This window comes from Amblyomma americanum, chromosome 3, assembly GCF_052857255.1.
Source record: "Amblyomma americanum isolate KBUSLIRL-KWMA chromosome 3, ASM5285725v1, whole genome shotgun sequence".
Classification (NCBI taxonomy): domain Eukaryota; kingdom Metazoa; phylum Arthropoda; class Arachnida; order Ixodida; family Ixodidae; genus Amblyomma; species Amblyomma americanum.
Genome location: NC_135499.1, coordinates 108925075 through 108986022, shown reverse-complemented (window position 1 = coordinate 108986022; position 60948 = coordinate 108925075). Strand labels below are relative to the sequence as shown.

The following is a 60948-nucleotide window of genomic DNA, read 5'->3' as shown; positions in this document are numbered from 1 at the left end:
GAGGTACATGGCATACATGAAGAATGGCAGGAGGTAACCGAAGCCGCCTTCCTATCGGTCCGGCGCATTTTGTTTGAACTAATAACGCACACTGTGAGAAGATATAGAAACTGAAATTCCATCGTTACGCATTTTCAAGAGAAATGCTTGCGGATGAAAATCATTCAGCCATTTACAGACATCCTGGTCCATTGAAGGCGCTTAGCCACGCGAATCCTGCATCCGCCTCCACACCCTCCGTATACTGAAAAGCTGCAGGTAAATAAACCAAGGGATAATACTCATGCCACCTGTAGCAGCGACCAAGGTATTTAGAAATTAGCTCTAACCATGGTCTAGATTGGTCAGTTTACGTTGTGTGCGACCAGCCACAAGTGTCATGGAAGCGTTTTCTGTTGCCGCATTGCGTTCAAAGGCGTTAAAAATATTCAGTGTTGATAGTGTTCAAATGCACGAACCGTTACCTCTGTACGAACGACTAAGAGAAACAGTGAACGAAATAAAAAAATATAATTGCTTTCGGATTTTCTTCGCCAATTAAAGACGCTACGATCCAAGTATGCGGGAAAAAAAAAAAGATGCAGGAGAAGTTGAGAGTTACGTGTTCGGCACCTTGGTTTCATTTCATTTGGTATCGCTGGTTTCTGCTGTCTGATTAACGTAGAGAGCACGCTGGAAGAGAGAGTGGAGATCCGACGGCGCGGTCGCTGTGCGGCAAGAAAGCGGCCACTTGTTGCCACGGGAAGTGAGCGCCGCCGCTAGGGGCAGCACGTGTTTCGAGGGGATATCCTCTCCGCCGTTGCTAGGTAGCAGAAGAACACGAATGAAAAATTTGCGAGCTTAGCTTGCATTCAAAACGCCCCCACCTTGGTATGCGCCTCATTTATTTTTATAGCCGCCTAATTCGGATCAGGTCGAAGCTTTCTTACCACTCACTGTTCAAATGCTTCCATTTCCGGCCGCCGAGGGACCCGCAGTCTGCTGAGCAGGCGACGCGCAAGCGAGTGTGAGCCGGTGGCTGCGCAAACCTTTCTTATTAATATCCCAACCCGAAAGTATCTCCTGCAAACAAGAATCGAATGACAAACGTATGCGGTGCTGGTTCTTGTTTTTGTGTTTCTCTTCTATGTTTCCTGCAGTATTTGAAGTTTTGTTTTAAGCATTCAAGAAGACGGATGTCGGCTTCTTCAAACGAGATCAGCGACCTGTCTATAATGTTCGATATTAGTTTTCTTAAGACCAAAAAAATGAAAATACCGACTACAATTTTTTTCTGGTTGATACATCGCGTGTACAACTCACAATTTCATTATCAAACACTTAAAATTGTGCCATGACACGATACACGCGACAGCTAGCTAGTTCCAAACATGGCATGCTTGTTGGCAGCTGTGTAGGGTTTTCCTTACCTAGTGCTCTTGCACCAGTCAGTCCAATTACATTAATAACGTTTCACTTAAACTTCGAACTTACAGTAGAATGCAGCTATGTGCGGAGAAGTCAGCTGATACGTTCATCATTTAAGTGGTCACTCATGCGCCCCGAGTCGAATTATGGCACGAAATGTGGAATGAAGTATACTGATACTTCCCTCCAACTGGTCAGCATCGTTTAAAGCAGGTGAGCACGATATATGCATCGAAACAAAGCGCCTGTGTAACGGGCGCCCCTAGAGGCACCAGCAAAAAGAGCGACAAAAAAAGGCCCACACTGCGGGTGATGCAAATTACGGCCACGCCATGCATATAAGAAACACTAACTGGCAGCGCCTCGCTCCGTCGTCAGATCACCTCTCTCTCTATTCTACCGTGGTAGTGAGCCTTATCAGCAAAATTCCGCGTCCACGGTACCTGTGAGCACATACGTTGTAATTACCAGTCAATGAAAATTAGATTCAATCAAAGTGAGAATGTGTTTTGTGAACTGGTGAAGCATATCCTCGAAGTCACTGCTCCGAAACTGTCGCCTGGAAAATGACGGTACCCAATGACCAAGGTGAGACAGTGCAAACAGGTGCTACGCGAAACACAGCCCCTTCGTCGGTGTGCTACGATGGACCCCATTTGGGAAGAATAGAAATGCTCTCTCTCTCGCTCACATACGCACAAGGTATACAAAAGCAGAGGATGTCGGTGCGCCGTCAGGCGCTAAATCACAGTACAAGTGCTGGCTCAGCTTTCGTTCAGCGTATCTGCTTCTCTTAGTCATGTCCAGTGCTCATTTTCTCTTGATGATATACAACATTGGCGCACACTTACCCTACACACCAACTTTTCCTCATTTTTCCTTAAAGGTAATATGAAACAACTTGAAAAACCAACACCAGATTATTTATTTATTTATTTATTTGTTTATTTATTTATGACTACTTCAAGGCCCCATACAACGGGTATTACATGAGGGGGTGGGTTACAGAGCATAACTATGCTTCAGCTGATGATTTGAATAGTGATAGGGACTAGTGTAAGCAGCCGACTAACTCCTTCCCAAAGGTTTAGCGTGACGTCAGTCTTGCAGCAAAAGCAGCGCTGTGATCAGTGTCGCTCACCGTAACTTTCCCGAACTCGTGCCTTATATATTGTTGAAAAATAGTTATAAAAAAGTCAATACACGGTCAGGAATTCGATTGAAAATAAAAAAATCTGTTTTTGAAATATCATTTATAAATCGCTGGTTTTGTTTGAAGGACACATATCTTCTGTGAACGCTCAAAAGCATTCGTTCTACGCACTGAGCACATTTGCCGATAACCTTGAAAACCGTTTCAGAGTTCTTTATGTCCCCAGCCTACGTGGCCGGTGCAGATGTGGCTCATTTTCTGGGAAATACACTCGGCTATTGACAGGCTGACATAAAAGGAGGTACAACGGTGGCACAACCCCTGACACCATGTTGCTTAGATACGAAGAGAGGTCCGCTGGGGCAAGGCACTTTGCAGCCTTGCCTGAAGTGACATTCCGCGGCGTCGGTTTCTGGGACAGAATGTATGTCGTCACTGGCCACTGCTGCTCTCGGCTGCGAACATTGCTCTCAGCGTGAAGAAAACTGTAGTGTTTGAAGGAACACAGAGTAGAAGTTGACTATAACGGAAAAGAAACACACCTCTGTAACCACAAAAACGCTAGTCTTGTCATAGGTCAAGGATCAACGCACCCAGAAGAAGCTATTACCGACCAAAAGATATCTTTTGCCAGTCTATAAACTTTCATAAATTCTAACAGTCTTTGTATTAAAATCTTGTAGAGTAGTCTTTAGATAATAAAAATCCTCTAGGCAGTGTAGAGGCAATCTGGAGATTTATGACCATACAACATTAGCAGACTTTTGTATATACACAGTTTATCAACAATGAAAATGCAAAAAATTATGTAGGAAGGCAACAGTGTCAGTTAAAGATCTATAGAAAGTCTAAACACCATTGTTATTAGGGATATAAACAATTTTCCCTAAGAACAAATTTGATACGGTATCTGAACGACAATGAAGAAGAGATCAAAACAAGAAACACTTTAGATTCCTGGGGCCAGAACATCCCATCATGAGATTTCAACTTGCCCAGATTGACGCAGAAGCCTCGGCACTGTTGCTGCAGCACATGCTCTGGAACGGCTCACCAGAAGGCATTCAGGCACATGGTGAAGTCACAGCCTCGAATAGCATTAGTGGCAGCATGCTGTAAAACAACACTTTATTGAAATTTAGAATAGAAACGTGTTCAGCAGTATCGAAAATGAGCACTGTTGGACTACATACCGCAGCTAGGACTTTCAATGCTATCCAAGATATGAAAGAAACAAATAAATTTACACTGCCAGAAAATAACTCATGTAGAGCACCACGAGTGCAATCAAACCACGCTTAAAAGGCGGCGGGCATGCGAGCAACAATTTCTATAACACTACAATGTAAAAAACGTTGTTTATAATGATTTGATTTAAATATGTTGCAGGCAGGCTTTTTTTCTTACCAGCAAACCTTTTCTAGATAATACGGCACCGCGAACGGATTTTGTAAGGCTACATTGGCCCTTCTCTTCGAGCTGCACCGTCTTCGTGCAATACGAGCAGCTCGATGGAGAAAAGTAAGCCGTTGAGACGACGTTTTTTTATTATTAAGCACAGGAAGTAGTAGCAACAGGCTTACACGCCCCCGAGTTGGCCCTGCCGGTTAGACCGTGCGCGGGAGTCTTTACACCTCGGCCGCTGCTGTCAATGTCATTCGCTTCCTCAGGTATACAGCGACCGGCACCCGTTGCATCTGTGCGAAGGACATTCGTTGCCGTGCCTAGGATCAGGAGGCCCAGCTAATCCTCTCAAGATACCGGTTTACGGTTGCCATTCGAATAGAGACTGTTTCTGCAGAGTGCAATCAGCAGAGTGGCGCAGTGGAAGCGTGCTGGGCCCATAACCCAGAGGTCCGTGGTTAGAAACCACGCTCTGCTATTGTTTTGGTTTTTTCCTTGTATCCTCTTTTTTCAACAGTAGGATTGAATCTGTACTACAATTTGCATTCTAATATAGGGTACGTTGCAGTGCAGTGCAATCAGCAGAGTGGCGCAGTGGAAGCGTGCTGGGCCCATAACCCAGAGGTCCGTGGTTAGAAACCACGCTCTGCTATTGTTTTGGTTTTTTCCTTGTATCCTCTTTTTTCAACAGTAGGATTGAATCTGTACTACAATTTGCATTCTAATATAGGGTACGTTGCAGTGCAGCGCAATCAGCAGAGTGGCGCAGTGGAAGCGTGCTGGGCCCATAACCCAGAGGTCCGTGGATCGAAACCACGCTCTGCTATTGTTTTGGTTTTTCCTTGTATCCTCTTTTTTCAACAGTAGGATTCAATGTGTACTACAATTTGCATTCTAATATAGGGTACGTTGCAGTGCAGCGCAATCAGCAGAGTGGCGCAGTGGAAGCGTGTTGGGCCCATAACCCAGAGGTCCGTGGACCGAAACCACGCTCTGCTGTTGTTTTGGTTTTTTTCTTCTTTCCCTTTATTCAAAAGTATGATTCATTCTGCGCTACAATTTGCCTTCTAATATAGGCTACGTTGCTGTGCAGCGCAATCAGCAGAGTGGCGCAGTGGAAGCGTGCTGGGCCCATAACCCAGAGGTCCGTGGATCGAAACCACGCTCTGCTATGGATTTTTGTCTTCTTTTTCTTCTATCCTTTCTTTTTCAACACTAAGATTCAATCTGTACAACAATTTGCCTTCTAATATAGGCTACGTTGCTGTGCAGCGAAATCAGCAGAGTGGCGCAGTGCGAACGCGCTCTTGGAGGCTTTGGAAGCGAAATCAGCAGAGTGGCGCAGTGCGAACGCGCTCTTGGAGGCTTTGGAAGCGAAATCAGCAGAGTGGCGCAGTGCGAACGCGCTCTTGGAGGCTTTGGAACAAAGCCTCCAAGAGCGCGTTCGCACTGCGCCACTCTGCTGATTTCGCTGCACAGCAACGTAGCCTATATTAGAAGGCAAATTGTTGTACAGATTGAATCTTACTGTTGAAAAAGAAAGGATAGAAGAAAAAGAAGACAAAAAAACCATAGCAGAGCGTGGTTTCGATCCACGGACATATGGGTTATGGGCCCAGCACGCTTCCACTGCGCCACTCTGCTTTTTTTTTCTTTATTGCCGGTATTTTGACCCACATGAAAAGAAAACATATTCATACATAAGCACTAATACACAAACAACATTTTTGTTAAAACACCGGCCGCCCAGCTTGTGCGGTCACGCCACGCTCATGCTAAAATTTCTTGATCGCCAATAATAACTCAACACGTGATAGCCACTCTGGACTACATTCCAGCATCTTTTTCTCCTGAGCAAAGTTTCTTATGCTTTCTTTGAAATATTGACGTGCCGGTCTTGCATCGAGATTGGCGTGCCTTACTGCCATTCTGCATTTCCAAATACTGTGTAGGGCAATTAGCATGATCAAATCAAATGGGGTACCGTCATCACTTTCAATTGGCAAGTAGCGAATTCTGAACCATCAAGCGGAAATTCTTTTCTGATTGTGCGCTGAAGCACATCCCAAAGGAACACAGCATCCCAGCATTCAAGGAACACATGCTCAATTGTCTCCTCCTTTCTGCATATTATACAGTGAGTGCCCCAGGGAACAAAAAAAACCTTTTTCAGCCATCCACGGTTTGACAGTCAGAGTTCCAGTGTGTAATTTAAAAAAGAAAGTCTTAACACCAGACGGGACTAACATTGCCTTAACACGCTTTAGTACCTTGTTACCTATACCTTCCCTTTAAAGGGACCGATATAGAGGCACGGGGAGAACCACAGTACAAAGGTCTTTATACAGTTTTTTCCGGTTGACTTCACTCAGGTATTCGAGTGAAAACCGCGCCGTCAAAAACCTACATGAAACCACAACTTCGCGTAGAAAACCATGCACTCCACCGGGCATACTGCCAGCAGAGACAACCATATTAGGCAAGTGCTTCCCCAGGCGAAGTTGACAGACAGTGTTTAGAAACGGGTGCTTAACGTCCCGAAGAAATAAATACCGATTGACAACCTGTCTCAAAAACAAATGTCACAAACTGAGTCCTCCATTTCGAACTCGTAGAAATAAATTGGTGCGGCTTGATCTTTCCCAAGAAGATGCCCACACGAACACTGCAAACACCCGATGAAATTTTTGGATATGAACCCTGGAGCAATGCAAGACTTGAAGGACATACCAAAGTTTGCTCACTAAAAATATGTTGCAAATTGTGCCTCTCGAGAACATTGACCAATGCCATCCATTCCATTTATTCACTCTTTCCCTCATTTTATCCACTTCACTCCTCCAGCAGGCTTCGCTGTCTTTTTAACACTCAAGAGGAACTCCCAAGTATTTAACAGGAATCGTAGTAAAACTCATGTTGGCAATAGTGTCTGGGGCCTCCGGCCAATCCCCGTGCCAGAATCCCAGGCACTTACTCCAGTTTACCGCGCTGCCACAGGCCGCACAAAAACTTTTAACACACTTAACAGCCTGTGTTACACTGTCGTAAACATTACAAAACATGGCTATATCATCCGCATAAGCCAACAGTCGGACTTCTAATTGATGTTTAAAACCGCGCATACAATCGCTCTGTATCACGCTCAAACAAAATGACTCTATATACAAACAAAACAACAGTGGCGAAAGCGGGCAACCTTGGCTCACCGAGCGTTTGACTGGAATGCGTGAACCCACAACCTTGTTGACAATTAGACTTGTCGTGCAATCCTGGTACGCCATGGCGACCCCGCCTCGAATAATTCTACCCTCATTCACATGATCTAGAATGCACAGAAGAATTTCATGAGGCACCCTATCGAAAGCTTTCTCTAGATCAATTTGGATCATTGCCACTTGTGGGCCCATTGCGTCGCAGCACTCAAGGATACTACGCGCTACACGTATATTTGACAAAATAGATCGGCCTTTAATACCGCACGTTTGATGCGGCCCCACCAGGTCAGTAATGACTGTCTGCAATCGCTTAGCCAAAATTTTCATCATTATCTTATAGTCTCCATTTGTGAGGCAAATGGGACGGTAAGAAGTTACTCTGCGCAATACAGAGTGGTCTTCTGATTTCGGTATAAGAACAGTGTGGGAGGATGTGAAGGACGGCGGCAGTACATTGAGATCGAATGCCTCATTATAGAAAGAAGCTAAAACTGGTGAAATTATTCCTTTTAGACGTTTATAAAAGGCTGAGGTAAGACCATCCGGGCCCGGAGACTTCCCCGGCTGCAATCTTTCAATAGCGTTTTTCACCTCTTCTACTGAGATAGCTGCCTCCAATAGTTCCTTCGTACTGTCGTCTAGGCTGGGCATCAACAAAAAAAAGTCCTTCTCAAAACGATCACTGTCAACTGAGCAGTTGGCAAATAACCCACTGTAGTGCTCGAAGAAAGCGCGCTCAATATCTTCTGCTGTGTCACTAACTTTTCCTCCAACTTCAATATCCACTATCTGATTGCGCCGCGCGTGTCACTTTTCTGAGCCCAACGCTTTTTGACGGAACTTCCCCCGCTATCAGCTTTTCAGCTCTCAGCTCGCACCAGAGCACCGTGGTATCTTTCGATGTCGAACTGTTTTATTTTATGCTTCAGTGCGCGAATATCGTCCATGAACATGCCGGGTCTACTACACTCTTCACTGATCAATTTTTCCAAGTTTCTGCGCATCGCTTTTTCATCTGCCCCCTTTTGTCTGCGTATAGCGCTCGCCCGCTCCAATGCTTTCATTTTAACTGTCTGCTTGAAGTTCTCCCATTTTTCTCTGCACGTCGTATTACTCATATGTTTCATTGCATCAAATTGCGTCGTCACGTCTGCCATAAAAATTTCATCATCCAATAATTTTGAATTCAATTGACATAACTGCCACTCGAAGCTTCTTTTCCTTTCTTTCGTGCTTGCTACTAAAAAACTGACTAAGCAGTGATCAGTAAATGAAACAGCGCTCACTCGGCACTCCTTGCAAAACGGTACCAAATCAAGGCTTACGTATGCTCTATCCAAACGAGCGTGGCTCGAAGCCTGAAAATGGGTGTACTGTGCATTTCTTCCACCACCAAGGCATTCAGCCACATCCGCCAAACTACTGTTCCCTATTATTTCATTTAGGGCAGTCGTGCTTGCATCCTTATACGGTCGGGCGCTAGTTTTGTCCCGGGATGAAAGAACGCAGTTGAAGTCACCAATAAGAATGACCAACCTATTACACTGGGTATACTGTTTTAGCTGTTCAAAAAACCTGCACCTTTCCCCGGCAACAGTCGGCGCATACAAACAGATTACACGCCACTCCAAGGACGACAACAAGAAATCACATACAATAAACCGTCCTGACGTGCATGACGTAACGGCTTCTATTTTAGCTCCTAGACTATGTCGGACCAACAATGCGCAGCCTGAAGAATACCCCACGGAATGGCTCACAATAGCACTGTATCGCGCTAAGAATTGCTGCACCATGCCCCCGGTTTCCACGCCGCCCTCGACTTTCGTCTCCTGCACTGCTAGAATGTCAAGGTCAAAGTCGCTTAACAGGCGGTACAGTTGGCTCTGCTTCCTCCTTGAGGCAAGCCCTCGGACATTTAATGTTGCCACGCGAATGGACTAATCCATAGTCATCATAGCAACATGGGAAAGAAAACCGGGGGCATGGCGCTTACCTCACAACTGCGGTTTGATCCGGAGTGTGCTAGCACAGGGCGGTCCTCACGGCGGCATAGGCGGCGTTTCCGCCGTCGTGCGCGCCGCCGAAGTGTTCGGCAGCGTTCGAAAGGAAGGACGCCGTCCAACAGTCGTCTTGGCTGGCGGCTCGTCTGCAGCAACGACACTAAGCTCCTTCCCATTTTCGCCTGCGTCGTGAGGTCGCTTTGCAACGGCACTAATACTGTCGCTGTCCATCACGGTGACTGGTGCCGGCTCGGTGGATGGTATCTCGCCTCCTCCGGGAGAGGGGTGGCCCGTAGTGCTTGCCTTATCCTTCTCGTTCCCGCCTTCTGCGTCGTTATTTCGCCGCTTGTCTGCGGGTTTATCTCCGCCGTCAATTAGTGCGTCCCCTTGAATGTTCGACGATGCACCTTGCGTAACCAAGTTACGGCTCGTCCTTGCTGTTTCCTCTGAGTCTTCCTCGTCCATCAGGTGTTCCGATATGTCGTTTGCCTGCACTGGTCCGGCTACGCTGGCGTACGTCTTTGCGCAGTCAGCATCGACGTGGCCGAAACGACGACAACGACTACAGCGCGGCACTTTGCAGTCGCGACGTATGTGCCCGGTGCTCATGCAGCGCAGACACAGAGGAGCGCGGCCCGGCACAACAAGAGTTAGCTCTCCGGCTATCTTGAGCTGATGCGGAATATCGTCTATTTTGACGTCGGCATGCAATTTTAGTCCAACTGTACGAGTCGTCGACCCTTTTTCAGCGACACCAAGCGCCCGCCACTTCTCCCGGGTCACTTCCAACACCTTCCCGTAGGGCGACAGTGCCACGCGAACGTCTTCGTCGGTAACGCTATGCAGCAACCAGTGCAGCTTTACGCGAACCTCTCGGTTATTCGGATCAATGAGCAAACACGGGCGATCCTTTACCTTCACGTCGACGGCCAAAAGCAACTTCTGAGCAGCATCAGCACTTGTCATTGTCACAGCCCACACGTGGTTCATTTGATACGCCCCCAACGCCACAACGTCGGGGAGCGCACCAGAGTTGGCCACAGTGTCCCGGTAGTCTTCAACACGATAGGGCCGGGCTCTTGGATAGCCGTGCATAAAAACGGTGTTGGCGACGATGCGTCCGGATGGCAGATTGGGCAGAATAACCTGGTAATCATCGGCAGTAGCCGCAAAAATCCTGTTACCGCGGCCCGACTGGGCCGCTGAAACCGCTCCGACGTAGCTCATGATAACGCGTCCGTCACGCTCGGTGCCCGGAAGTCGAATGACTGCGCCACTCTGCTGCTCATCGTCTTAGGCGACTTCAATTGTGTCCTAAATGCGCGCGATAAGTCAAGCATCCGGGGGTTTCGGGACAGGAGCACTGAAATGTTGATCAGAATTATTGATAACGGAAACCTCGAGGATGTGGCCGAATGTCTTGAGGATGCGCGGGCAGTGAAGTTCACCCATTTTCAGGGCTCAAGCCATGCACGGCTGGACTGCAATTATACATCAGTTGACCTTGCCCCTGTATGCAGCCAGTACAAAGTTGTGGGAGCGTCCTTCTCAGACCACTGTTTAGTTGAGTGCTGCCTGGGAAGTGTCAAGCGAAGCAACGCATTTTCATGGAAAATGTGGAAGCTAAACACCACGCTTCTTCGCGACGATGTATACTTCCGAGATGTAAAGGATGAGATAGGAAAAATAAACCCGTGCAAGAGCCTGAAGATTTGGCAACAGTGGGAGCTAAGCAAAGAGTCTTTAAAAATCAAAGCAATAGAGAGGGCCACTTGTATCCGGTATAAGGAAAAACAAGACGAAGCTGAGTTAAGGGCACTGCTGCAAACGTTGCTGAAGCAGGAATGCAAGGCGCCTGGGAAATGGATTGAAGATGTCAGGAAAACCAAGCAAAAGATAGAACTCATGGAAGAACGGCGTTATCGCGGAGCACTGGTGAGGGCGAGGGTGGAACACACACGCGTTGGCGAAGCGCCATCAAAACGTGCTCTCGGTTTAGAAAAAGCCCACGCTGAAAGGAATCACATCGATAAAATAGAATGGGGCGGTATCTTATCGGCAGACCCTGACCACATCGAAGCAGCCTTTACACAATTCTACCAGAGGATTTTTTCGTGGCATCCGGCAGACGCAGTTGCAATTAAGCATCAGTTTCTTGGTGCAATGCCACGGCTGGACGAAGAAAGGAAAAAGAAAATGGAACTAGAAATAACTAAAAACGAAGTAGGGCATGCGATAGACGAATTAAACCTCGGAAAATCACCAGGACAAGATGGATTCAGTGCGGCATTTTATAAAGAATTTAAGCATGAAATTTCCCCGGTGCTGTGTACAATGTTTAATGAAGCCTATAGAATAAACTTTTTGCCTCCGTCTTTTGGGACGTCCCATACAGTACTCATACCGAAAACTGATGATATAGAGAAATTGCAATCTGTTACCGCATATCTACCAATAGCACTCACTAATGTCGACTAAAAAATCTTTATGAAGGTATTGGCGCGAAGACTGCTAACAGTGATATCGGATATTGTTGGACCTCACCAGACATGCGGAATAAAAGGGCGATCGATTTTTTCGAACATTCACAAAGCGCGCAGTGTACTTGAAAGCTGCGATGATATTAATGGGCGAGTGGCCATGCTTCAGATTGATCTCGAAAAAGCTTTTGATTGTGTTCCTCATGAAATCTTGTCCGTTTTAGACCATGTGAATGTCGGTTCAGTTATTCGCGATGGTGTAGCCCTGCGTATCGAAACTGCACGAAAAGAGTGATTGTTAACAAGTGTCTGGGGGCCCCCATTAGCGTGCAGCGTTCGGTGCATCAGGGCTGCCCCCTCAGCCCTCTCTTATTTTGTATTTACATCGAAACGCTGTGTATGAAAATAATAGAAAACAATAGTATTAATGGCTTTAGGTTACAAGCTGCTGAAGTTAAGCTGCTGGCGTATGATGACGACGTTGCTGTATTCACGGTTTCACGGTTGATCAGGGCAGCATAAGCGAAGCTGTCGGGTGTGTACGCAAGTTCAGCGATGTCACCGGTAGCGGGGTTAATTGGTCCAAATCCCTCGGACTCTGGCATGGATGGTGGCCATCCCACCCGGACCATTTCGCCAACGTACCGTGGGCGACGACCCCGGGCAAGTATTTGGGCGTTCCGCTCGATGCTTATCGCGAAAGCGAGCAGTATTGGAAACAGCAAACGAAAGAAGCACGTGACAGAGCTAAAAAACGGAAAGGCACCAATATCTCAATTTTCGCCAGAGCTACAGTCTGCAATCTTTTTTTTATTAGCAAGCTCTGGTATGTCATGCAGGTTTTGCATTGCTCTCGGGTGAACATTCAAAAGCTACACCGGATTTTTGCCGTCTTTATATGGGCTTCCGAATGGGAACGTTGCAACCGAACGAACCTGTTTCGGTGGGTAAAAGACGGGGGTCTTGGGCTAGGGCACCTCTTTTTAAGGCAGCTGGTGAACCGTTTTTTGTTTTTTCGCGACGTCTCAGACCCGTTCTTGCGCACCGTGTGCCAGGTGAGGCTGCGGCGATTGCTGCCCGAGTTTGTTGTTACCACAGAAGAGCTCTCGGGTGGAATTTTTGGTTACTACAAAGAGATTGTAGCAAGTGTTAGGTTTCTTTCAACGCGTTTTTCTAGCGATTATTTGTATAAAACTAAAAGAAAGAAGTTGTACCATGATCTTTGTGATATTGTTTTCCCAGAGCCTATGTACAGGGCCTTGTACAGTGGAGGTCTGGGAGCTGATGTTTTAAAAAGGGTAAAGAAAATGCAGGTGCCACCAGTAGTAAAGACCTTCTTTTTTAAATTACACATCGGGACACTCCCAGTTAAAAAGTTTTTGGAAGGAAAGGATTTCTTTTTACCGTGGGGATCGAACTGCTTAATTTGTAAACAGCCCGAAACAATAGACCATGTTTTTTTGCATTGCTGGGAAGGGGTTTATTTTTGGGATGTGTTACAAAGGACAATAAAGAAAGAGCTACCACTTGACGCGCAGGGAATTCGTTATTTAAGCACAGACAATGAGGATGGGGTACCATTTGATCTCATAATGCTCTTGGGCCTCCACTGTATATGGCGCTCCAGAATGGCAGGCTATTATTGTGACAAAGACGCACGACCTGCCCGAATTTATTTTCGGGAAAGAATGGACTGCTTTCTGGCCATCCAGAAAGCAGCGGCGGAGCCTCCCGAGTGGCTCTCGAGGCTAGAGCCGCTCTGTATGCTTCGTGAATTTTAGAATGACGAAGCCAGACTCATGCTGGCTGACCACGACAGTGTCTTATGTACATAGTGTTTTGTGTGTTTTTTGTTGAATTTTTTTTGGTTAAATGTTATGAGCCAAAGCCAGGCAATAAAGAAAAAAAAGAGTGGCGCAGTGGAAGCGTGCTGGGCCCATAACCCAGAGGTCCGTGGATCGAAACCACGCTCTGCTATAGTTTTTTTCTCAACAGGAAGATTCAATCTTTACCACATTTTTTTTTGCACCACAGCACAGTAGCCTTGTGCCGCTTTTCAAATGCATCCTGCGGTGTGTCGAAAATGACACATTATGAGTTGCAAGTGGGCGCTTTACAGGGTGTTTCACCTAAAACTTCAGAATTTTTAAAGATAGGCTTTCTGAGTTAGACGAGCCCTTTTTCCACATAGCATTCTCAGGAGTGGAGTACAGGAGAATATAGCTAAAATGTGCTATCTAGCAGGCTGGTGAACTAATATTGAATAGTTAACTTTTTAACTATTACTGTTAGGCTCCTTAATTACTGAGAGGTATATAGCTCACCGTAAGTAATATCCATATCAGTTTTTAAAATTCCGAAAACGTGGTTACCCTCTGGGCTGTGAACCAACGAATTTCGGCTATATGGCGCCAAATCATGCGCTTTCAAGGAACCTGCAGGGAAAGCAACCTCTGCAGTGCACGGATGTTGTCGGAATATCCAAAATTCGTTGGACCATAGCGCCGAGGGTAATCGCGTTTTTGAAATTATAAAAACTGATATGGATATTACTTACGATGGGCTACACGCCACTCAATACATAAAGAGCCTTCCAGAGTTAGTGAAAAAGTTAGCAATTCGATATTAGTTAACCAGCCTGCCAGTTAGCATGTCCTAGCTGTTTCGAACACATTTGTTCGAAAGTATCCTCGGCTCTTGTACGTGCTCACTTTAGGCATATTTTTCCAGTAAGGGCAAAGGTGCTGTTTTACAACGCATTTGTACTGTCTGATATCCAATACTGAGGCGGGAGGGAACTGGGGTATCTGTTACAGCCAGCGTCGGCGCTTGGGCGGAAGAGGTTGTTGCGACGCGCGTCTGTTGTTTCAATCTTTCCTCTCACATCTTTCAACCCTCCTCTGCCTACACGTGCCAGCGACTGTGGCTCAGCTCATGCCAGTGCACAGAGCCGCGCATATATTTTCGATATTCACCTTCTGCCGGTATAAAGAAACCAGGAACAGTGGGATGGTCAAGCTGCCTGCATGCAGCATTCTTCCCGCCGCCTTACCATCTGATATGCAAGATGCAAATGAAACATTGTTATTATCACAATCATCTGTGTGCACACAGGGTACGCCGATGAAGACGACATTGGGATGTCGCCCTGGGAAGAAGAGTAGGTCATCCCATGCTTGCCACATGCAACTGGTCATTGAAATAGTCACCGCCTGGTTATGGGCCAATCCCCCGTGTGGGTATGTGCCATTGTGGGAGGTCAACAACAACAACAAGAAGAGAAGTCACCGCTGCTTGAGGTTATCGTAAGCTCCGCTCTGCTGGGATCGATCAGCTAAGTTTCGGGTAGCTGGTTGTGGCCTTTTCTCTCTGCGTCTTTGCGCGGTAAGGCAGTTAGCCCGGGCTATGTCCACCCAGTCTCCCGGCCAGGGGAGCTCCCTCTAGTCAGCTTCTCTGTCCCCTGATCTCCTGCCGTTGGAAGCTTTTTTGCGCAGTGGTGTCGGCAGTATCCCTGTCGTGCTGGTGCCTAAGGATGGTGGTGTAATCAAGACGAACAACCCTGGTGCTGTTCGGGCTGCTCTCTAGTCGGCGACTTCTCATTATGAGTAAATCTCAGAGGTACGCCAGTTTGGACGCGGCGGGATTCTGTGCAGATCGCCAGACCTCTCCTGTGTAAGAGATTTGCTAAACTCCTCATCCTTTGCCTCGCTTCGGGTAAGTTCCTTCATCCCTTCCCATCTGGCGTGCACGAAAGGTATTGTACGAGGCGTAGACTCTTCCCTGTCTCCGGCAGAGACTCTTGAGCTTCGGTCGGCTGCATGTGTTGTTGCTGTGCACCGCTGTAGCGGTATGTAAACAACTTGCGGATGCCCACTGAATCTGTGATTGCCGGCACTTCCTGCCCCTCTGAAATCAAGGCATGGCCTCTAATTTTTCGGGTAGACCGTTCATTTCGCCTAGATCGCCTGTCTAGAGGAGGGGGTTTACTAACTCAAATCTCTTCAAAATTTTGCCACAGGAATATGGTATCTTTTCAACAAATGTCTCCTGACTGTGAGATTTTGGCACTAGACTTTGTACTTCCTGGGTGCTCTCCATTATCAATAGCAAATTGTTATTTATCCAATGGTGTCCAGGATGTTAGACCTCTGGACTTGTTACTCGCTAACTGTAAAAACCCAGTTCTCGTGGCTGGGGACTTCAATTCTCACCATGTGTCGTGGGGTTTTAGGACTAATACATGCGGCAAGCGCCTTTGGGACTGGGTTTCTGATCACAACCTGATGTGCTTAAATTCAGGATCGGCCACTTATCTTCGCTCACACACTCAATCTGTTTTAGATCTCACGTTCATTAGTACTGGAATTGGCGTAACGAATTGGTCGACTGTTGATAGCGGCACCTCAAGTGACCATATACCTATTCATTTTGATATCATATTTCGTGTAACTCCGGCGTCTTCTCAGTTGCGGTCACATGTAAATTATGACAAATTTCAGACGGTGTTGCTCTCTGCCCTTGCTTCAGTGTCTAACATCGCCGAGGCCCACCAGTCAGCAAGCATATGTCTGGCTACAGAGGAAAGCCGTAAAAAGTCGGAGTTCCTGGTGAGGCCAACAAAAGGGAATTCTTCTAACTGCTGGAATGCGGACTGTACAAGAGATTTAGAGGCGGAGGAAGGTAGCATAGAAAAAGCTTCTTCATAACCAGTGCCCGAATAACTGGAGGGATTATAAATTTATTGCAGCCACCTTTAAACGCACAATTTCTCGTGAAAAGTGAAAATATAACTCATAACACTTCGATTATCTGTCAAAGGCGGGCAACCGACGTGCACTATTCGGTTTTCTACGGTCTAGGAAACAGCTCATGTCCTCTCAAAATTTTCAGTCATTAGTTATGTCACCTACCTGAAGAAGCTATCCAGGCGGTTGAATTAATTGCCACAGGCCTGCAAAAGCGGTTCTCGTCTTTACTACCTTTGCGCCCAATGTTTGCACCAGTGCCAAATGATAATGCTTCACAAGTAAATCTATCAGAGCTTTCATAAGTTGTCCAGAGATTGCCAGCTGCTGCTCCTGGTCCGGATGGTGTTACTGCAAAGATGCTCAAGATTCTATTTGAAGAGTCTCCCAACTCCTTATTGCACCTAATAAACTACTCTCTCAAATACGCTTGGATACCTTCTGTGTGGAAGCTGTCCAAGGTGATCCCTTTACTTAAAAATCAGGGTGGAGGCTATGAATTGGATAACATTAGGCCACTTTCTTTAACATAAAACGTGGTAAAGTTGATAGAACAGGTGTTACTAATTCGGGTGTGAGCCATTGTGGACCGCAAAACTATACTCAGCCCGTGCCAACTCGGTTTCCGGCCACGGTGTTCGATATGGAATGTACATGCCGATCTTGAGAGCAGAATTCTCCTTGCTCGTCGTCAACGCCTGGTCGCAGCTTTGGTTACGTTAGACGTCGCCAAAGCTTACGACCGTGTAGAACACTCCATCCTGATACATAGGCTACAGTCTCTTCAATTTCCAGTTTATATAGTTGCATGGATATCTGCATTTCTTTATAACTGAGAATTCTTTTATTTATTTTTTTATTTATTTATTTATTTCCTCAAAGGTCTCGGTTGAGACATTACATGAGGGAGTGGACGGTATCTGGCAAACAATGGTAAAAAATGTTAAGATGAAAGGTTGGCGACGCTCCGCTTGAATTCTAGTGGGTTGATGATAATGGCAACTTCGGTGGGCAGGTCATTCCAGTCTCGTGCAGTACGCTGAAAAAATGACTGCTGAAATGTCACAGTATGGGCTTGTAGGGGATACACTGCGTTACTGTGGCTGAACCGGGCGATGCGGTGGGCTGTTTTTATGTAGGGGTTATCAAGAGGCAAAGAATGGAAAAATTTATGAAAAAGGTTAAGACGTGCTATCTTACGGCGCGAGGCTAGGGGGGGGGGGGGGGCAAGTTGATTCGAGCTTTTAGTGCTGAGATGCTTGAGTGGTAGGAATAATTTGATAGAATGAATCGTGTTGCGCGGTTCTGAACCAATTCGAGGGCGTTAGTAAGATTAACGTGGTGCGGATCAAAAATAGCGTTAGCATAATCAAGCTTGGGATGCACAAAGGTTTGAAAAGCAAGCTGTTTAATAGGGGGAGGAGCGAGTGAAAGGTTACGGCGTAAATAACCTAGAGCACAATTAGCAAAATTTATTATGTGATTAATATGACAGGTCCAAGTTAGGTCACGCGAGATATGCACACCAAGATATTTGAATGATTCGGATGTTCCAATCTGCAGGTTATTAATATTATAATTAGGCGCTACGTAATTACGACGACGGTGAATGGACATTAACACGGTTTTAGAAATATTTAATGACATGAGCCATGTTTTACACCAGTCCTGTATGCGAATAAGGTCAGTTTGTAATGCGAGATGGGCGGTGGAGTTAGTAAGGCTTCGGTAAAGGACACAGTCATCGGAAAAGAGTCGGATATGAGAAGAAATGTTACACGGTAGGTCATTAATATATATCAAGAAAAGGAGGGGCCCGAGTACCGTTCCTTGAGGTACCCCTGAGAGCACAGGTGTTAAGGATGAAGAGTGTGAATTGGCATATACGAACTGCTGACGGTTAGATAAAAACCCTCGAATCCAGTTCAGAACACATGGATGAATATTAAGGCCCGATAACTTTAGTAAGAGACGACCATGGGGAACCTTATCGAACGCCTTTTCGAAGTCTAAAAACACTGCTGCAGTCGGGATATTATGATCAAAGTTTAAATGTAAGTCGTGCAGGAAGAGTGCCAGTTGGGTGTCACAGGAATGATTCTTGCGAAAACCATGCTGGCTTGAGTGAAAAAAAAACGGACGATAGGAAGGTAGCAATATGCGAGTATAAAGCATGCTCCATTATTTTACAAGAAACGCTTGTTATGGAAATCGGGCGGTAGTTACTCGGCGATGATCGGCTTCCTTTCTTGAAGACTGGGATGACCTTGCCCACCTGCCAGTCACGTGGAATCGAACCGGTGTTCAGGGATTCCAGGAATATGAGCGATAAGAACAGGCTACACGTATGTTTAGTATTTTTTAGCACTTTGGCGTTGATACCGTCCACTCCAGTAGATGACGAGTTCTTCAGTGACTCAATTACCTTGACTATGCCGACGGGATGAAATGTGATATTTTGCAAGAGCGGGTGCGTAAAATATGGTGGATCTGGAAGATTGTCAAGGGGTTCATTAGTAAAGACCGAACTGAATACTGTGTTAAGAACATCTGCAACCTCAGTGTCGGTAATAGGAGATCCAGAGCTACTGTTAAGTGAAATCTCATTACATTGATTAGGGCTAATGGTTTTCCAAAATCGTTTTGGGTTAGTCTGCAGCATAGATGGTAAAGTAGTAGAAAAAAAACTTCCGTTTAGTCTGAGCGGTTAACTTGTCGTATTCTTTTGCGACAGCATGATACTTCTGCCATGTGGAAGAAGAGTTAGACAGCTTGGCCGACCGGAACAGGCGTTTTTTCTTACTATTGAGTCGTTTGAGTGATACATTAAACCATGGTGATGTTATTCTTTCTGATATAGTAATGGTTGGAATGTAAAGACTTATAAGCCGATGCATCTCTGTTTTGAAAAGTAACCAGTTTGACTCGAGAGAATGTAGTGGAAAGTTAGCAGCGAAGGTGTCGAAGTAATCTGATAATTCACGGTTCATGCTGGCATAGTCTCCTTTATCATAAAGCGTAAGTGTTTTTTTTATTTTTTGTTTCTTTAGTACGTTGCAATAAAAAGAAGTATGTATCGTCAAATGATCGCTGAGACTGTGCAACATGGTGATAGGAGTAAAATTATCAGGATGCGTTGTTAATACGAGATCTAGAACGTTGGACGAGTGGTCAGTAACGCGTGTGGGATCAGTGACGAGTTAAGCCAAAAGTCATACACGTGTTTAAGAAATCGCTAGCCGGGCTGCTTGTCCATAATGGTGTTCGTTCAGAGAGGTACAGACAAACGCGAGGTGTACCGCAAGGAGCTGTTCGTTCTCCTGTGCTCTTTAATATTCTGTTGAGCTCAATTCCTCTCCACCGCCATGTACGCACTTACGTCTATGCGGACGACATTGCGTTTTTTGCTGCTGCGCCGGATATACATTCCCTGTATGGTCTGTTGCAGTCATATTTGAATACACTTGAGCACTGGTTGAGCGCACTACACCTGAAGGTAAATGTTGGCAAGCGCGTCACCCTTGTTTTCCCTCTATACACTCCTGTAGTGGTCTCTCTCACTTGCCAGTTAAAAATAATACCGCAGGTAACAAGGTACTAAAGCGTGTTAAGGCAATGTTAGTCCCGTCTGGTGTTAACTTTCTTTTTTAAATTACACACTGGAACTCTGACTGTCAAACCGTAGATGGCTGAAAAAGGTTTTTTCGTTCCCTGGGGCACTCACTGCACAATATGCAGAAAGGAGGAGACAATTGAGCATGTGTTCCTTGAATGCTGGGATGTTGTGTTCCTTTGGGATGTGCTTCAGCGCACATTCAAAAAAGAATTTCCGCTTGATGGGTACGGAATTCGCTACTTGCCAATTGAAACTGATGACGGTACCCCATTTGATTTGATCATGCTAATTGCCCTACACAGTATTTGGAAATGCAGAATGGCAGTAAGGCACGCCGATCTCTATGCAAGACCGGCACGTCAATATTTCAAACAAAGCATAGGAAACTTCCCAGTCAAAACGCACTACAGGATTCTAAGACAGAAAATTTCTGTAGTCTGTATTCTTGTCGTATTTTGGGCATGTCTTGTGTAGTCTGTCTTGTCTTCTGTAGTCTGTCTTGTCTTTTGTAATCCTGTCTTCTGTAGTCTGTCTTGTATTTTATAGTCTGTCTTTTGTAGTTTGTCCTCTCTTTGTAGTCTGTCTTGACTTCTGTAGTCTGTCTTGTCTTCTGTAGTCTGTCTTGTCTTCTGTGGTCTGTCTTGTCTTCTGTAGTTTGCCTTGTCTTCTGTAGTGTGTCTTGTGTAGTGCTCGTACACTGTGTAACAGTCGTTACTGTCACCTGTCAATTAACACAGGATTTGTGTTCTGGAGTAGGCTAGGAACAAAAATGCACAGCTTGTTAATGGTCGCCTGTCAAATAACACAAGCTTTGTGCATTCCAGAGTAATTCGTGCACAAAACCACTAGAATTGAAATGAAAATGATCAATATTTATTTACTGTTTCGTGCTTTTTTTTCGAGCTTGCTGATGCATGCTGTCCAGCGTTGTCCTGGCCGCAGGTTCCTAGATACATCGCCCATGAGCCAAAAAAAATGGTTTTTGTCTTGGCTGAAAAAAACAAAAAATAGAGATCACCGCTTCTACCTGCAGAAAAAAAAATGTGAAAGCGTTGATACTTCCTCGACACTGGTCGCCTTTCAAATTTGGCGCCATGGTTGTTTTTTCGTTGACTTGATTAGTTATCAATTAACTCTTATTTTACCCTCATTTCATCCCAGCAACGATTTCGAGTTTTCAAATTTCCCTCCACGGATCGTTCCTGCCCACTCACTGAATACCCGCCCAGTCTAATCACGCGTTCATTGCCTTTCGCTTCTCAATAATTACCTAATTGCCTCTAATATATCATTCTTTTTCCTATCTCCTGGTTAAGTATAGGACACTTATCACTGGTCACGTGATTGTTCATTTCAAGTTTTCAAACTTGGCGCCAAGCTTTGGCTTTGTCCATACTTCCAGTTTTTCAAACTTGGCACTACGCTGCAGCTCCACCTACTTTCAGCGTTTTCAAATTTCGCGGCACTTTTTCTCTGGCCCAGCCACTTTTTGGACATTTTTGGCTGTAAATAATTATCCGATTATAAAATTTTCTTTTCGAGCAGCATCCTCAAATCATCCTCTGCCAATTACACAACCATTCATATGAAGCTATCTCTTCTGAGTTGCCCACAACTGCTGCGGACACGATCCCCGGCAACATAGCCTAGTAAACTCACTTTATTCAAAATGTTGTAAGACTCAACAAGGCTTATGACTGGCCGAGTTGGTACTGACTCACCTTAAAACCAGCCAGAACACACAAGAAGACATGAGCTCAAGAGGCGGGACTAACAAAAATTTAATTGAAGATTTTGATTATTTGATTTGTGAGGGTTTAACGTCCCAAAGCGACTCGGGCTATGAGGGACGCCGTAGTGGAGGGCTCCAGAAATTTCGACCACCTGGGGTTCATTAGCGTGCACTGACAATGCACAGTACACGGGCCTCTAAAATTTTGCCTCCATTGAAATTTGACTGGTGCGGCCAGGATCGAACCTGCGTCTTTTGGGACAGCAGCCGAGCGCCATAACCACTGAGCCACTGCGGCGGCATCATTGAAGGAAAGCCGCAAAAGGAGACCCGCGAAGAGATACAAGCGCACAATAACCCAAAGCAGTGAAAGGGCGAAGTGCAATCAAAGGTCACTGGCATACTAAAGAATCATCTAAAAAAGCGAATTCCTTACGGTGAAGGTTTTCCGATGGTTTAGCCACACGTGTCCTTAGCCTTACCGATGTAGTAAGCCTCAACTATCTACCGACAGATTTATCCCTTCCATAAACCACTGATGTGTCGTGGAAATTAGGCGTGCAAAGAGACATGTCATCCTCAGATTTGCATTCACAAGATTGAGCATACAGTGCCAGATTAGAATTTGCCTTCCCCCTATAGAGTAAAGTGCTCAGTCAAGTGCAAATTCAAATATCTGCCTGTCTGCCCATATTAGTTGCAGCCATAAGGCAGTGGAACGCAATAAACTCCATTACTTTTGCAAGTGGTCAACCTTTTTTTGTGACACTGTCCATTGTGGACAAGTACCCGTTTTATCAAGCCTTTTTAATGGCGGCGCAAAGGCCTCCTGTCTTGAACTTCGCTGTTAAGACAACAGCAGCATTACGCTTTCCCGCGACTTTCTTGAGACTGTGAAATACTGTGGAGGTAAGGTGTATCAGCATCATCTGAGTATGTGCTCCTTACCGTCGAGCGAGTGAAAGCATACTATGACAGGTTGTTGAGATGGGCAAGCGGGAACCCAGCTGCTTGGAAACCTGCTACAAGAATGCGTCCTCAGCAGTGATGGCATGACGTATCTAAAGCTGATGTCATGAACACGATTGCACACCCATCAAGTATTTCCATCTTTACTGACCTTAACCAGCGACAAATACACCTCTTCACCATCCTTCCCCAACAACGAGTGGTCCGACTCGTAGCTAAAAAGAGCCTTCCCCGATCTTTAGCTGTAGCCCCGACAAACATATTCGTCCACAAAGCGCAAGTCTGCATCAGAAACTGCTAACGGTTCTGCTTAGACAATTCTGATGTAAAAGACAGGCCTTGACCGCATGCCTTAAAGACTCATAAAACATATTGTGCCAACTTATCTGAGCCTTCTATGTCCAGAAAAATTAGTCATGAACATAACGATATGCTACTATGCCAAGGTCTTCCAAACAGGGCACTAATGCCTTATTGACTTTAGACAAAAAAATGTTGCTGAGCAAAGGTACGACCTGCGTGTAAATACCGCCCTGCCAACTGACAAATGCAGATTTGCAGTAAAAGGACAACAGCCCCAAGAAGCCAGCAACAGAAATCACGCAATCATCTGTAAAAGCATGTTCATTGTTCACCCTGATGCAGTTTGCACATACCAGAGGTCTATCATGTGACAATGAATAGTGCAGGCCCTCCATGTCGATGCTCACTGCAGAGCACCTGCCCAGATTGCTGTCCACAAAAAACTATAACTCCACAGAACTCCACTTTTGTGAGTTGGCAAGGCGGTATTTACATCATAAATCAGGCATATGCAGAGGGTCCCAGGTTGCACTGTTCCTCCGCGACATTCTTCTGTCCAGAGTCGATACCGCATCAAAGCCCTGTTTGGAAGGCCTCGGCATAGTAGCATTTCGTTATGTTGATAGCTACCTATTTTTGCACAAGGAGGGCTCAGATAAGTTGGCACAAGACGTTTTAGAAATCTTTAGGCATGTGGTCAAAGCCTATCTTTTAGGTCTGAATTTCACTAAGCATAACCGTTTGTAGCTTCTTGACTTAGACCTGCGCTTTGCGGACGACCACATATGTTGGCGCCAAAGCCCATGATCAGGAAGCCTCTTAGCTACGAGTTGAACCACTCGAGGCTGGTGAAGGACAGGTTGGCAATCACATGCATCACGACTGCTTTATGGAAGTCATGCCATCACAGTGTTTAGAATGCATTCTCGGAGCAGGTTTCCAAGCCAATGGCACCTGGGTTCCCACTTGCCCATCTTGCGCACCTGTCAGAGTGTGCTTTTACTCTCTCGAGGGAACGGAACACCGTTCACATGATGCTGACGTAGCTGAGCAGCACAAAAAGACGGGCTCTATACCTTACCTCCACGCCATTTCGCACCATCCCAAGAAAGTTGCACCAAAGTATGATGTTGCTGTTGTCTTGACCGCTAAAAGTAAGGTAGGAGCCCTTTGCTTCTTCGTTCAAACTAGGCTTGATACAACTACGGGTAATCGTCCACTATGCACAGTGGCAGATAAAAAATGTTCACCACTTGCAAAAGTTAACCGGTTTTTTGCATTCCACTGCCTCGTAGCTGAAACTACTATGGGCAGACAAGCAGATATCTGAATTTGCGCCTGGCTGAGAGCGCTTTCACTGTATAGAGAGCAAGGCGAATTTTCACCTGACACTGCACGTTCAATTTCGTGAATGCAATCGGAGGACGACCTTTCTCTTTGCACGCCTGATTTCTGCGGCACATCAGTGGTTTAAAACAAGTGCCTGGCTAAACCGTCGGTGAACCTTCACTGTAAGGAATTAGTTTTTTAGATCGTTTACTAGTACGTCAGTGCCTTTCGGTTATTTTTTGCCCTCTCACTGCTTTGGGGTCTTGCGTGCTTGAAACTCTTTGCAGGTCTTCTTTTGCCACTTTCCTTCAATAAAATTTCAGTTGTTAGACCAGCCTCATCTTGTGCTCATCTCTTCTCCTGTTTTGTGTCTTCCGGCTGGTTTTAAGATGTAATACTGAATGCCGAAAGAAAGCCATTTTAGAGTCAAGTGCACTTATAATGGCCACAGCTATATTGAATGTTCCTTTATTACAAAAATAGTGTTTACTTCATTAATTTATGCATAAAGTATATGACACTGCATCAAAATAAAAAAACGACTAAGCCTCTAACCCTCATGGCCAAACTGCAGTTACAGCAAACAAAAGGATACCATAAACCTGCCCCACATGCAAAAGCTTGCACTACAGGCCAATGCAGAAATAAGATCAGATTACTTCCCAAACTGCATGACACTGCCATGCAAAGTAAAGCTTGTGACAGGCAATAAAGGAGCAACAAAAAAGCAAACTGTAGGTAGCAGCCAATCTCATGCAGACAAGCTACAAGGTCAGGCCAACATAGACGTAGAAGAAATTTGAAAAAAAAAGCCACAACAAGCATATAATTTTTAAGGTTTTCACAGCTTTTTAAATGGCAAATACTTTCCTGAAAAAACATAACAGAAGCGGCAACTTTTTTTTGCAATCAATTTTTTTCATGTACTTCATTATTCTTGAAGCATGGGCGGGCATAGAGTAGTCAGATTAGTGCATGCGTTCCTAAGCAATGCCATGCCAAAAACTGTACTTACAGAAAAAGCTTGCCTTACTGAGTGAATACCACTGGCCATCCACTAATTTCCCAGCCTGCTCCAGGTCCCTGGCAAAAATCACACGCAACTTGGTGGCTTGCACAGCTTCCATGCAACTCTTGGTCTTTAGCTGGAAAAAAATTGAGGGATCAGTGAGATATGAAATTTTACAAGCATTGCTTTGTTTCAATGACCGACTAATAAAAAACAGCGGTTTCTGTGAGCGCAACTATTTTTTCACACTAGCTTTCTACAGTAAACATCGTTTATCGCGACCTAATTCACACTGACTTGCTGCACGGCCCCAGCACTACTGTGTATAGCTCTATGGTTTCAAATGCTTGTTAGCTCTGAGCCCTTGGGCTTGCACTCGTTAATGCAGAAAACCTCGGAAAGGGCAACCAGAGCTTCGAGCTTTAAGCCATAGGTATTCAGAAGCTCAGTGGTTTGTGGGAGAACTTTTGGCTGGGTGACACAGTAGCAAATGCTTCTCCAGCTACTTTCACTCCATTGCAAAAAACTCGCACAGCACAGACCTGTCCACCATTTTGCATTGCAGAAACAATCACTGAAATTCAAAGCACGCATACTAAATGCACACCTACCTTCCAACACAGCTTCATAATAATGGGTATAATTATTGGAATGAAATACCAGTCAGTACATGTAGTTTTCAGGTTATCCAAAAATTATAAGCAACCGACAAACAATAAACATTAAAAGAGAAATAAAATAACCAGAATTGTTTAAAAAATCTGTCAGAAGAATTATGTGACATCCACTACACTCCAGCAGTTCTTCGCCATTGTGCACCTTCAAACCACACTTTCTTACAGGCACATTTGCACAGAAATTGGGTTGAACCTGATCTTTAAGAATCTTTTTTGGTGCAACAGTAGGAAGAAACCAGGTTTTACCCAAAAACGAAGCACCCTACACATTGCATCACAAGCCCAGATGGTGCACTTGAGTCGCCTCTTATGCTTATGCAAGAAACAGGAACAGAGATATCTTGACTAAATCAAAAAAAGAGGAAGTGCAGTGCATGTGTAATGCAGAGAAGATATAAGCAATACCACACTAAAACACTGGGAGTATTCCAAGAGTAGGTGAATGCATGAATGGGTGGCAATCAGATGGCTAAATGAGATTAGGAAATTTGAGGACAAAGGGTGGTAGCATGTGGCACCGGAGACAGTTACCTAAAATGAACTAGAGAACCATTGTTCTGCACTAATTTTAACAGCACATTCACACGACAGACAAAATCACTAACTCCAGGAACAATCTGAGCATCATGCAACTCAATGTCAATCACCATTGCAAATGGCACCAGCACCGCAGACTGCACATGAGGAAAAGTAGACATATTTTTGCTCTCAACTTTGAGCAGCAGTCAGCTGCGCTTTTAGGAGCAAAGCTCTAAAGTACGGCAACATTGGCACTCTGTTTTACTGACATGAGGGTGCTTGTGAGCGTGCAAGTCCCATGTTTGTTTTGCACCAAATGTGTTAATTGCGAGGTATGTTTAACTAAAGAGGGGCATCTAACATGGGCATCAGCTCTTCATTACTTCCCTTCTATATCAATCCCTTATATCACGGTTCAAGTGTCCACCAAAATGTGAGAGAGTTACTGTTACATTTCCTTGAATTTTCCTTCAACTAATTTTAAATTTTTCAAGTATACAGCTTTAAGAAAGTAGAGGTACAAACTGTGCAGTATAACCATATGCTATGGCAATAAACCAGCAATAAATCTGTGCTGACAGCAGCTTGCCCAGCTCATTGCAAGGATGCTAAACCATACAAGGATTGGTGTCATCGTGAAAAGTTACATTACTGACTGACAATTTGGTCTCTGTGTCAGAAATACTGGTAAACCATCATTGTAGAGCACAATGTTTTTAAAGGGATAAATGAACATATAGGTCCTTTTCGAGGACACATATGCATACCAGGCAACAGGTGTGCAATGTCAAAGCACGTTTATGTTAACAGCAGCTGCGTCAAGAGCTACATCAGCGACTATATTTTGTGTACAAGCCGACAGTTCCGGTAATTATAAGCTGAGGTACTGCTGTGAAGTGCATGTAGAGTTTCATGCGTTTCTAAACCTAGCTGCAAACCTATATTGAAAATATTTTTCTAAATAGGCAGCTAAGATATGCATCACTGAAAAAGAATAACTACCATGAACGGATCAGGAGGGATGACACAGCCGAAGGCAGGAAGCACGCATGGCCCAATAGATGCTGGCCGCTGGCAACTGCAAATAAATACATCCAGAGCAACAGCTGTCAGTGGCTGTAGCCATGTCATGAATGACAAGAGAGGAAATCGTCTACTGCTTTAAAAACTAAACTTAGACGTAATATAAGTAAATAAAAAACCAATGAGCTAGCCCAAGACAAAACAAATGAACAGATTTTATGTAATGCACCCATATACTTTCTTTGAGAAGAGTCACAACGACTGTTATAACCACACTGAAAGATGAGCTGGCTGAAATACCGCACACCAATTTGAATATAGGATGTGCAGGTTTTCATTAATTCCTATCATGGTGCCTTGCACCAATGTCCAGGTATTAAATTGAAAGTTGCAACCAGTCTGCCTTGGTTAAATGAGAAGAGAGAATGGAAAAAAGCATGCCTTCACTAGCAAGAAGCTTGATATCTCACAGCACAGCTTGGCATCATAGAAAAATTGCTAGCGCATTTAACAAATCTGCATACAATTAAATGCTGCACAAATTTGTCGACTGGCAATGCAAGTAAAGGCAAGAGAAACAAAAAAATACCGAAGAACACTCGTGAGTGCGGCGAATGGAGGTCTGTGGGTAGGATCCCGTGCCTGGGAAGAGTTCCGAGCTCGGAGAATCGCCGGCACCACAGCTGATGGCACGCAACCAAGAATAAATAACAAAGCGAAAATAAGCGACAATGGCGAACGACTTGAATGCGGGCCACAAAAGCGAGGGATATAGCAAAAAGGTAGAAATCCTAAATAATTGTGCAGTTGCATATCCGACAGCTCGCAGTGCTCAGAAGGAGAGGAAGCATCAACGTTTACAGCTCAGGAGACGCAAGATTGATCTAACTTTGACATAACACTGCCTCAAATCCTGTTCCACTGGGGAAGCACAGACAAGTTTACAAATGACAAGGCGATGAATATGAACTAGCCTTTCGCATGCGATCACTGTCTCAAAATTTAGTATGACGCATATTAAGGCACAAGCACTAATCCGATGAGTACTAACCCTGAGAAAAATAGTGCGGTGTCTAATCGCAGCTGGCCTAGCGCGAGCGCTCCGCCGCGCGGCACTTCTCGCTCATCGTCTTCTACGCAGTGCAAATCCATGCTTCTGCACCGAGTGTCGAAGCGCTAGCAAGCGAAAGCGTAACTCTGTTGTGATATCTGGTGCCATTTTTATTTACCACGGCACGCGAGTAATAAATGCACATAAAGACAATGAGAACAACTCTTGTCATGCAGGATATAGGCCCTGCTTTTTTCGCGCCGCATTATAGCTGCGGCAACCGCAGGCGGACTGCCTCCACTCACATCCCTATATAGCCGCATACAAATAGCGCGTGTGAATACAGATCATTAGCAAAGAAACGCAGAGCGGGACTCACCGGCCATGCGATTCATCCAGGCTGAGTAAAACGGCGCAGGAGTCTTCGTTCGCCTAACAGATGAAAAGACGTCGCAGCACTCTTCATGGCTTACCCGTTGAAACTCGCCAATGTTGACAGGCCGAAATCCTGGTCGTTGGCTTCCAAAACACACTCCTACTCACCTTCCTATTGAATGAGTTCTCCAAACGTGTCCGCCGTACAAGTACTCAAGCAATGCCTCAAAGAGGCAAATAATACAAAACACGACGTGTCGGTTGCGCTGCAATGGCGCCGACGGCTGTGCTTTCGTGTCGGTGAAAAATTACAACCGACAAAAAATTTTGTTTTTTAAACCATGAATACTTATATTATCTTCACAACAAAGACACTGCATTTATTTTAAATTATTTTTAGATTATTTAAGAATACTAAAGCGCTTTCAGTTACTTTTTCTGGCATGTCGTTTGTAGAAGCTGCGATCCCGTGATCCCCTGAAGTGACCCGGATGCCCTAGCAGACGACGGAGCAGACGACGGCGTTGACAGAATGCAGTTTCGTTTGATGCCAGATAAAATCACTAAGTTGCGACAAAAACAGCGAAGAAAAGCGCCGTATCTCAAGCTGGCGAATATCGTGGATAAGTTGAACGCAATTGGCACTATGGAGAGTAGCTGCGATGCATTAATTTGCGCGACACTGGCACGCTCACCGGAGATCATGAAACTTAACAGCTTAATCGGTGACCAGTGCAAACGGAGTGCTTTGATATCAACTGCGTTACGAAACTACGTCGATACTTGCGTCTCACTTTAGCTGATATGCAACAGTGGCTAGCACTCGCCGCATCCTGATCGCGTGTAGTTTAACAAGCAAGAGCCCACTAGCGCATCGAAGCAGGCGTGTATTCGAGCTCGTATCGTTTCGGAAAATACGAGTTGTTTCGGCACGTACTGGAATTGAAGTTCTCAGCCTGTGCGTCACGGACGGTGACGATGGCGTCGCGGACGATCTTAACTAAGACTCGCCGCAAACCAGCCGATAACCCAAGCATATGTGCGTTAAAGTTTGTTCGCCAGTAGTGCAAGCGTGGGCATAAAGTATCGCTCAGTCGCCGCGCCTGTCGCTCGCTTCTCGATTTTCCAGCCTTCCGAGTGAAGGTCGCAAGCTGTTGAGCCAATCAGTGAGCCAGCGGGAGTGAGCGAGGCGAGCTTTAGGGAACGACGCCGCCCGCGGGCGCGCCGGGCAATGAACTACGCGCTACCCCCTGGCTGCCCTAATCGTCGCTAAGCCTAGCCGGTTTCGCATCGATGCAGCAGCTGAGTGCACTTCGAAACTGGCTAGCGCGGAGGTGCTGCTCTCGTCATCGTATTACTGTGAACCTCGTCTCGTAGTAAAACAAAGATATGCTCGGTTTAAGCGACACCTTCAGGAGCGGAGCCAGCTGAGGCCAGGGGAGCCGCGATTGAGCAGCAGCAATTAAAGGCGCCGTGGGGAGACATTTGTTTTTATTCCTGTTATCGCTTCTACCAACGACTCGATATTGGCCAACGATACTCCATCCGACGGCTTAGTATGGAGTTGAACAAACATTACTGTCGCATTTTTCTGACGCTGGCGGCCGGTATTCTGGCTGGCATGCCGCGCCCGTACGTTATCATGTCGCTCAACTGTATGGCCGTGGTGCACATCAAAACCCCCAGACATCCTCCTTTTCGCTCAGATTGTCATAGCACACAGTCACACTGGGACCAGAGTAGTTTAGAGGACCGAGCGCGGGTACACAGGAGCTAGACTGTGTCAAAGCAGGCGAAACTCTTTAAAGCGCGCTGTTGACGTCAGTCCCAATACTTTATTCTCATTTCGACCGAGAATCAAATCGGTTCAAACTCGCCGGCCGCCGCATTTCACCTTCGGCTGCATACGCTGCTGTCTATATTTAGCGACATTTTCGTGTCACCGTCATGAAATTTTCAGTGAAGGCAATGAACGACATCGTAAAGTATTTTTTTTGCTATTTTATGATAAGCACCACGTCACTGCCGCTAAAAAAAATTCTCCGCCAACACTGCATCAGCGTTGGACTTAAGAGCGTTAGCTACGAGAGCTTCAAGTGTTTAGATCGGGGTGCTCAGCAAACGTGGAGAAGACAAAATACAAACATCTGAGGGCATTTCGTTTCGGAAACATTCGTTCTAAGATACAAGCAGCGTCATCTACTTCAAAGATTTTGCACTACTATTGCGATTTACAGCCACCTTCGCTATATCCGGTATGTTTCCTCCTTATATAGCAGTTAACGAATTTTATAAACGTGTGCATTACAACAAGATGAATTGTTTGACTGCATCCGGAACTCTCTGCGACAAACGATTAGGCCTTATGGCTATCTGGAAGTCCCCAGAATGCACGGTTTGGGGGCGAAAAGGTCGTCGGTGCGAATCCCACACATATTTTGGGCTTCAGCTAAATATTTATTTTATCCTCAGGAACATGACAAGTCAAATGACACCACTTCGATCGTTATGCGTCAAACGGGCGGGCCCCAAATTTGATGCAAATGGGGGTCCCCGGGGTTCCACTTCGATAGCCGCTATACTGGCATATGTAAAACGGATCGAAGGTATCTGTGACAACTGAGGCTCTACGCGCCCGCTGTTGCTATGTGATATAGTGTGGTAACTGTCTTGGCTAATTTGACCTTCCCTGCAGACAGACGTGTCCTTGACAAACGTAAGTAGTAAGAGCTGACGCTCTTAAAACTGAAACGCGCGGAAAAATGATATCGGGGTTGCTTTGAACATTTATACAGAGAACTGCGTGCATGTACACACATGCTGCCTTTGTGTAGCCGGATGGTTATGGCGAGTAATTTTCCCTGATTGACGATTAACGACATTCTTTTCCGCGACGCATAGAAGTGTCCTTGGTTTTCTCTGCGCATATAGTAGTAGCGGTACATTATGTTACATGGCTTGAACATGTCCCAGAAGCCAAGAGGACACTGACTTTCTGTAGCGCCATTCGACTTGCGCACACCGATTGGTGTGCAGGCGCTGTCGTGGCTGCAGCTACATGCCGCCACCGCAAGAGCGTGCGGATACGCAGGCACCGCTGGCTTCGCCGCTTGTGCATAAAGATTTTGGGCTTTCAAAGCCGCATTATACTCTTGAGCATGCACTACTTTCGTCACATTGTCATGTGGGAACAGAAGGGAATTAGGTGAGTGCTCGAGCAGTGCCTCTCCTCTAAGCCAATTCTCGTTCGGTGAGAGAGCCAGGTCGCGGGAAGCGAGTTGAAAACTCGATTCGCCAAAGTGAATGAGCACTTCATTTCGCTCGGTGCCCGTCACCAACAGACCAGAGCACCTCGCATCCTCTTCGCGACTCGCCACAGTGAACGCGCTTTGAAGCATCTTTGGTCAATTTGATCCTATCGCTGTCACACGACCGCACGACAGTATTTCTAGAATTCTGCAGTAAAATTATTACCTCACCAGGAATCTGTCGTATGACACATCCCACTATAGGTATCTATCGCGCGGCACAATCCACGACAGGTATCTGTCGCGTGACTCATCCCACGACAGGTATCTGTCGCGCGGCATATCCCACGACAAGCTGTTGTGTCGCGCGACAGGCCGCACTACAGGTACTTTTGTCGCGTGAAAAGAGGCGCGCTAGAAGTCTGTCGCGCGACTGAACCCACGACAGGCAACTTTGCTGAGGCACGCAATCTCTGTCGCGCGGCACGACTCCCACTGTCGCGCGACAGTACCTGCGACAGAAACCTGTCGCGCGACAAATGCTGCGACAGGGACCTTCTTCGCGCGACAAAATGCAGGAAAGATGTCTGTCGTGCGGCAGAACCTACTACAAACAACTTTGTCGCGTGAAAGAACCCACGACACGAAGCTTGTCGCACGACACAAGGCACGACAAGACAGCTTGTCTTGCGACACAAAACTGTGTCGCGCGACAGATGCGCGACAAAAAATTCTGTCGTGCGTTTTGATCGGGTTTGTTCAGGAGAAAAAGATGCTGGAATGTAGTCCAGAGTGGCTATCACGTGTTGAGTTATTATTGCCGATGAAGGAATTTTAGCATGAGCGTGACCGCACAAGCTGGGCGGCCGTTGTTTTAACAAAGATGTTGATTGTGTTTTAGTGCTTATGAATGAATGTGTGTTTTCTTTTCATGTGGGTCAAAACACCGGCAATAAAGAAAAAAAAAGACGTCATGGCGAAGTGGTAGCTTCACCGCCTTAAACAACAGAGGCCCTGGTTCGATTCCGAACCTGGGCACTGCACATTTTTTTTTATTCAGTGAGTGAGCGGGGGTTTCAATGGCTCCCATAGATGCCGCCACCGAATACGTTTGTTAACGGTTAAAAGCACGCTCTGTTAAGGCGCGTTTATGATCCGGCGTAACGCGCGCGCGCGCGCTGCACGGCGACGTCACCTCGGCCAAAGCGAGACCCTCTATACTGCGCTTGACCGCCGACGCGCTCGGCGGCTTCGGCGCACTCGGACCGCACTGGCGGAGACTTGGAGCATGCCTCTATATCGCGCCGAGTGCGCCAGCCGCCGCCGGCCCGGCCAGACTGATTCGGCTCCGCGGCGAGGTGCGCGTTGTGACGTAAATCAATAGATTCGGCAATTGGGCGGAGCTGTTCTTTTCGAGCACTCGGCTAATTTAGTCCATTCACAGTACACATCTGAAGGCACATGCAAGTGGGCGAGAGAGCCCGATCCAGTGGACCCGTTGGATGTACTCCGGTAGAGTCAGCTCTTGGACTAGTTGGCAATCTTGATTCACGTTCATAGTATTCCAGCGCAACGGCACATAGCCAAAGAAAAGAAGACGGTAAAGAAGAAGGACGAACACAGCGCTGTGTTCGTCCTTCTTTTTTACCGTCTTCTTTTCTTTGGCTATGTGCCGTTGCGCTGGGATGCTATGAACGTGAACCCGTTGGATCTAGCGCAAGCAGTTGAAGTGTCGTGCGCTGGCTTGAGTTTCAAGCCGCCAACTTTAAACGCGACTGCCCTTGAGCACCCACCCGTTTTTTCTCAGAAAAAAAATAAATAAATAACTTTGCCCTTCCGCTCTGTTCAATGAATCACAATTCATTGGCCCCAAAGCCCCGGTCAGCCTCCGATGGGTGCAACGCGCCGACCTTGTCCTGGCCCCTCGCGACTCCCCGCACTGGGATTATGATATTTAGTCTGCACCGGCTGCTCACTGAGGAAGGGGGAAACGACCCGCCGACGCTTAACCTAACCGTGCTCCCTCAAAAGCATCGCACGCTCTGTGGGGCTGAGGTCGCTGAAAAGCAGGCCGGAGATTTTGCGACAACTACGTCGTCGGGTTCGGGAACGGGATCCATCGCAACGCTGGCAAGACGCCGGTGCAAACGTAAACGAAGCGACGGCAGCGACCCCCGATTGATGCATTCAACGTGCGGCGGGGGTAGCTTTCATTTCGGCAGCTGCTAGACCGCACCGCTAGCCGCCAGAAATCACGGAGTCTGCGTTTACGTCACGTTTCACGTCACTCCGTCCTACGACGTCATAAGAGTTCTCCGTGATATCATAAGAGTTCTCAAGTTTGAATCGGAGAGGCGGGAAAAATTTTTAAAATTTGAATCCAAATATCTTTGACATAAGTGCATATTTCGCTCCCGGACAAGCGGCAACAAAGCCATGAATTGCAGAAATATCAGATTTTGCTAACGAAAAAAATCTGATAGAGTTCTCCTCAGTGTCCCTTAAAGTGCCCTCTCCAATTTGTGTTCGCTTTGTGGTGGTGTGGTTATCCAGCTATGCGCGCATTTCTTTTCAGATCCGTAGCATTCGAAGGCGCTTGACACGAATTCAGGTGAGCGCAATGTCTGGTGCCGGTTAGGCCTGAAGTCTGTCCGTCCCATCGCTTGGAACCATTTGCGCACCTAACTGTACTATACTTGTGCACTGCAAAGTTAAAGAAGGGAACAAAATTTTTTTACTTAATTGAAAACTCAAGAGTCTGCACACTTCTCCAAGGAGTCTCGGAGACACTTATCTCATAAAAGCAGAAAATACTTCCACACGACAAACTTATGAGAGCCTTACTCGTCGAGAATTAAATTTGCTTAATTTCGAAGTCTGGTGGTGGCCGTGCATTGCACGCCCGAACGAATTCCACTTTATAAATAAACTGAGGAAAAAATACGCATGTTGCACTTGTCAGCATGAGCACGGTATTCACTTACGTGTAGGACAGGTTTCCATTTCTTATTCATGTTTTTATGTGCAAAGCCTGAAAGCGCAGTGCCATGACAAGGTGAGAGCGGGCATGTGCAAGCCAGTTTCTTACACAAAAGTATGGTTAGAGAAAGCCTTTCAATGCATCAACCAAGCCCATGCCCGAACGTTGGGCGCGAACCGCAAAAGCAGACGACATCATCAAACGTTTGCATGTTCACAGCACGTTAACGAAATTAAGTTTGTATAGTACACTATTTCAAGCGCTAAGAACTTATTATAATATTTTGTCCAAAAAGTGCCTGTCTTAAACGCAAAATAAATTTCTGCGGCCAGCAGTATTTGCCGACACGAAGAGAAAGGCCTCTCTTTTTCAGAAATATTTTTCCCCTTTCCAAGTGTACCCATGGAGGCGGCTGTTCGTTAACATTAGGCAAGCGCTTTGAAAAAGAGGGTGATGGAGTATAGTACACAACTTCGAAGCTAACTTTTTAGTCTGTCACGTTAAAACGCGTGTTTTCAAGCCGGGCGAACATGAAAAGAATTTCTTTACGCTGGGTGTTTTCCTGAATCGCGCAAGCTTTTTTACGCATGCTGCCAAGTTCACTACACTTGCTGGCTAATACAGTCGTAATAAAGTCATGCTCTCTAATATGTAGAGCAGTAATAAAGTACGCTACATTTGCTCAATAACACATGCGCATAGATGTGTATTGGATGGCTCTCAACCTTCAGTGGCAAAGACCTCAGAGTTATTCCACCACCAGGCGCTTCGCACTACGCGTTACCAAGACTTTTTCTTCGGATAACAGTGTTCGAGAGGACTGATGGAACACATGGCACGTTCGAAAAGACTCTTCTCAAAGATCCTTTAATAAGCGAAATTCTATCGTTGACAGCCGTACTCTGCTAAAGCTCTTATCTAAGCTAGTCGCTTACTGACTATAGACATAGAACTGCAGGCCAGAACAGTAGAACTATCGTGCCTCCTGTCGTTTCTCTCCCGTCATTTTTTTTTGCGCTAGTTGCTATGTTTGAAGTCGTCTACTATGCTGAGTGAACTGATCAATTCTTAATGTTCTTACAGCCACGCAACAAACTAACTTTTCGTTTTAATTTTTTTCTCACGCCATAACCCGGTACAGTACAAGGTCTCTAAATGTGCAATTGCGTCCGACGTGATTAGGTACGCGTTTTATTTTATCTTGCTTTTTTTTTGTTTCAAATGCCAGCAAAGTTGCACATGTGCCAGGAAAACAGCTTCTGCTCCGTTAGCCTGTGGTGTATCATATTCGCCGCGTTCCTCAGCGTCCTCAACCTTTGTACATCTATTCTCTCACAACGCCATTAAAAGCACGTTTTCGCTCTCAAATGAAAGCGGGAAACAAAGGGTTTTCAAGTTGGCCTCCATTTTATCCGTTTTTCTTTTTTGCCTATGTAAGAGGCGCATGTTGGGGAGCGACGCAGCACCAACGTACAGGGTCTGTTGTTTACAAAGCACTTAACCAAGCACACTCCAAGGGGAGTAACATTAATTCGAAGAGCGACAACACTTGGTTAAGCTCGGTGTCGTCGTGAGCTAGCTAGTGCGCGCCCCCTCGTGCTGCGCTGTCCTCGCACTTTCACGACGCGAGGCGTTCGCTGTTCTCGCTGCCGCCGGCCGCGGCGTCCAGTCCTGAGGGGACCTCTTCGTCTGGTCGTTCGGTTTCATTCGCCGGTGCCTTCTCCCCCACAACACCCTCCTGATGTTTCGAGGGTCTCCGCTGTCCATCCCAAGTCAGTCTAGTCGCAACGCGGTCTTTATTCACCTTCTTTGTCGAAGTGGAGGCAGGGGAAGACTGCGTATGGCTTCGAGACGGCAGTCCGGGTCCTTCCATTGTCACGGTCCTCGTCGTCCATGCAGCTGTACTGGCGCTCAACGCCGACGTCGCCTCAGTTCCGGACGCAGTCGAGGACGAAGGCGCGAGGAGTACTGACATCCGCAAGTACCCCGCAGAGCGGCCATGCGACACCAAATACACGGCCACAATTAGCCTCAGGCTGCCCATCCCGCCCAGGTACAGCAGGCACAAGCAGCAGGGATGGCGGCGGCTTGGACGAGGCTGGGAACTGTTGAGGTCACTGAGGCCGCTTTCGGCTTCGGCTGTTACCCTCGGGGTGGTCGTGAATTCGGCCACCGCGATGGCGGCGCCTCTGCGTTTAGGCCGCGGCCGATGTTCGGCGCCGATGGGCACCGCTGCAGCCGCTGCCGGTTCTGCTGCAGCCGGAATAGCTCCTGCTTCGTGCGAGTCTTTGGTGGACTTCAGGAGCCTGGGTGTTTGGTTGCTGGCCGGCGGCTTTGTGGAGGTCGGTTGGCCTTGTGTCGCTGCCGTCGTCAACAAAGCCCTTTGTCGGAAGACTGCATCCGCCATTATCACGCTTCTTCTTCTTCTTCTTCTCCTCAAGTAATATGGCATCACGCTTGTTCTTCCTCTTCGTCTTCGTCCCCGTCAATAGCGTGGTGTGCTCCATAATCTCTGGGCATCTGGAACGTCTAGCACTCGCTAAGATAACTGGTGACGTTATATGCGATGCTGAAATGAAATTGCCCCAGAAAATCGAGGACGTATCTGTTGTGGCTGCAAATGAATATCGCGAACATATGTTGCTCCTGCTGCTTCTCATGTCCTTCGAAGCGTGCACACCGTTGACTATACAAATAATATTGTTTTGTTTGCAATCTTGCGTATAACACGGTAGTGCGTCGAGAAGAAAGCTGCACACAGGAAGTTTTCACTAGCCCACTGTTCCTGGTTTGTTTATATTCGCTGAAGAAGCACATAAAAATATAAACAAAATTGGCACCATAAGCGAAATGTTAGATAAGCTTATTAGTAAACGTGCTTTGAACGAAAGCCAATCCCAGTAAAAAAAACAAACAAAATATTTTCGAAAAAAAAACAAATACTCAAAAGTATGCATTTTGCAGAAGGCGGATATTCCAGTATGAAGAAAAAATCAACTCAACAATTTTTACGCATTCAAAACAGAGCGTGACGTGTATGATGAACGCTCCTCCCGAGTATTATTACTTAAAGTAGGAACCAGACAGCTTTCTGCCTACCGCCTGGCATGCAACACTGAGGTGAAGCCAACTTTGCATTTTTGAAAGGGAGACCCTGTCACCTTGACAGGTATTTGGCCCTTGTGCACCCGCTCCCTCAAGTACTTAAAATATTCGGGTGTGGGGCGCGTGCATGTGTAACAGAAGCTGCTACTTTTTCAGGCAATGTGAGTCGCTCGGTATGTTAACTTTATGGGAGTGAAATTTTTTACAGCGCGCTTTCTTCATCGATAGCCAGTGTTGAAATAATGAAATACACTTTTTTCGCTCCTTTTTACCCCCAGCTTTCGTGAACTATCATAATTCTCATTAATTCCAATGCATAAACCTTTGATGAGCAGAAAAGCGTTGAATAATTTCTGCATACAAACGGGTGCAAGGCCTTTTATTATGCCTCTGCTAATGTGCTGTACGGCAAAACTCTTACTCGTAAACAGAAATAAAAAATTGTCTAAACAAACAGCCTCTGTTACTGCTTTATTTATCGAAAATTCCTTAAGCATGCCACATCTGCAGTAAGGAAACACATTTCACTTAATGAACAAGATTTTGATGCGCTAACATTATCCTGTGGTCGTTAGGACCTGATCCCCTAATGAGGCCTAGTGTAAACTTAGACAAATGGGAGGTGCGGTTGAAATGGCAGTGCGGTTGGTTCTGGTAGAGTGAAGTAGTTGCCTCTAGTTCTGGCAGTAGAATAAGCAGAAAATACTGAAGGTCCACTGCAGCCATCCCTACCAGTTCTGTTGTCGCGTAGACGGCCAGCAGAACTGTGTTGTACATGAATAAATAATAAACAACGTTATTACTGGTAAAACCTGTTCAGCATTGTTCTTATGTAGCACTTTGTAACCATTCACTCCCCTCTGTAATGCCCTCTGCATGGGCTATAAAGTGCCTTGACATAAACAATAAACAAATAAAATAGCAGGCAAACCTAACACGACAGTGCACAGCCACACTCAAACTCCAATACATATGAGAACTGCACGGCAAATCTGTGCCTTTTCACCTGCTTGGGCGACGCGTACAGAGGCGTCTTTCATATTTATATAAGTTGTTCTTGTTCAATAAAAGTTCAGGTGCTTACACCAGGGCAATGCCATTTTTCACCTCTCCTCTTCTGCCGTCCGCCGTTTTGAGCTGTTCCAGTATGGCCAGCCAATATAGACAAGGTCTCGCTTCTGTGTGCCCGACTTTGTGCTCGACGGCGGCGACTAGTGGATGCCGCCGGTGAGTTATGCGGACGGCTATCTTAACCAGAAAAAGTGCAAAGCAAATTGCCAGGCCTCTCCTAAGGACGCAAACGCTGAAGCAACAACGTTTTGGCCATCATTCGCGGCCCTGCCTTCACCTCATCGGGAAGTTGACCCATGGGAATTGTTCCTTTTGTACGACCTCATCGTATGCTTATAACTTATTTAAACGTGTCAAGCTCTTAGCTGCTGTATTGTATTCTTTGCCATTTTTATGCTCGAAAAGCTTTATTGCGTTCGAGAAGATGAAGATTAACATCAGCGGGTGATCCTCGGCGATGCGTCTAAATGCAGCAACCATATGTAAATGTAATCGTCATTTCAATTTTTTTCGTGTTATTTCACGTTCACAACGCAGCGACTTTTTACGGCTCACCTCTTTTTTTGGGACATGCGCTCATTTTCGGAAAGGCCTTTAGATTTATTGATTGCAGTTGCTGGACTTTCTCACCGTTCCAGCGCCGCTTACGCGTGTAAGCAGGTAGACGAAAAAGACTACAAGGTCGTGCCCGCAGAAGCATTCTGTTAGGTACACCCCACGGGCTCCGAGGCAGCTTGCGTTGCAGTTTCAAGTCAAAAACCATTATCCGGATAACATGGAGCCCCTCACCAACGAAAGTGCGTACTCTAAAACGGCTGGCGTCTCCTACCCGTCATCATCGTCCTCAACACGCGGCTCTCGGTCTACCAGCCACGACTTGACGGCAAGCAGCAGCAGCAGGGTGAGGTTTTCAGTTATTCTGCCCGCAGCAATTCGCTTGTAATGCAGATAAATATGCGAGAGGAATCGATTTGAAGATCTTCCGAATAGGCAGCCGCATATGACTGACCTGGTTTATACTTTAAATTTTTTCGGAGGGGACGGCGTGCTCAAAACTCCGAAGGCTTTGTTGTTATTCATATTCATAATAACCATTTAAGGATTCTTAACACGTCGTAGTCTCCCCGCTCATGCTGCAAATTAACCCTTTCATTTGCCAGCTGCGCCCCACCCTAAGCCTGCGAACTTCTCAATTTCATCCGCCCACCTAACCTTCTGCCGCCACCGGCTCCGCTTGCCTTCTCTTGATATCCACTCCGTTACCCTTCAGGACCAACGGTTGTCTTGCCTTCGCACTACTCTGCCCAAGCCCATTTCTTACGCTTGATTTCAACTAGGATGAGGAGAACTCGAGCAGCTGTATTGGCCGCCTCATTGCCCGTCGAGCATCTGGCACGCAGCCTCTCTCTGACACAGTTGACAACCCCTTACCCTTACTGAGCTACGCATAAATTGTGGAGTACTATAAGATCACAAGAAGGAAATATCCTCTTCCTCACAAAACCCTAAGTAAATATGAAGAGCACATAATCAGGCGACTACAAACTAATACTCTGCCCAATCCTTACCTAATGAGTAAATGGTACCCAGACACCTACGATTCGTCCTGCCCCTTCTGTGGAGCAGTTGGCACACTCTTTCACGCGGTTTGGGAATGTCAAGAAAACCCAGACTTGGACAGCAATCCCGATCCGACTTGTGAGCGTTGGGAGGCAACCCTTCATAGCCACAGCCCCGTCGACCAGAAATCGCTGGTTGAAAGGGGGCGGATTATGATGACGACCAATGGGTTCTCGTACTGAACCCACCCAGTTTTTATGCTCTGAATAAATGTTTTTCCTCCTTTTCTACTAGGATGTCATTAACCAGCGTTTCTTCCCTCACCCACTCTGCCCGCTTCCGGTCTCATAACGTTACACCTTTTATTTTTTTTCTTTTCATAACTTAAGCTGAACCCCTTTCGTTAGCCTCCATGTTTCTGCCCCGTAGCTGAGTTCCGGCAAGATAAAGCTGTTGTACACTTTTCTCTTGAGGGATATTGGTAAACTGCTATTCATGATCTGAGTGAACCTGCCATATGCTCTCCACCCCATTCTTATCCATCCAGTTAATTCCGTCATAATCCCGATCAGCTGTCACTACCTGCCCTAAATATTCCTTTATCACTTCCACCACCTCGCTTCCAATTGTGAACTGCTGTTCCCTTGCTAGGCTGTTGATCATTACTTCGGTTTGCTGCGTGTTAATTTTTAAACCCACCGTTTTGCTGTGCCTGTCTAAACCATTGATCATGTTTTGAAATTTACCTCTTGAGTGACACAGCAAGGCAATGTCATCAGCGAATCACAGATTAATTAGGTATTCTCCATTTACTCTTATATCCAACTGTTCCCAATTCAGGCCTCGGAATACCTCCTGTAAACAAGAGGTGATTAGCATTGGGAAGATCGTGTCTTCTTGCCTGACGCCCTTCATTATTGGAATTTTACTGCTTGCTTTATGGATAGCTATGGCAGCTGTGCCGTTGCTACAGATATCTTCCAGTATTTTCACATAGGGCTCTTCTACACCATGGTTCCGCAATGCCTGTATGACAGCTGAGGTTTCCACAGGGTGGAATACTTTCTCGCAATCAAAGAAGACTATATATAGGGGTTGGTTATATTCAGCGCATTTATCTATCACCTGAGTGATAGTGTGAATATGATATATTCTTGAATACCCTTACGAAAGCCTGCCTGATCATTTAGTTGATTAAAGTCTGAGGCTTCCCTGACTTTATTAGCGATTACCTTAGTAAATACCTTGTAGGCAATGGACAGTAAGCTGATCGGTCTCTAATTTCTCAAGTCTTTGGCGTCTCTTTTCTTATGAATTAAGATAATGTTTGCGTTCTTCCAAGCTTCTGCTACGGCCGAGGTCATAAAGCATTGCGTATACAAGGTGGCTAGTTTTTCTAGCACCATGCATATCCCCTCCGTCCTTCAGCACATCTGCTGTTACCTGATCTTCACCAGCTGCTTTTCCCCTTTGCATTGCTTCTATGGCTTTCTTTACTTCCTATTTCGCTACTGGCGGGATGACGCGTTGCTATGCTCCACTGTCTCTCTCATTAATGCTCTGATTACATTTACAACTGTATAGATTTGTGTAGAACTCTTCGGCTACATTAACTATCTTAGCCATATTGCTGATGACATTGCCCTCCTTGTTTCTTAACACTACATCTGATTTTTACCAATGCCTAGTTTCCTCTTCAACGCTTTCAAGCTACCGGCGTTCTTTAGAGAATGCTCGATCCTCTCCATATTGAACTTTTTTATGTCGCTACCCCCCCTTTCACTTATTTATTAATTTCGATAACCATGCTAGTTCTATCCTGTCTGTAGGGTTAGACGCCCTCTTGCTTCGGCGTTTCTTAATCAGATATTTCGTCTCTTGAGATTGCTTTCCGGTATCCTGTCGAACCGTCCTACCGCCTACTTCTACTGCGCACTCTGTAATGATGGGTGTTAGATTATCGTTCATTGTATGGACATTAGGAACGTCTTCCTCAGTTAAGGCTGAGTATCTGTTCTGCAGCGGTATCCTGAATTCCTCTATTTTCCCTCTTATCGCTAACTCGTTAATTGATTTCTTCACTAGCTTCTTTCGTTCCCTTCTCAAGTCTAAGCTAATTCGAAACGTTACCATTCTGTGGTCGCTACAGCGCACATTTTCGAGGACGTCCCCATCCTGAAGGATGCCAGGTTGAGCGCATTGGTATTGTTTTTCTACTCTCCACGCATCGCTTACAGGCCAGAAGTTTCGAGCACCGGTTGGCTATATGACAGTCGCTCACGTACAGGGGGCTACTCGCCGCGGTGGCTCTGGCTTTGGTGTTCACATGCCGACACCAGTGAAGTCAAAATACACAAATGGTCTGCTGCACTGCGGTGTCACCGCATGCTGAACAAGTCCAAGGGGCAAAATTAATCCCAAGCCCTGCAAAACGGCGCCTCTTAGTGCCAATGTGTCGCTTCGGGTTCTAGAACTCCAGAATGTATAATCTGAATCCAAGGGGTGCTGGTACCAAATGTTCGATCTGTATACGGCAATTTATTTCATTAGAGTACTTACACCTCTGATATGTACATAATTAAATTTCTTTCTACTCGGAATAAGAGTACTCAGTCAGGCTCAGAAGTCTTACATTCTGCAGCTGAGATGGCATGCCAGCAGGGCGAGCAGACGAGGACAAATAGAGAAATTTCAGTGTTAGTCCGATTGGTTGCTTCTGTGCTTATTTGGCAGTGTCATTATTACACGGTATCGCTTACGCAAGTTTACTTTGTTAACTCACAAACCCTGTCTGTTTTCTACATGTGTTCTTCAGTATTGGTACATGGCGATCTGCATCAGTGTCAGCAACACGCAACATCGGCAAGGTCAATATAAGGCGAAATTGGCCTGTACCCGACTCTCAGCATGAAGATTCCTTGCTTACCTCCAAATGGTACGAATTGAATAAGGGTAACCAGTGGCGGATCAAGGTAAAAGTTTACAGCTATCATGTTAAACAGACGAGAGATAGAAAAAAAAAAGATATTGAACGGCTTCTGCTACATAGGTATTCATTTAGCGTCGCACTTAGCGGACTCAAAAGAAGCACGCCATCATGTTTACCCGCGCTGGCGCAGCGCTGTCGGGTGCATAAGGAAGCTGCTCATTATTGTGCTGGTTTTGGTTTATGGTTTATGGTTTATGGGGATTTAACGTCCCAAAGCGACTCAGGCTATGAGGGACGCCGTAGTGAAGGGCTCCGGAAATTTCGACCACCTGGGGTTCTTTAACGTGCACTGACATCGCACAGTACACGGGCCTCTAGAATTTCGCCTCCATCGAAATTCGACCGCCGCGGCCGGGATCGAATATTGTGCTGGTTTTGATGCCCCACATGACGCGTTTGAAAAACGGTACAAGGCTACTGTGCTGCGGTGCCCAAAAAACTGGGGCCACGGATTCATCGTTCATATAAAAAAGAAAGAGGGTAGGAAAAAAGGCCAAAACGTTAGCAGAGCGTGGTTTCGATCCACGGCCCTCTGGGTTATGGGCCCAGCACGCTTCCACTGCGCCAGTCTGCTGATTTTTTTTCTTTATTGCATGGAAGAACTTCTGTAGAAAGGAGGAAACTTCAATCAAACTAATTCGCGTCTCAAGTTACCGGGCTGCTTAATATGAGCCCCCCATAGCCCTAACTCACCACTGCATCCCCATCAAAACATCAAAATTCAGGGAGGCACACACAAGCATCTAGGCACGGCAGCCAGCTTGGAGGTTCGTCGCGAGCAGCATATACACTCCTCACCAACGCACACTCTTCCCGAAACACAGATTTGGACGATCTTGGTGGCTCGGCATGTCTGTCCATCATACGGCTTTTCCAAAGACGGAATAGTCCCATCAACACAAACACGTCATAAGGCACAACAGAGTTTTTGTCAACAGGCAGAACTCTAATAGTGTATGGTGTAATTTCAATGTCCTTCTTAAGAGTTCGTTGCAGTATGTCCCAAAAGAACATGGCATCACGGCACAGGATGAAGCAATGATCAATTGTCTCAGGCACGTTACACAGACGACAATTCACATTCCAGGGTACAAACATCCCCTTGTCATTAAGAAATGTCTTGACAGGCAGCGTCGCTGTGTGTAGTTTGAAAAAGAACGCTTTAGCGGCTGCCTGAATGCACATCCGCCTAACACGCTTTAGAACACTGATGTCCAAAGACCCCAGATAAGGCTGCCGATACAATGGTGTAGGGAACAAAGACTCAGTGAGAGCCTGGGTCATCTGCTTTCTCGAGAGGCTATACAGGTAATCTAAAGGGAAGCGCACAGTGAGAAAATTGAAAGTGTCAGCAACCTCCTTAAGAAATCCCCATAAAGTCCCCTCACGAGTCTGCACAGTCGGTGCGAATAAGTAAGGCAAATGAAAACTAAGCCGCCTAATGAGCACAGCTACCAGAAACGGGTCGTTTGCCGATTTGAAAAAGAAAAAACGGGAAACGAGTTGATGCACGAACAGGTGAACAAGGCCCACTCCACCACCCTCTAAGGGAAGGAACAAGTTGTCACGCCTCATCGGCTCCCATTGAGAGCGCCAAACGAATGCTGCAAATATTCTATGTATTGCTTGCACCTTTCTCCTCGCACAATGCAGGACTTGAAGGACATACGCGAGCTTTGCAAACAAAAAAATGTTACAGACCTGTGCCCTCGCAAACACTGAGAGTTCCCTACCCATCCAAGCCTGTGTTTGCCGCCGTAGAGTTACAGTTTGTGAATCCCAGTAGGCTGTACTGTGGCGAACTTGGTGCAGCGGAACGCCTAGGTACTCAAGAGGGCTACAGTTCCAGCATATACCACCGAAGTGGCTTGGCCTAGTTCCCCAATGACCCAACCAAAAGCCTTTGGATTTCTCTAAATTAAGAGCCGCGCCTGATACATCGCAGAACTGTTTAGTCAAGTTTAGAGCCTCGAGTACACTCTTTTTGTCAGAACAAAAGAGGGCGACATCATCAGCGTAAGCTAAAACTTTAACTTCACATTGAGCCAGAGAGAAACCGCGGATAGCTGCGCTGTTAATTATACTGAGACAGAGGGGTTCCAGATATAGGGCAAACAACAATGGAGACAGTGGACATCCTTGACGAACAGATGCTTCTAGTGGTACTGGTTTCGTTAGCTCCTGATTAACAATAACCCTTGCATAGGAGTTCTTATAGCACAGCCTTATGCCTTTGAGCAAGACGTCACCAATATTTGCATACTCCAAGACCGCGAACAAGAAATCGTGCCGAACTTTATCAAACGCCTTAGCCAAGTCAATTTGAATCAGAGCTACTTGGCCTATCTCATCTGATACTGTCTCTAATACTGAACGTGCAATATGGATATGTGTTTGAATACTGCTGCCTCTAATACCACAGACCTGATGCGGACCTATCAAGTCCATAATGACGAGCTGCAGACGACTGCTAAGAACCTTGGCAAAAATTTTGTAATCAACATTGCAAAGGGAAATTGGACGATATCCCTCAACAGTTTTCAACCGATTAGTATCTTTGCTTTTGGGAATTAATATTGTGTGCCCAGAATAAAAAGTGGGAGGCAGGACACCCACATCATAAGATGCTTTGAAAACTTCCATCAAAACAGGCACTAGGCAAGGCGAAAATGTTTTATAGAATTCGCTAGTAATACCATCTGGCCCAGGAGATTTCTGGCTCTGCAGGGCAGAAATGGCTGATTGAATTTCATCCAAAGTGATAGGTCCCTTCACTATAGCACACTTCTCCTCATCAAGTCGAGGGAAGTTTCCGAGCAAGGAACTGTAATCGAAACCCTGACTTGGATCTTCGCAACTACCAAACAGCTTCCGATAATAGTCGAAGAAAGCAGCAAGAATACCAGGCGCATCACTGTATGTGCAATCACCATACTGAATTTCCAATATTTCCTTCGCAAGAGCATTCTCTCTTTCATCACTCAGGGCCCGACGAGAAGGTTGCTCTTCAAGAAACCTTCGGGACCTAGATCGTATCAAGGCCCCCTTATATCTGTCGGTCGCAAATTGTTGAAGCTGTGCTTTTACGTTAATAATCTCTTCGAGATAGGCACCCGGGCTTACCCTCTCTAGCTCATGTAGCTCCGTTAGGGTGCGCCCAAGCTCACGAAGGTGGTGTCTCTTCAGGAAAGCGATTCTTGCTGAGGCCTCAATTGCCAAGTTTTTGATCTCCTGTTTAAACAAGTCCCACTTTTGAAAAATGGAAAGATCACGACGTGACCATACGTCCTTCAAACAAGTAGGTACAGCACGCTGAAAGATTTCGTCTGAGAGCAGACAGTTATTCATCTTCCACAACTCCCATCGAGGGTGAAGTACATGCCGAGTGTACTTTCCTATCCGAAGAGACACCATACAGTGGTCACTGAAGAAAATGGGCCGCACCCAGTAGCCAAACACACTTGCTAATGCGTCAACAGAAACGTAAATTCTGTCAAGGCGAGCATTAGAGGAAAACTGAAAATGAGTGAAATGTATACTGTCGCCTTTTTCCTGCCCTACATCCACAAGACTATATTCAGAAACCAAATCGGTAAGTAATGCAGCACTATGGTCGTATCTCTTACATACCACTGAACGGTCCTCATCCCTACAAACGCAATTAAAATCTCCCAACAATATAATTTTGCGGTCCGTGCACAAATGTTCAACTAATGACAGAAAAAAAAGCCTTCTATCGCGCTGCTTTGTGGGGGCATAAACACAAATAATCCGCCACTGTACAACTGAAATTGTGAGATCACAGCATATAAGTCGCCCCTCGTCATCTATGCAATAAGACATGGCTGTCATCTCTAGCGTGTTCGCCAGGAATAGCATACAACCTCCGGATAAGCCTCTCGCGTGGCTAACAATAATGCTGTATTCCGACAAAAAAGGCTCAAGAGCAGCTGCTGTTTCTTCATCAGAGGACAACTTTTTTTCCTGGATAGCGGCTACACACACACTCCATTTCTTTAAGAGATGCCGTACCTGCTGTTGCCTCCTACGATTACGCATACCCCTAACGTTAAGGGTAGCGACTTGATATGCTGCGAAGCTCGCCATTTTGGTGCCAGTCTTAACAAACGCCATCCCCTGGAATGTGGTGGCCCGCCGCCAAATTGGCGGCCTCTCGGGCAGACATCGCCGTCCTCTTTAACACCACCCTTCCCGTGGCCTCTACACATTGTTCCTTCTGGTTAGCGCCATCGATACACACCTCGTCAGCATCTGCAGGACGTTTCAAAGGTGCGGTGCTGTCCATGTCTTCCTCTGAGACAGCCAAGGCCTCGGCCCACGAACCCGTGGGGAGCACATCACTCGCTGCCACACTGACAGCCGACAGAGAACCTGACACGCCAGAGATCGACGCCACACACGTCTCACCGTTACCCTCCAACGACGAAGCAGAATCAGCATCAGAGGAGGATCGGCGAGCATTCACTGGCTGTATCTCCTCGACTGACTCCACAGGAGGCATATCCGGACGTTGACCTGTGGCAACGAGGTGTTCCTGTGCAGCAAGCACAGCAGTCTCTGTAACACTCACGGGGGGGCCCGGGTCTGGCGGTTTTCGTCCTGGAGGCGTGGATGCTAGATGGCCAGTCGCTTTATATTCCGTGTTGTTTTGAGGTGTTGAAGTCTTCTGTTCCCCATCTATTCGATGCTCATGACTTAGTTCTCCGGTCGCGTCCACAACCTCAGACACATCCATAATGTGTTCTGATGCCACGTCATCTTCCCGTGACCACTGGCCTTGACGCAGCCTGTCAGCGTAACTCAAGACACAGTTCTCCGCAGTATGGCCAAAGCGTCGGCACTGAGTGCATCGAGGCGTGCGACACTGGCGCCGGACATGTCCAACCCGGCTACATCGGAGGCACAGTGGAGGTCTCCCTGGGATAAGGTCTAATGCCTGCACTCCATAAACATTAAGTGTGTGTGGAATGGTGCTAGCTGACACTCCATCCTTGAGCGTGAGGGAGAGTTCACGGTTCGCCGTTTCCATATGCTCCATCCCTGGGCACCGCCACTTTTCACGCTCCACAGACTGGACCGTGCCATAAGGCTCTAATGCTTCCACAATCCTCCGGTGTTCCATATAGCGGGGAAGCCAAAGGAGCTTAAACTTGACGTTCTTAGTATCCGGGTCAAACACCATGCACCGCAGTCCTTTGACAGGAAACTCCGCTTTGTTAACAAGCTTCTGTTTGGAAGAACTACTCTCGCAGGTAACCATCCACACGTGGCTCATTTGGTGTTGACCAATGCACAAAATTTCCCGGAGATCCAATATCTGTGCGAGTGCGTCACGGAAGTCAGGTGCTCGGTACGGGTGACCCTTAAGGTCAGCATGCAGGAAAACGGTATTAAGGACAACATTACCGGTTGGCAATCGGGGAAGGACAACTTTGTACGAGTCCGTAGTGTCCTGAGACGTCGGTAGACCTCGGCCAACGGCCAATGCGCTGTTTTCAGCATGAAGCATGTTGAAGCACAGCCGCTCAGAACGACTTCCCAGTCTGCTGATTGCGCTGCACTGCAACGTAGCCTATATTAGAATGCAAATTGTAGAACAGATTGAATCTCACTGTTGGAAAAAAGGATAGAAGAAAAAAAACCAAAAATAGCAGAGCGTGGTTTCGATCCACGGACCTCTGGGCTATGGGCTATGGGCTATGGGCCCAGCACACTTCCACTGCGCCACTCCGCTTTTTTTTTCTTAATTGCCGATTCTTACATGCTAAAACAAAAGTAGAAATAATAAAAACAGCAGCAGCAGCCTACTTGGCTGACACGGGAGAGGTTAAGGGCACACGGTAAGGTAAAATAGAAAAAAATCGTATTTTTTTCTTTTGGAATTTTAGAAGTTCAATTCTTTCTACACATGTTCCATGATCGCACTTTCCTCAGAAAGCCATATTTACGGCTCAAAAACGCTTTTTCCGAAACCAAGTAGTGAGCGGCCACGCCCCCTTTCAGGATTAACGTCAGTTTTTTCTAACAAAAAGCCCACCACCTGATTTCAAAACTTGTCTAAAATCAGCTACATATAAAAAATTGTCTGGCGACTATTGTACAGCTCCTCTTTTTTAGCCAAGACAATCCTGAGACGCTTTGCACGTTTTTTCCACGTTTCTGCAACCTTCATGCAGCTGCGTCCGAGTGCTATCCCTTTCGATCAGTATTGTAAATTGTGCCGGTGTTGGTTGCTGCTGATAAGTTGAGATGCCCAGGGAAAAGAAGGCCTTCGTCAGGCGTGAATTTCACGGCAACCGCTACGCTCATCGTGAAAAAGCAAAAGGATGTCCACGACCGAATGAGATCCCGAACGCCAAACGCGCCAGCTCCTCGACATCGAAGCTTTCAAGATTTTCTCTGTGCTTCCAGGAAGAGGATGTGCTACAGAGCAGCAGCCAATATGCCTTAATGGACATGGACGGCATTTGTGCCGTAATTACACAGATTTGTGTGTGCAGAGAGTGCGGTGGAAGTGTTGAGCTCATCGAAATTGTGACAAAACGGGTAGGTGTTGCAAGCGTTTACAGTGTGTAGTGTGTAGTGCCGCACAACGATTTGAGACGTCGAAGAAAACTACTTCTGGCCTCTATGAAGCCAACCTCAGGTTAGTGTATGCCTTGAGGTCCATTGGTAAGGGAATGGCTGCAGGAAATATACTCTGTGCTATGCTAAACCTTCCTAAGCCGCCGACAAAGTTTGCGAAATACAATCAAGAGCTTCTAGGTCACATCGAAGCTGCTGCTCAGGAGTCGATGAAAAGGGCAGCTGACGAAGCTGTGCAGCTGAATGAGGGGGATAAGGACATCGCAGTTGCTCTTGATGGAAGCTGGCAGAAGCGAGGCCATACTTCTAATAACGGCATAGTCTCTGCGACCAGTGTAGACTCTGGGAAAGTGCTGGATGTGGAGGTTTTGTCTAAACGTTGTCCAAAGTGCAGCATCAAGGGTACAAACAGTGACCCCCTTCATAGAGAGGTGTGCCAAAGCAACTACCAAGGCACCAGCGGTGGAATGGAAGTCGCAGGAGCACTGAAAATTTTCGGCAGGAGTGAGGAGCTTCACGACGTTCGATACGTCAAATACCTTGGGGATGGTGACAGCAAGGCTTTTATGGCTGTGAAGGCACAAATGCCATATGGTGATTCCGTTGAAATATCCAAGGTTGAGTGCATAGGGCACGTGCAAAAAAGGATGGGCACAAGGTTACGAAGGCTAAAAAAGGGCTCGGTAGCTGTGCCATGTCGCAGCCTCCTCATCCACTGGTTTTCGCTACGCAGGTGCTCGCGCCTGCCTTTGCCTACATCTTCCCAGCCATCTTCGACACTTCGTGGCTTGTTCTACCGGACCCAGAGCGGCCGGTCTGCGTCGGGTACAACGGACCATTCAGTTTGAGCAGCGCAGATGCATCGGTGAAAAGAGCGCCCCCTTCCTGGACCCTCGACATCGGATGGCAAGCGCAACCGCCAGCGACAACATCGACCCTGTCAACATATAAAGAGCACCGCCTTCCGCCCGCGCTCTGTGGGCTCGGTAGCTGTGCCATGTCGCAGCCTCCTCATCCACTGGTTTTCGCTACGCAGGTGCTCGCGCCTGCCTTTGCCTACATCTTCCCAGCCATCTTCGACACTTCGTGGCTTGTTCTACCGGACCCAGAGCGGCCGGTCTGCGTCGGGTACAACGGACCATTCAGTTTGAGCAGCGCAGATGCATCGGTGAAAAGAGCGCCCCCTTCCTGGACCCTCGACATCGGATGGCAAGCGCAACCGCCAGCGACAACATCGACCCTGTCAACATATAAAGAGCACCGCCTTCCGCCCGCGCTCTGTGGGCTCGGTGGCTGTGCCATGTCGCAGCCTCCTCATCCACTGGTTTTCGCTACGCAGGTTAGTCCATCATACTGCCTCTTTTTTAAAAAATGTAGTGACCGTTGCCTGGTACAGCTTCCGAGCCTGCAGTGTTGCATTTCTATTGCTGGTGAATGCTTTTCTGTTGTAAAATATCTTCTTCTTTTGTCCGGAGATGTTGAGATGAACCCTGGTCCGGACAAACTTGATAGTGTTCTTGCTGAACTCAAGAAGTTGTCAGCCGGTCAAGGCCAAATAATCGCGGATGTACAGGACCTTAAAGGTCAGATGCGTTCTGTCGACCAAACCATTTCCGACCTGAGCAAACGCCTAGCAGACCTGGAAAGCCTCTTTCAGGACATTGCTACCCTAAAATCTGATCTAGAATCCGTCAATTCCATTGCCGCCGGGACGGCAGCTCTTGTTACTAACCTTGAGGCCCGAATAGACGACACAGAAAACAGATCACGCCGCAACAACCTGATATTCTATGGCCTTCCAGACTCCAATCCCCGCGAATCATTCATCGAATCTGAAGAAATAATAATTAAGCACTGTCAGAATAAGTTAAAGTTAACCTTAGAGCCCAGTCAGATAGAGCGTGCCCATCGCTTGGGACGCCATAACGAGGACCGCCAACGGCCAATTATAGCAAAATTCGTCTCCTTCAAAACCAAAGAAACTATCCTTTCCAAAGGTCCTATGCTGAAGGACACGAACTATAGCATTGGAGAAGATTTTACCCGCTCTGTTCAAAAAGCCCGCAAACATCTTGTCGCATTTGCAAGAGCAGAAACCGGACCGTTTTCTTTGCGGTACAAGACCCTATTTCTCGGCAAAAAACGCTACACTTTTGATGCTGCCACCGAAATGGTGAAAGAAATAGCATAGCGCTCACCGCACAATCGTCACTTATCTAATCCACGCCATACCTCCCCTCGACAGAATATTTCTTTTTCGGTTATCTATACTAATATACGCAGTCTGCTTTCAAAGTGCGATAGTGTATCCAGCCTTGTATCTTCAACAGGCTCTAACCTGCTTGTGCTGACAGAGACTTGGCTGACCGATAATGTGGGCGACACTGAAGTTCTGTGCAACTTACCTAATTTTAACCTTTTCCGTGCCGATCGCAAAGTCCCCCGAGGAGGAGGCGTCCTTATCGCTACCAGCAATCAACTACAGTGTTCCCACATTAACATTCAATCTGACCTCGAAATATTATGGCTGCTTTGTCGCGCCACGCCAGTGTCTATACTAATTGGTGTTTGCTATAGGCCCCCCCACAATAACCCCGAATTCCCTCGAAAGCTGCACAACATTCTGAACCAACTTACAACAAAACACCCTAATGCACACGTGCTTCTTTTTGGAGATTTTAACTATCCTGACATAGATTGGAATAACCCTCATCAGCCTATTTTTAGACAGCATGAATCACAGGAGTTTGTGGATGTGTGCTTAAATTTTAATCTTACTCAATTAGTAACCCAGCCTACACGCATCGCCGGAGACACCGCAAACATTCTTGACCTTATACTATCTAGCCACCCCGAATGCCTCAACTCCATTACTTATCTCCGAGAATTTAGTGATCACAAAATCATCCATGCGTCTTTTACCTTCACTCCAACAATAAAAGAAACTTCCAAAAAAACAATCACCCTTTATAACAAAGGTAACTATGAGGCTATAAACAGGGCGTTGGAAGCTTATTTCCCATCTTTTCAGCACTCTTTCCCGGAACAAACCATCCACGAAAATTGGTCGATGTTTATTCATAAAATCAACGAACTTACTAACAAATATGTTCCCAAATGCAGCTTCCGCGCAACCAAACAGAAACCATGGTTTACCAAGGCTCTAGGAAGACTAGAAAACAAAAAGAAACGCTTGTTCCGCAGTGCTAAACAGACTGGAAATGACTACGCATGGGAAAAATATTACGCTGCCGAAAAGACATACCTGGTCGCAGTAAAAAACGCTAAACGCTCATTTTATCATACTGACCTTCCCAACATACTTAAAGATAACCCGACTAAATTCTGGCAGCTTTTAAATCCGCAATCTATACGCACTATTACCTTAACTGATGATTCCGGGCGTGCTGTTTCTGATGTCGAGTGTGCTAACATATTTAATTCTGCCTTCGCATCTGTATTCACTCATGAACAGGAACCGCCCCCCCTCATGACAGCAAATGACCAAAGAAGTTTAATGCCAGCCGTTACTTTCTCTGAGGCCGGCATATCATGTCTCATAGATAAACTAAAACTGTCATCATCTGCCGGCTTTGACGAAATCAACACCAAGGTACTAAAAAACGTTAACCATACTTCTGCCAAATTTTTATGCCTGCTGTTCTCACAGTCTCTTTCTACAGGTGTCATACCCCATGACTGGAAAGTGGGGAAGGTCGTTCCGGTCCACAAGTCGGGTAACAAAGATTCACCACTTAATTACCGACCCATATCACTCACCAGCATACCATGTAAACTCATGGAACACGTCATTTATTCTTTAACAATGCATTTTCTGGATTCAAATAACTTTTTTCACCCATCGCAGCACGGATTTCGCAAAGGATACTCATGTGAACGTCAACTAGCACTTTACGTTCATGACTTGCATGCCAATCTTGATGCTAACCTCCAAACTGACGCAATTTTTCTCGACTTCGCTAAAGCATTTGACAAGGTACCTCATAACCACTTATTTCTGAAACTCTCTCGCCTAAACTTGCATCCCGACACACTAGCATGGATAAAAGAATTCTTAACTCACCGCTTCCAATCAGTCGTTGTCAATAACCAAATGTCTGACCTCCTACCAGTCTCCTCAGGCGTGCCCCAAGGATCCGTCCTTGGGCCACTCTTGTTTCTAATTTATATTAACGACCTACCTGAGAAATTAGATTGCCATATTCGGATGTTTGCTGATGATTGTGGTATTTACAAAACAGTCACTAACACCTTTGACCAACAATCCCTTCAAAATAATTTAACTCATGTACAAGACTGGTGTAGTGAATGGCTAATGACACTTAACACAAGTAAATGCAAATATATGTCGTTCCATCGTCGTCGTTACCCTCTTCTGTTCCAATACAGCATATCTAACGTTCCTCTCGATCTTGTCCAATCATACAAATACCTTGGTGTTCATATTTGTCATGATCTTACATGGAATACGCATATTTCAAACATCATATCATCCGCCAACAGAACACTAGGATTCTTAAAGCGTCACCTACGCTCTGCACCTCAGCATGTCAAGCTCCTCGCATACAAATCATTAGTCCGATCAAAACTAGAATACGCATCTCCCATCTGGTCTCCAAAGCAAGCATATCTCTGTAATTCAATTGAAGCAGTTCAAAACCGAGCAACTAGATTCATTCATTCATCGTATTCTTTTGATATCAGCATATCATCCCTCAAATCACAGTCCAGCCTACCTACCCTTGCTCATCGCCGCTACATTGCTAGTTTATGTTTGTTTCACAAGTTTTTTTACTCTGAGCTACGACAGGAACCCTACATCTGCGCACCACCACCACGCATCTCCCTCCGCACCGGCCATCAGCAGCAAGTGTCACGACCTCGCGCCCGCACCACTACATTTTCTTCATCATTCTTCCCCCGGACCGCGAACGACTGGAACGGCCTTCCCCGTGAACTTGCTGCTATCACATGCCAATCATTGTTCATCGAAGAAATCACGCGTGTACTTGCTTAGTGATAATCTTATATTTGTATAACTTTCAACTTATCTGTTTAGTCTTTCTGTTTTTCATTTCTGTGTGCCCCACCCCTTATGTAATACCCTCTAACGAGGGTTTTTAAGGTATTAAAGTGAAGTGAAGTGAAGTGAAAGCAGGAAAACTCTTTGATGGAAAGAGCCTCTCGGGCCGAGGCCGACTGACTGATGCAGTAATAGACAAGCTCCAGACGTACTATAATTTGGCCATCAGAAGAAATGTAGGAAACCTGGATGAAATGCGAAAGGCCGTTCGGGCAACCTTCTTCCACTTATCGGCCACAGACGATGACCCATGCCATGGACTTTGCCCAAAGGGACCTGATACGTGGTGTGCCTTCAACAGAAGTCAGTCAGAGGGCAAGCCATTTTTCCACAAGGAGAGTTTGCCTGGATCTGTCTTGGAGGCTATCAAACCCATTTATAGGGAGCTATCGAAGGCTGAGCTCCTAGAGAAGTGCCTGCATGGGCGAACTCAAAATGCAAATGAGTCGTTCAACCATGTTTGGGAACGCGCGCCAAAGAATGTGTTTGTTAGGCTTCGGACCCTACGGATGGCAACACTGGATGCTGTTCTTTTATTTAATGATGGTAGCATCGCACGCGCCAACGTTTTGAAGGCGTGTGGATTGAACCCAGGGAGCAACACCATCAAGTGGCTGAGGGAAGCTGACCATAAGCGCATGTACTTTGCGGACCGAGCAACACGACAACTTACAAAAGAGGCCCGACAGTCAAAACGACAAGCCGAAAAGCGAAAAAATGACGGCGACAGTGACTACGAAGCAGGGGGCTATTAAACCAATTACTATGAAGGAGTTTCTGCGAATAAAAAATGGTTTTTCACATCTTTTTCTCTTTACGCTCTATTATCTCAAAACAGTGTTTTTTCTTACAAAGGTACCATTATTTCCAATGCCTTTCAAGACAGACGGCTGATTTTTTTTTGCAATCATCTACATAAGTGTTGCCAACTACTGAACTAGAATTAAGCAATTTCACTGAGCAGTTATTCTGTTATGAATTTTGAAATGCGCAAAGAAATGCCAGATTTGTGTACTACCGGAAAAAATTTTATTAAAAAGCGAATTTTCAACACATTTCAAATATTCTAGTTAAGTAAAACGAGCACACAATTTGGCAAACAATGATATATGTATTATTAGGCTACTGTTATTAGTTAGTGAGAAACATTTACCTCAACATGGCCTAAAATGCATGGGAAGTATAGGGCTTACCCTGTGCCCTTAAAATCTTCTCAAGACAACTAAGTCGTCCAGAACAGAGGTCCATTCGGGCGGTTCAGCTTGCTTACGATACACTTCTCTCAGGCTCACAACACTTTCAATAAAGTTTTTCTCGCACGGAACGAGCATTAACATCGGCATGTCGCACTTGCATTCGTGTCCTCCAAAGGCAGTGGAGGCCCAAGAGCATGATTAAATCATATGGCACTCATCCTTCGTGTGTGATCGGCAAAAAACCTGATGCCGTATGGACGCAGGGGAAATTCTTTTTTCACGGTTCGTTGGAGGACATCCCGATGAAAAATTGGGTCCCAACATTCAAGAAACACGGGCTCCACCGTTTCAGGCTTTTTGCATAGTAGCTACTTGGCCGTCCATAGGACGAAACTCCCCTTTTCATGCAGCCGCGTCTTAACAGGAAGTGTATTACAATGTAAATTAAAGAAGAATGTTTTTACGGTTGGTTTAACCGGCATTCTTTTAATTCGTTTTAAGACGTCTTGTCCTGGGACTCCACGTTGCGGTAAACGATAAATGGGAATCGGCAGCATTGTTTCCACAAGATTCTTATACAACTCTTTTTTGGAAACATTACACAAGTACTCAAGTGAAAAACACGCGTACAGTAGTCGAAAAGAAAGTACAACTTCTCGCATGTACTCATTGACAGCACCGCACATACATTCACAGCATGAGACAATGATTTCTGGGAGAAGTCTCTGCAACCTTACTTGGATAACAGTCCGTAGAAAAGGATCCCCTTGATCTCGCAAAAAGATAAAACGCGACACAACTTGGCGCAAGAATAGGTGCACGAGGCCGAGCCCTCCTCGTTTAACCGAAAGAAACAAATTGGTACGGCTAGTTCTCTCCCAGCTTGACGCCCAAATAAACACAGCAAACACGCGATGCATCTTTCGAATGCTGGCCCGACTCGCACACAGAACATTCATCATGTACCACATTTTCGGAACAAGGAAAATGTTGCAGATGGAAGCAGGTGAAAACATTGATAACTGCCTCCCTTGCCATGCATCTGCTTTCTCTCTCGCCCTTGAGCATTGCTTGTTCCAACTTTCACTTGGGTCTCGATAACAGTTAAGGGGGACGCCGAGATATTGCGTTGGCAGGCATGACCATCGCAGATGGGAGAAGTGATCAGGCCTCGTTTCCTAGTCACCGTGCCAAAATCCAGAGCTCTTGTCCCAGTTTATCATGCACCCCATTCGCTTGCAAAATTTATCAACGATACTGATCACTTCAGTAATATTGTCTCGATTGGAACAGAATACAGCGATATCGTCCGCATAAGCGAGGATTTTGACATGTGCCGACTGCAATCGAAAGCCCGAGATGCGGTCACTTTTGGCAATAGCTAAACATAGTGGCTCTAGGTAAGCCACAAACAAGAGGGGCGACAGAGGGCATCCCTGCCTTACAGACGAACGCACTGCCAGCCTATCTGTGAAGTCACCATTTAGAACAATGCGCGTGGTACAGTTTGCATATGCCATTCTGACGCCTTCTATGATAATGCGGCCAATGTTACCGTGCTCTAATATGTGAAAAAGTACATCATGTAACACGCGATCAAAGGCTTTTGCCAAATCCAGCTGCATCATAGCAATGCGGTCCCCCATCGCGTCACAGAATTCCAATACAGTACGTGCGACGTGTACATTCGTGGCAATGCTGCGTCCTTTAATTCCGCAAGTCTGGTGCGGTCCAACCAATTTTGTTATTACGCTCTGGAATCTCCTAGCTAGGACCTTCATGAATATCTTGCAGTCAAAGTTGGTGAGGCTTATCGGGCGATAGGACTCCACCAGCAAACGCTTCTCTGGGTCATCTGATTTTGGGATCAACACAATGTGCGATGTGGTGAATGACAGCGGTACTTGCTCACGTTCATACGCCTCATCCAGCACTCTTAGCAGTAACTGAGCGACTATGGGCTTAAATGTTTTGTAAAACTCGGCGCCCAGCCCATCAGGTCCTGGAGCCTTACCGGTCCGTAAGTCGTCAACTGCAGATTCTATTTCATTCTCAGTTATGGGTACCTCAAGGCTCTCCTTTGCATCATCCTCAAGTCTTGGCATGAAAGACAAAAAGTCTGAAGAGAAAGCATCGCCAATCTCTCTTACTTGGCCAAGAAGGTCGTTGAAGAACTTTTGAAATGACTGCTGGATTACATTGGCATCACATAAAATTTCAGCACCATTTCTTATCTGCAAGATTTCTTTGTCTAGCGTACCGCTTTCCATCTGTTAAGGCTCGCTTTGTCGGCGTTTCACCGGCCCACAGTTTTTGTGCCCTTGCGCGTATAACTGCTGCTTTATACCTTTCACTGTCAAGTCTTTCAAGCTGGCTTTTCACATCCCTTATATCTTTTGCATATCTGCCGGGCTCGGAGCTTTCCATGCTTAATAAAAACTGCAGTTGCTCGCGCGCTGCTTTTTCTCGTTTTTTCTTGTTTTTCTTTGTATCGATCGGAGCAACTCTTTTCTATGGCTTTACTTTTTAGCCACTCTTTGAAGTCTTCCCACTGAACGGCAAAAAGACTGGGCCGCTCCTCGAGTAGCCTCTGCATTTCATTTACGATGGCTTTTAAAGATCCCTCGTCCTCCAAGAGTTTGGCATTGAATTTCCAGAGATTCCAGTTGAAGCGCGTACACCTTTCTTTCACACCGAACCCTCCTATCCCAAGACATTGATCACTAAACGCCACAGGTTCAACTTTTTAACCTGTGCAAAGGGGCTCAAGTTCAACAGATGCATAAATTCTATCCAATCTGGCATGGCTATCACGTTGAAAGTGTGTGTATAGCGGTCTATTACCACAGGTAAATATGCTGCCAATATCCTCGAAGCTGTTGTCATTAACCAAAGCGTTTATAATACTGCACTCCTATCACGCACAGGCGGACGCTTCACTCGATCGGCAGCGGCACACACAGTTGAAATCGCCCAAAAGCAACAGCACTTTATCAAAAACAATGTAAGACTTCAATCTGTTAAAAAAATCTTGTCGTTCCGAGTCAACGTTCGGTGAATACACGCATATAATGCGCCAGTATAACTTCGAAAAAGAAAAGTATACTACAAGAAGGCGTCCAGAAAAAGGGCGCACCCACCCGAGGTGCCAACAGAATGGCAAACACAGACATTATAGAACGCACTAAAGGTGGACACCATACGCCCAGTAAACTCCTCACTTTCAATCTTCGTGTCCTGTACATCTACGATGTCCAGCGCATTGTCAGCAAGAAGACGATTAAGTTCGCATTGGTGCCTACGAGCACCAAGACCCCTCACATTCAACGTTACTATGCGCAAAGCTGAGTCAAGTTTCATCGCCATGCGCGAGGAATAGCTGACATATGATGTACAGTGCCCAGCATAACAGACGAAACACGTCTAGACTCACATTGTGCTCTGTGCGGCGTTGCCAATCCATTAGACCGTTTGCAGGCACCGGGAAAACCGCTAGGCAGTCCTCCGCCAGCCTTTCCAGACCTTGGAACTACCTCTGCTTGGTACTTCCACCCACAACCGCGGAAAACAGGGACACACATACACAAACACATTGCTGCGCTAGGGAGGCGGCTTCTCCGCATGCCGTGTCTCGGCCGCAAAGTTGGGCCGTGGTTTCAAAGACGAGCGCCGAACTCCCAGGCATTTCGACGGCGGCTCCTCAGCGCCAGCTCCTACCTGTGGCTTTTCACCGACGCTTTCCTCGAGGGGGCGCTTCCCAGCTATGAGGCCGCCAGCCTCCTGGCTGGAATCCAAGGCCTCGCTGTTGTCCGGTCCTACGTTATCGGGATTTTCAGCAACAGCTCCCGTCGCTTCCTTCTGCGTGCTCACGGGTTCTGTTGGAAGGTCACGCTGCACTGGTACGTCCGCCGCAACAGCGGTGGACGTCTTCACCCCTTGCTTCGTCAGGCGCGTCAACGTAGGTCCATCCCGTGTAGCTGGCTGCCCAGTTTCACGGGCCGCGTCCTCCGCGTCCGCCTCGTCCATTAGCAGCTCAGCCGACTCTTCACTGGTCCCGGGGCCAGCAATGCTCGCATAAG

General features: G+C 46.3%; 1 protein-coding gene and 4 non-coding genes across 5 annotated transcripts; 4 read left to right on the top strand and 1 right to left on the bottom strand.

Annotated features, from left to right (window-relative positions):
• Positions 1-4370: 4370 nt before the first annotated feature.
• Positions 4371-4442, top strand: TRNAM-CAU (transfer RNA methionine (anticodon CAU)). Its single transcript has one exon. It is a non-coding gene; the product is annotated as a tRNA-Met (tRNA).
• Positions 4443-4544: 102 nt separating this feature from the next.
• TRNAM-CAU (transfer RNA methionine (anticodon CAU)) lies at positions 4545-4616 on the top strand. The gene has a single exon. It is a non-coding gene; the product is annotated as a tRNA-Met (tRNA).
• A 102-nt stretch (positions 4617-4718) lies between these two features.
• Positions 4719-4790, top strand: TRNAM-CAU (transfer RNA methionine (anticodon CAU)). Its single transcript has one exon. It is a non-coding gene; the product is annotated as a tRNA-Met (tRNA).
• Positions 4791-5064: 274 nt separating this feature from the next.
• Positions 5065-5136, top strand: TRNAM-CAU (transfer RNA methionine (anticodon CAU)). The gene has a single exon. It is a non-coding gene; the product is annotated as a tRNA-Met (tRNA).
• Positions 5137-20874: 15738 nt separating this feature from the next.
• Positions 20875-29281, bottom strand: LOC144123222 (uncharacterized). Its single transcript, XM_077656094.1, has 5 exons — positions 29015-29281; positions 28174-28267; positions 27564-27639; positions 25372-25501; positions 20875-21014 (listed from the first exon to the last, which is right to left on the bottom strand). Exons 1-5 carry the CDS (start codon positions 29028-29030, stop codon positions 20890-20892), a joined length of 441 nt encoding a protein of 146 aa, XP_077512220.1. The 5' UTR covers positions 29031-29281; the 3' UTR covers positions 20875-20889.
• Between the last annotated feature and the right edge of the window lie 31667 nt (positions 29282-60948).

What these genes read in the sequence shown, in the direction of transcription:
- LOC144123222 (XM_077656094.1), bottom strand. An exon ending in GCACTCACGAGTGTTCTTCG is followed by an intron (nt 27,640 to 28,173) that starts GTATTTTTTTGT and finishes ATTTATTTGCAG; the next exon opens with TTGCCAGCGGCCAGCATCTA. An exon ending in TCCCTCCTGATCCGTTCATG is followed by an intron (nt 25,502 to 27,563) that starts GTAGTTATTCTT and finishes ATTTTTTTCCAG; the next exon opens with CTAAAGACCAAGAGTTGCAT.